The 72089-nt window shown below is 44.1% G+C and overlaps 1 protein-coding gene across 1 annotated transcript; it reads right to left on the bottom strand.

Moving 5' to 3' along the window:
- Positions 1 to 17767: 17767 nt before the first annotated feature.
- On the bottom strand, positions 17768 to 44563 carry LOC139538696 (insulin receptor substrate 2-like). Its single transcript, XM_071341057.1, has 2 exons — positions 40952 to 44563; positions 17768 to 20686 (listed from the first exon to the last, which is right to left on the bottom strand). Exons 1-2 carry the CDS (start codon positions 44286 to 44288, stop codon positions 20682 to 20684), a joined length of 3342 nt encoding a protein of 1113 aa, XP_071197158.1. The 5' UTR covers positions 44289 to 44563; the 3' UTR covers positions 17768 to 20681.
- Positions 44564 to 72089: the final 27526 nt, after the last annotated feature.

Below are 72089 nucleotides of genomic sequence, written 5' to 3'. Positions count from 1 at the left end.
ACCCATGCCTGTCCTGTCCTTGAGCCCACCCGCCTGACCGCTCTGCCTGCCCCTGACCCTGAGCCTGCCTGCAGTCATGTACCTTTGCCCCTGTTGCTTTAATAAACATTGTTAGTTCAACACGGTCTGCATCTGGGTTGTACCTTTATCCTGATAGTTGGAGCCTTCAACTCTGTGCGCATCTGCTCTTGCAATCATTGTCATGAAGCCACACTCACCCACTCCTGCTAGAAGTGCAGAAGGAGAAAGGTTAGGCTATATAGAAATAAAAATAAGGATTTTTATCATCCTAACGGAGGTGTAGATTACGTCTATCATCTTAACGGAGGTGTAGATCACATCTCACATTCCAGTGTTCCAACTTGTTAACAAGGCTGCATGGGATTTCTGTTAATGAATTTCTGTTAACTCCGTGCAGCCATTGGCAATGTCCGCTTTAGGTATAATGCCAGGAGCCACTTGTGGATTTGACAGCTATAATGCAGTGTCACCTCCAAAACAAACGTTATAGGATGACGGCTAAAGCGTATCTGATTGAATAGAGCGTCCCCACTCTCTCTCCTTTTTACTGTTGTTTTGGGAAGCAGTATGAGGGTGTCACGTTCCTGACCTTATTTTCCCTTATTTTGTATTTATTTAGTATGGTCAGGGCGTGAGTTGGGGTGGGTTGTCTATGTGTGTTTTCTATGTTGGGTTTTTTGTGTTCGGCCTGGTATGATTCTCAATCAGAGGCAGCTGTCAATCGTTGTCCCTGATTGAGAATCATACTTAGGCAGCCGGGGTTTCACGTGTGGTTTGTGGGTGTTTGTTCCTTGTTAGTGTTTCGCCACACGGGACTGTCACGGTAGTTTCATTTGTTATTTTGTATCGCATATTGTTTTCGTGTCTATTAAATTACCATGGAAACTAACCACTCTGCATATTGGTCCGATCCTTCTCGCCTCTCCTCTTCCGATGAGGAGGACGACATAGACTATCGTTACAGAGGGAGGATGTTTTTATGGGTGGCTGTGGGGGTCTAATTGATGCCCTTGTGAGAGAGGTCAGAGACTCTACACACACACACACACACACACACACAGACTCTCACAGTTCAGTGGTTCTGTGCAGAGCCTGGGAATGAAAGTCAGAACTGTGTCTGTCTGAAGGTAAACAAACAGAGAAGACAGAAGGGCGAGGGCATTCCACAGGCCTGTCTGAACACAGGAAAAAGGGAGAAGAAGGAAAATATGTGAGGAAAGAAACAGAGAGAGAAAGGGAGAGAGTGTAAAAACAAAATAAGTTATTGCGTAAGAAAGAAAATGATTCCTGCCAGATCTCCCTATGATGCTGTGTTTCTTGTAAGAGGGTTTGTGCACTTCTTAACAACCAATTTATGATTTTATAAAGTGTTTCCCAGACACCAAACCCTGGGATTCCTTAGAAATGAGTCAGGATGTCCCAGCTGTGTGTGTGTGTGTGTGTGTGTGTGTGTGCGTGCGTGCGTGCGTGCGTGGGTGCGTGGGTGCGTGCGTGCGTGCGTGCGTGCGTGCGTGGGTGCGTGGGTGCGTGCGTGCGTGCGTGCGTGGGTGGGTGGGTGGGTGCGTGCGTGCGTGCGTGCGTGCGTGCGTGCGTGCGTGGGTGCGTGGGTGCGTGCGTGCGTGCGTGCGTGCGTGCGTGGGTGGGTGGGTGGGTGGGTGTGCGTGCGTGCGTGCGTGCGTGCGTGCGTGCGTGCGCGAGTGTGCTTATGCGCGTGGGTGTGTGGGTGTTTTGGTCAGCCTGTTTTCCTTCTCCAGACACTCCCAGCTGTTTTCCAGGTAGTGTTCTCACGGTGACTGTGGCCCTGCCTACACTTGGCCACCAGGTAAATGTAGCCCACCTCAGCCACACCCCTTAATGCCTCTGATCACAGAGAGAAGAACAACAAAGACCAGAGAGACAGAGCGGGAGAGAGAGAGAGAGAGAGAGGCAAGATGGGACAAAACAGAGAGAGAGAGAGAGAGAGGGAGTGTGAGCGATGTAAGGAGCTCATGCTCTGTCTCCCGACCCAAGCCACCCAGAGTGACTCATACCTGGTAGGTGTGTGTGTGTACACACATCTGCTTGAGAGTGTGTCTGTGTATGTGCAAGTTCTGGGTGTGTGCATGTGTGTGTGTTTACAGCTGCTGTAGGTCAGGTATGGGTGTGTCTTTATTACAACACAAAGATAGCATGTTTCTTCAAGCCCAGTATTTCCACCAGAATTTCCAGAGAGGATCTCAATAACAACTAATACTGTCATGAAGAACAGGGGAAACCAAAAGTTATCTCTCCAATGAAAGAGAGATAAGCAAGTAAGGACAGGGGAAAAAGAGGAGACATGGTAAAGAGGGAGGACAGGGGAAATTGAAGAGAGAGATGGACAGTACACTCTTAGAAGTTAAGGTGCCTGGAAGAACCTTTAGGTTTGCCACACTGGCAGAACCTTTCCATTTGAAAAAGGTTCCTTGAAGAATCCCACTAAAAAGGGTCTTAGAGGAACCACTGTGTAAAGATTCCAACCCGTCATGTTTTTCATGAAATTGAATGATATTTGAAGGAAACCAGATCAAAGTACGATGACCAAAGTGTGAAAAATGACTGTTACTTCTACATTGATAAAGTTTGATCATAAAGTTACTGGTCCCCTCCCAGCCTGCTCACCAGAAACACATGTCAATTTCTGACTTTTGAGAAGGTCCTGAGGACATCGATATATACCTTCCTCGGCACTCACGAAAAAATGAAATGATGGGACAACACTGGCCTCAAACTCATAACCCTCAGAGCCAGAGAACACTGCTTAGACCACTGCACCACGGCAGTTCACAATTCTCCAGCAAGCAGGGAGTGTATCTTATGATACTAAATGGAAACAGAGCATTGTTTTTTTATTATTATGTTTTATGCTTTCCCCAAACCATAGCACTAACCTTAACCACTTGGAATTAATACCTAAACTTAACCCTTTGAGTTGTTTCTGTTTAAACCATGTAGCCACACGGAATGAGCCCTGTAACCATGTGGAATTAATGGATGTTAACATTATATTATCTTACCTAATTTAAATGTGTACCGCCTTGTAACCAACATCGAAGAAGGCGTGTTTGTAGAGGGGCATGGTCTATATAGCTAGATAGCTACTCTAGTGGTACTAAAATTTGACTGTAGGGTGCCAGCAAATATAATTAAAAGTTTACCCTATTCATCTATGGCCAAGATACTTACAGTGGGGCAAAAAAGTATTTAGTCAGCCACCAATTGTGCAAGTTCTCCCACTTAAAAAGATGAGAGAGGCCTGTAATTTTCATCATAGGTACACTTCAACTATGACAGAAAATCACATTGTAGGATTTTCAATGAATTTATTTGCAAATTATGGTGGAAAATAAGTATTTGGTCACCTACAAACAAGCAAGATTTCTGGCTCTCACAGACCTGTAACTTCTTCTTTAAGAGGCTCCTCTGTCCTCCACTCGTTACCTGTATTAATGGCACCTGTTTGAACTTGTTATCAGTATAAAAGACACCTGTCCACAACCTCAAACAGTCACACTCCAAACTCCACTATGGCCAAGACCAAAGAGCTGTCAAAGGACACCAGAAACAAAATTGTAGACCTGCACCAGGCTGGGAAGACTGAATCTGCAATAGGTAAGCAGCTTGGTTTGAAGAAATCAACTGTGGGAGCAATTATTAGGAAATGGAAGACATACAAGACCACTGATAATCTCCCTCGATCTGGGGTTCCACGCAAGATCTCACCCCGTGGGGTCAAAATGATCACAAAAATCCCAGAACCACACGGGGGGACCTAGTGAATGACCTGCGGGGACCTAGTGAATGACCTGCAGAGAGCTGTGACCAAAGTAACAAAGCCTACCATCAGTAACACACTACGCCGCCAGGGACTCAAATCCTGCAGTGCCAGACGTGTCCCCCTCCTTAAGCCAGTACATGTCCAGGCCCGTCTGAAGTTTGCTAGAGAGCATTTGAATGATCCAGAAGAAGATTGGGAGAATGTCATATGGTCAGATGAAACCAAAATAGAACTTTTTGGTAAAAACTCAACTCGTTGTGTTTGGAGGACAAAGAATGCTGAGTTGCATCCAAAGAACACCATACCTACTGTGAAGCATGGGGGTGGAAACATCATGCTTTGGGGCTGTTTTTCTGCAAAGGGACCAGGACGACTGATCCGTGTAAAGGAAAGAATGAATGGGACCATGTATCGTGAGATTTTGAGTGAAAACCTCCTTCCATCAGCAAGGGCATTGAAGATGAAACGTGGCTGGGTCTTTCAGCATGACAATGATCCCAAACACACCGCCCGGGCAACGAAGGAGTGGCTTCGTAAGAAGCATTTCAAGGTCCTGGAGTGGCCTCCAGATCTCAACCCCATAGAAAATCTTTGGAGGGAGTTGAAAGTCCGTGTTGCCCAGCAACAGCCCCAAAACATCACTGCTCTAGAGGAGATCTGCATGGAGAAATGGGCCAAAATACCAGCAACAGTGTGTGAAAACCTTGTGAAGACTTACAGAAAACGTTTGACCTCTGTCATTGCCTACAAAGGGTATATAACAAAGTATTGAGATAAACTTTTGTTATTGACCAAATACTTATTTTCCACCATAATTTGCAAATAAATTCATAAAAAATCCTACAATGTGATTTTCTGGAATTTTTTTTCTCATTTTGTCTGTCATAGTTGAACTGTACCTATGATGAAAATTACAGGCCTCTCTCATCTTTTTAAGTGGGAGAACTTGCACAATTGGTGGCTGACTAAATACTTTTTTGCCCCACTGTATATGTTTCCCCTTTCATCTGTGTCTGATGTTTGCTATTCTGAACAAAAATATAAACGCAACATGCAACAATTTCAAAGATTTTACTGAGTACAGTTCATAGTAAGAAATCAGTCAATTGAAATAAATTCATTAGGCCCTAATCTATGGATTTCACATGACTGGGAATACAGATATGGATTTGTTGATAACAGACACCTTTAAAAAAAAAAGTAGTGGATCAGAAAACAAGTCAGTATCTGGTGTGACCACCATTTGCCTCATGCAGCTACTGATTGTGGCCTGTAGAATGTTGTCTTACACCTCTTCAATGGCTGTGCGAAGTTGCTGGTTATTGGCGAGAACTAGAACATGCTGTCATACATGTCGATCCAGAGCATCCCAAACATGCTCAATGGGTGACATGTCTGGTGCATATGCAGGTCATGGAAGAACTGGGACATTTTTAGCTTCCATGAATTGTGTACAGATCCTTGTGACATGGGGCTGTGCATTATCATGCTGAAACATGAGGTGATGGCGGCGGATCGATGGTACAAAAATGGGCCTCGGGATCTCGTCACAGTATCTCTGTGCATTCAAATTACCATCGATAAAATGCAATTGTGTTCATTGTCCTTAGCTTATGCCTTCCCATACCATAACCCCACCGCACTCTCTTCACAACGCTGACATCAGCAAACCACTTGCCCTCACAACGCCATACACGTGGTCTGCGATTGTGAGGCCGGTTGGACATACTGCCAAATTCTCTAAAACAACTTTTGGAGGCTACTTATGGCAGACAAAAGGAACCGAAAATGTTCTGTCAACAGCTCTGGTGGACATTCCTGCAGTCAGCATGCCAATTGCAAGCTCCCTCAAAACTTAAGACATCTGTGGCATTGTGTTGTGTGACAAAACTGCACATTTTAGAGTGGCCTTTTATTGTCCCCAGCACAAGGTGCAACTGTGTAATGATCATGCTGTTTAATCAGCTTCTTGATATGCCACACCTGTCAGGTGGATGGATTATCTTGGCAAAGGAGAAATACTCACTAACAGGGATGTAATCAAATTTCTGCACACATTTTGAGAGAAATTTCTGGGATCTTTTATTTCAGCTCATGAAACATGGGACCAACACTGTACATGTTGCATTTATATTTTTGTTCAGCATAGATACTGGCTAGCAAGATCTTCAGCCAGCATGAAAAATGGGTGGAAGGGTAGTTCAAAACACAGACACAGTTGTCAAGTTAACGCATCCATCAGTGCTGGTGTGTATAAAACATTTTTTGAGGTGGGAGACGAGATAGCAGCCGAGCACCCTGTTTGGTGTGTGTCGAGGAAAATGCCATCCCTTGAGAGGGCAAGAACAAGATGTATTTCAGGAGAAGTGCAGTATTATCATAAGGAGACATATACTTGGAATATGGAGGAGGAATGGAGGGGAAAAGAGAGGCAAAGGAGTTTGAAGAGAGAGAGGAAGAGGGTGAGCTTGAATCTGTATTTCTTTTTAAAAATGGTGGAAAAAAAGGAGATCGTTTCTGAAAGAAGAATGGTAGAAAGTGTAAGCAGAGTGAGCTGTATGCCGGATCCAAGACAGGAAGACAAATGGAAGTGAGTAAGGAATAGGTGTGGTGAAGTTCTCGGAGCCCAAGGCTTGCACCAAGGGTCAGCATAAAGATGAGTCTGTGAAGGTAGGCGTGACATTTTTTGAAAAAGTTAACCCTTGCCTTTGCTCTGATCCGTTTGTGGCTTCAGAGTTGGGTGCTGTGGAATCGGTGAGGGTAACCAGAAGTGGTCTTGTGATAATTGTTTGGGTTTCTGCTGGTCAGAGGGAGCAGGCGCTCCGCGTTAAACAAATTGGGACAAGAAAATTGCCCCATTGAAAGGAGTGATTACTGGAGTAGCGGTAAATATGAAAGTTGACTAACTGAAGGGGAAGATTCCCGGTGTTTATGATGCTCGTATTTGGTGCCACGCAGACAGGGGGGCGTGAGTGGTGAAACAGAAGAGTCGTCTGTTTTGAGTTTTGATGTTGAGTCTTTGCCAGACAAAGTGATGTTAGGATATATAAATGATCCTGTATGAGCTTTTGTGCCGAATACATTACGTTGTTACAGGTGTCAAGTCAAGCTTATGGGCATGTGGCAGCAGTGTGTAGGACTGAGGTTCCTAGGTGTGAGAAGTGTGCAGAAAAGCATGAGACAAAGAATGGTTAGCATTGGGGAAAGTAGTGGTATGTGTTAGTTGTAGTGGTGCCCATGGGGCTGGTGATCAGAAATGTCCGGTGCGAGAGAGGCAGGTTGAGGTTTCCAGGGTTAGAGTAGTGCAAAAGTTGTCGTATGCTGAGGCAGTGAAGAAAGTAGAGAAAGATGGGTCAAGGGGGAGGGATCCTGAGAGGAGTGATGTGAGTAGTAGATCTGTACCAGTACAGACGGATAGGCCAACAAGTGATACATGCTTCAGCAAGATTGGCTTTTTAGCGTTTATAGAAATGGTTATCAACTGTACTGCAGGGATGGAACTTAAGTCACAGAAAATTTAGGTTGTGGTGTTACCTGCAGAGAGGTATTTGGATGTACAAGACTTGACTTCAGAAGAGTTACAGGGTGTGTTGAGTGGTGGTGTCCCATCCTTTCAGGCTGTTGGCCTGATGTAGGAATAAATAGATTTAAATAGTGGAGTAGGGTGGTGGATTTTTAGTTAGTGTAGGGTTAGATGGTAAGGTATTTGTTGATTTATTTTCAAGCAAAGTATAAGGGAGTTATAGTCCAGTCTAGTATGTGGTGGTAACACAACATTTATTGGATGCCAACCGCCGTGATATCTCATCGAAGAAGAAGAAAACATTTGTTTTGATATCATTGATACAATTTTAATGTTGTTTGAGTTACTTTGTGTATCACCAAATTTGCTTGAGATTATTTTATTGCAACAGTGCTCACTGCATCCAAGTTGCTTGACATAGTTGTTTCAAAGAGCTGTTAGTCAAGGCAAGCTCATGACTATAAGCTCCCCGCCCAGTCAGCCTGTCTTTTCAAACTGGTAGTTAGCCATGAGAGAAAATGTACTTTTCAGAATGACTGTTCAGGACCTTCAATAATACATTATATTGTAGAGATGTCAGCCTATCAGATTGGTGTCATCCCTGTTCTTCATGTTAAATTTGCACAGTGCAAGTTTGAACACTCCTTGAATATTTATGCACATTACATTATAGCCGATTAGATACATTAATAAAGTGGTAATTAATCCAAATTTTAAAAAGGCATTGACTCTTGAAGAACTCATACTCTGTTGACCTCATTGAAACTACAAAACTGTATTCAACCTTAATATGTAATGTCAATACAACAGAACCCTAATGGGTGGGCCAAAAATATCTAGCTTATAGCCACTCCCCTACTAAACCACACCTCCACTCCAGGGTTCCTCCAGGAACCCGTTGCTACATTGAACTATTACAAGTTCGTCCAAGAACCTCTTAACTAACCGAAGGTGCAAATATAAATTATTGACTAGCAATGGTTCCTTGAGAAACTCCAGGGGTTCCTTGAGGATCTCCAGGGTTCCTTGAGGATCTCCAGGGTTCTTTGAGTTAACACTAATTCTAAGAGTGTAGAAAAAAACAAGAAAAAAAACAAGCTTCTCCTGACCCGGTTCTCATAGTAGCTACAGTATAACTGCCTGGAGATGACAGAATCCCCTCTCAGAGCTGGCTGGGCTGGGGAGAGTTTTAGAAATCTCGCTAGCCATCTCCCTCTCCCCTCTCCTTCTCCCTTTTACCAGCCCTGGGTGATATGGTGGAGACGGCATACGACTCCCAGACATCCCGCCCCTTACCCTCTCGCCTTCCCATCCCTCCTCCCCCTTTCCCTCAGCAACAGGGAAACACCACCTGGACCCTAGCCATAAGTACTCAACACAATGAGTGCTAAATGGCAATGAGGCGTGTGTGAGTGAGTGAGTGAGTGAGTGAGTGAGTGAGTGAGTGAGTGAGTGAGTGAGTGAGTGAGTGAGTGAGTGAGTGAGTGAGTGAGTGAGTGAGTGAGTGAGTGAGTGAGTGAGTGAGTGAGTGAGTGAGTGAGTGAGTGAGTGGCCGTGGGGGTGTATGTATATGCATGTGGGGTATTCATGGTGGTGAGTAGCAATGAGCTGTAGGTGTATACTGTATGTATGTGTGTGGTGGTGAGTGGCAATGAGGCGTGTGTGTGTGTGTGTGTGTGTGTGTGTGTGTGTGTGTGTGTGTGTGTGTGTGTGTGTGTGTGTGTGTGTGTGTGTGTGTGTGTGTGTGTGTGTGTGTGTGTGTGTGTGTGTGTGTGTGTGTGTGTGTGTGTGTGTGTGTGTGTGTGTGTGTGTGTGTGTGTGTTTGAGGTATATGGTGATGAGGCAGATCAAACTGCAGGCTGTGTCTGTACTCCCCCTTTCCTCCTCTCCTCTCCCGATCCCCTCTCTCTATCCCTTTTCTACCACCTCCTGCTCCTGTCGTAGTGGAAATAATGGGTCTGAGACGATTCCACTGAACCATGACTGACCACATGGACTATAGGGGTGGGAGAGAGGAGAGGAGAGGAAAGAGGAGGAGAGCAGGAAGGGAAGAGAAGAGATGGGTGTCATGCCCTGACCTTAGATATCTCTGTTTTTCTATATATTTTGGTTAGGTCAGGGTGTGACTAGTTTTGTATGTCTAGTGTTTTTTGTATGTCTATGTTGGCCTGATATGGTTCCCAATCAGAGACAGCTGCTCATCGTTGTCTCTGATTGGGGATCATATTTATTTAGCCATTTTCCTCATTTGTGTTGTGGGATCTTGTCTATGTAAAGTTGCCTTAGTGCACATCAGTAGCTTCACGTTTCGTTTGGTTGTTTGTTGTTTTGTTAGGTGAGTTTCAGTTGATTAAAATGATGTGGAACTCTACTCCCGCTGCGCCTTGGTCTCATCATTATGACGATCGTGACAGAAGATCCCACCAAAAATGGACCAAGCAGCGTGTACAGGAGGAGTGGACTTGGAAGGAGATCCTGGATGGAAAAGGACCCTGGACGCAGGCTGGGGAGTGTCGCCGTCCTAAGGAGGAGATAGAGGCAGCGAAAGCGGAACGGCGACGATACGAGGAGATAGCTCAACGGAGCACGCACGAGAGGCAAACCCAATAAAAAAAAATTGGGGGGGGCACATGGCGCAGTCGGCGGAGCCGAGGAGCGAACCAGAGCCAGTCAGGGAGTCTCCAGTGCGCCTCCACAGTCCAGTACGTCCTGTGCCTCCTCTCCGCACTCGCCCTGAAGTGCGTGTCATCAGCCCGGTGCCACCTGTACCGGTCGCACGCATCAGGTCTCCAGTGCACATCCACAGTCCTGTACGTCCTGTGCCTCTTCCCCGCACTTGCCCTGAGGTGCGTGTCATCAGCCCGGTGCCACCTGTACCGGTCCAACGCATCAGGCCTCCAGTGCGCCTCCACAGTCCAGAGCTTCCGGTGACAGTTCCCAGTCCAGAGCTTCCGGCGACTGTTCCCAGTCCAGAGCTTCCGGCAACTGTTCCCAGTCCAGAGCTTCCGGCGACAGTTCCCAGTCCAGAGCTTCCGGCGACAGTTCCCAGTCCAGAGCTTCCGGCGACGTTTCACAGTCCGGAACCTCCAACGACGGGCCACGGTCCGGAACCTCCAACGACGGGCCACGGTCCGGAACCTCCTGAGACGGTCCACGGTCCGGAACCTCCTGAGACGGTCCCCGGTCCGGAGCCTCCTGAGACGGTCCCCGGTCCGGAACCTCCTGAGACGGTCCCCGGTCCGGAGCCTGCAGCGACGGTACCCGGTCCGGAGCCTGCAGCGACGGTACCCGGTCCAGGGCCTCCAGCGACGGTCCCCGGGCCGGGGCCTCCAGCGACGAGCTGCAGTCCAGAGTCTTCAGCGATGAGCTGCAGTCCAGAGCCTCCAGCGGTGGTTCCCAGTTCTGAGCCTCCGGCAATGATCCACGGTCCGGTTCCACAGAAGCGGAGGGATCAGTGTAGGGAGTGGGGACTACGCCCCGAACCGGAGCAGCCACCGAGGGTAGATTCCCACCCGGACCCTCCCCTATAGGTTCAGGTTTGTGGCCGGGAGTCCGCACCTTTGGGGGGGGGGGGGGGGGGGGTACTGTCACGCCCTGACCTTAGATATCTCTGTTTTTCTATATATTTTGGTTAGGTCAGGGTGTGACTAGTTTTGTATGTCTAGGGTTTTTTGTATGTTTATGTTGGCCTGATATGGTTCCCAATCAGAGACAGCTGCTTATCGTTGTCTCTGATTGGGGATCATATTTAGGTAGCCATTTTCCTCATTTGTGTTGTGGGATCTTGTCTATGTAAAGTTGCCTTAGTGCACATCAGTAGCTGCACGTTTCGTTTGGTTGGTTGTTTGTTGTTTTGTTAGGTGAGTTTCAGTTGATTAAAATGATGTGGAACTCTACTCACGCTGCGACTTGGTCTCATCATTATGACGATCGTGACAATGGGAGAGGAGAGAGGCGATGGTTCACTCAAAAAATATTATGGGCTAAAAACAACCCAATTTGGGTTATTGATTACCCAGCACTGGTTAAATAGTGTACAGAAGCACCGTTGGGAAATTTTGACCCAGCCAGTTGGGTTGCGTGAATAATGCATTATAATAATAAAGTTGGGTTGTTGGGATTACCCAAACATGGGTTAATTTAACCATCTTTTAGGTATTTTTTACTCTCATGCTGGGTTGATCTAGAAGCTGGGTCTTTTTTAATATAATCCTTAAATTATTTTTATGGAGGTTTGGCGTATTAAGGGCGTGTCTTTCAGCTAGACCTTATTGGACACCCATGAGAGTATATGTCATCCATGTTCATCATATGATAATTTTTATAACACATTCTATATTATTAAGATTATTTATTATATATTATAACAAAGTATATCACCTTATTGTATCCCGACAATGCGGTTTGCATAGGTTTTAGGGAATGAAAACACTTCTGTAAGTGTCATTGAACGCATAAAACTATCAATTTTCAACAATGTGATAACTGATGTCCTGTTTGATACCAGAGCTCTGAGGAAGGTGTCGAAATCGCTAAGCAGCTAACTTCGAAGCAGTATGCCGATGCGTGTATCACTTTATCAGAAGTACGTCATCAATGACATCCGAAGCTTCACTTGATCACGTGCTTTTGCAAACAATTTGTTGCAAAATGCGAGATCCCAGTGATTGGTGTTGTTTCAGTGCTTTCTTCGATTCCAAGCTGCTTTCAAACACCAAGGGCGTGACTAGGGGGGTGTTCTAGTTTTCCTATTTCTATGTTGGTGTGCTTGGTATGGTTCCCAATTAGAGGCAGCTGATTATCGTTGTCTCTAATTGGGGATCATACTTAAGTTCTCCATTGTTCCCACTTGGGTTGTGGGAGTGTTTTTTTTGTGCACCACGACGTTCACGTTTCGTTGTTTGTTGAAGTTTCACATTTAATTTAGACGTGGAACTATGCACCCGCTGCGCCTTGGTCCGTCTTTAATCACAAGCGTGACACACTATTTATTGCTAACAAGAAATCAATACAATTTGGTGAACGCACCAAAGCCTGCAAAACGCCTTTGTTCCTTATCACTAATGATAACTGAGCAACAGACCAGATGAACAGGAATTACATTTACTCTCGTGGGTTGTTAATAAGAACTAGCTGAATGCCACACCCCTACTAAACTATGCCTCCAGTCTTCTGATCTGACGAGCTGTGTCATATCTCAATAACCCAGCATCAATAACCCAGCTGTTTTTAAAGAAAACTACCCAACTAAGTGATCCAATGCCTGCAACCCAGAATATCACATACTCAAGAAGAGTACAACCCTAAACACACACACACACAAGTATTGTGAAAGTATTGGCATGTATTTGAAGTTTATTTTCAAATTCAAATATTTATATACTCCACGCATTTGAACCCAGGTCTGTTTGGTATTTGAAATAATGCATTTGGAAATAATCATTTTAAAATGGTTAAAAAAATAGCACACACACACACAATGTATTCAATCAAACGCTGTGGTTCCAAACCGTGGGTCACGGCAGGAGTCCAGGTGGGTCGCAGGATGACATTTCTTTGTGCATTGTTTCAAACTATTTAATTATTATACAGTACATTTCTTAAAATTGGACACAAGAACCAGTGTTGAAAAAAGTACGCAATTGTCATGCTCGAGTAAAAGTAAAGATACACTACATGACCAAAGGTATGTGGACACCTGTTGGTTGAACATCTCATTCCAAAACCATGGGCATTAATATGGAGTTGGTAGCCCCTTTGCTGCTATAACAGCCTCCACTCTTCTGGGAAGGTATTCCACTAAATGTTGGAACATTGCTGCGGGAACTTGCTACCATTCAGCCACAAGATCATTAGTGAAGTAGAGCACTGATGTTGGGCGAATAGCCCTCCCCAAAGGTGTTCAATGGGGTTGGACTTCGCTTTGTGCATGGGGGCATTGTCATGCTGAAACAGGAAAGGTCCTTCTCCAAACTGTTGCCACAAAGTTGGAAGCACAGAATCGTCTAGAATGTCATTGTATGCTGTAGCGTTAGGATTTCCCTTCACTGGAACTAAGGGGCCTAGCTCGAACCATGAAAACAGCCCCAGACCATTATTCCTCCTCCACAAAACTTTACAGTTGGCACTATGCATTGGGGCAGGTAGCGTTCTCCTGGCATCTGCCAAACCTAGATTCGTCCGTTGGACTGCCAGATGGTGAAGCATGATTTATCACTCCAGAGAATGTGTTTCTACTGCTCCAAATTACATTGCGCATGGTGATTACAAATGACATTACATTAGAAATGACATTGCGCATGGTGATCTTAGGCTCATGTGCGGCTGCTCCGTCATGAAAACCCAGTTCTTGTGCTGACGTTCCTTCCAGAGGCATTTTGGAACTCGGTTGCAAGTGTTGCAGATTTTTACGCGTTTCAGTACTCGGTGGTCCCATTCTGTGAGCTTGTGTGGCCTACCACTTCGCGGCTGAGCCGTTGTTGCTCCTAGACGTTTCCACTTCACATTAAGTGGAAATGCAGGGCAAAAATTTAACGAACTACATTTTTACTATATGACTAAAAGTCTATAGGGATTTGTTTTTAAATATACTTAAGTATCAACGGTAAATGTAATTGCTAAAAGTGTTGAAAGGAAAAGTATAAATAATTGTACATTCTTTATACTAAGCAAACCAGATTTTCTTGGTTTTTTATTTACGGACAACCAGGGGCACACTCCAACACTAATTTACAAACAAAGGATTTGTGTTTAGTGGGGTGGCAGGTAGCCTAGTGGTTAGATTGTTGGGCCAGTAACCGAAAGGTTGCTAGATCAAATCCCTGCGCTCACAAGGTAAAAATCTGCTGTTCTGCCCCTGAACGAGGCAGTTAACCCACTGTCCTTAGGCCATCATTGTAAATAAGAATTTGTTCTTTGCCTAGTTAAATTTAAAAAAGTAAGTTCCCCACATTAGAGAGTAGGGATCTTAATTTTATAAGTGTGTGAATTGGACCATTCCTGTTCTGCTAAACATTTGAAATTAACGAGTACTTTTGGGTGTCAGGGAAAATGTATGGAGTAAAAAGTAAAATATTTTCTTTAGGAATGTAGTGGAGTAAAAGTAAAAGTTGTAAAAATATATAAATAGTACCTATAACCCTCAAAACTACTTAAGTAGTACTTTACAGTATTTTTACTTGGGTACTTTACACCACTGCCCATACTCAAATCTACATTCAGTTAAATGGTTTGGAGAAGAGGGTTTTTATTAATAATTTTACTTGCTCTTTGATCTGGGTAAGTTTTTTCATAGCTCAGTTTATGGTGGGTTTTGAGTCAACATGGGCTAAAATACCACAACACAGACACCATAGTGAACCCAATTGCATTAGTAACCCCGTGCTGATTGGTTCCGGTAAGGCTGAACATTCCATTTCCTCACCACAGTCTTGACTGTATCTGGCTCATGTGTCACTCTCTGTTATATCCTCCAGTAACCCCTCACTGTAAACACAGGGGACCTGACCTGACCTGAGCCTCACACATATTTCAGAATACAGGCATGGTGTTACCCTTTCACACAATATTTTGTAATTATGACAGTTATGATGGATTAAGTGTGTGTGTGTGTGGTGTCAGGAAAATAACCTCACACTCAATGTCAACAAAACAAAGGAGATGATCGTGGACTTCAGGAAACAGCAGAGGGAGCAGCCCCTTATCTACATTGACGGGACAGTAGTGGAGAGGGTGGAGAGTTTTAAGTTCCTCGTCGTACACATCACGGACAAGCTGAAATGGTCCACCCACACAGACAGCGTGGTGAAGAAGGCGCAGCAGCGCCTGTTCAACCTCAGGAGGCTGAAGAAATTCGGCTTGTCACCAAAAACACTCACAAACTTTTACAGATGCACAATCGAGAGCATCCTGTCGGGCTGTATCACCGCCTGGTACGGCAGCTGCTCCGTCCATAACCGGAAGGCTCTGAAGAGGCTAGTGAGGTCTGCACAACGCATCACCGGGTGCAAACTACCTGCCCTCCAGGACACCTACACCGCCCGATATCACAGGAAGGCCAAAAAGATCATCAAGGACAACAACCACCCGAGTCACTGCCTGTTCCACCCCGCTATCATCCAGAAGGCAAGGTCAGTACAGGTGCATCAAAGCGGGGACCGGGAAAACAGCTTCTATCTCAAGGCCATCAGACTGTTAAACAGCCATCATTAACATTGAGTGGCTGCTGCCAACATACTGACTCAACTCCAGACACTTTAATAATGGAAAAATTTATGTCATCAATTTATCACTAGCCACTTTATATTATATAATGTTTACTTACCCTACATTACTCATCTCATATGTATATACTGTACTCTATACCATCTACTGCATCTTGCCTATGCCGTTCGGCCATCACTCATTTATATATTTTTATGTACATATTCGTATTCATTCCTTTACACTTGTGTGCATAAGATAGTTGTTGTGAAATTGTTAGGATATATTACATGTTAGATATTACTGCATGGTTGGAACTAGAAGCACAAGCATTTCGCTACACTTGCATTAACACCTGCTAACCATGTGTATGTGACAAATACATTTGATTTGATTTGATTTGTGTGTGTGTGTGTGTGTGTGTGTGTGTGTGTGTGTGTGTGTGTGTGTGTGTGTGTGTGTGTGTGTGTGTGTGTGTGTGTGTGTGTGTGTGTGTGTGTGTGTGTGTGTGTGTGTCCATAGAGAACATTTTGGCTGTGTTTAGCCTGATACATTCCTCTTTATTTAATAGGACAAATTATTGTGCTTAATTAGGCCTAACGAGCAGAGAGCGAGGAGAGAAGTGATGGATGGGACCTCATTTAGAGAGAACAGGTGAGCCCTGTCCTGTCAGAATCCCTCAGTCCTTTCAGGATTGTAAGATTTTTGGCAAAATCAACAATTCCCCGCATATTATGCCAGGGCTTGCAACTTTGACCAATCACTATTACCGCATAAAACAGTAAAGTCATCACAATATTACCGCATATAACAGTCTGCTCACTGCACTACAAAATTGCAATTTTAACCAATCACCACACCGTCAACAAACCTTTTCCGTCATTAGCGCACTTTCTTGAAAAATTGCACCAAATCATTGTTAATTGCCATGCAACATTTCAGAATTGTGTCAGCAAAGTCAAGCATTTTGGCCCGCAAATGTCACACTACTGAATCCTGGAATCCTATATCCCTCTCTCCTACCCCATTCAATCCATAGCGATTAAGATCCACGCTGTAGATCCATTGAAATTTAATGGTAATTTCCATTTGAGCATATGCAGTGTTTACTGTGAATGCAGTCTCTGCGAAAGTGAAAACATTGCCTTTAAATTTCAATCGCTATGGATTGAATCTAACCCTAACCCTGTCTCTTACCCCTCACTACTAACTCGGGTACAACCAGACCTTCATTCCTGTGTTATATTCTACCCAGGCTACTGTGATTCCTCTCTGTAATCTATGCTTCTTTAGCCTCTGCCCCACACAGCTCTACCTGCTCCAGGACAAAACTTAAATAATAGACTGGGTTTGATTTGGTCTGTTGTCCCTCGAAACCATCTCTTCACACTCATAAACATGTCAACTCACAAATATGTCTCCTCCTCTCACCTACAAACACATGCTACATGCACACAATAACAATCTGATCCACCCCCTCACAAACATACACACCCCACCCTCCCCCCAACACACACATGCATTCAAAATACAATCACCTCCCTCCATGAACTCTGCCCCGCATACACATAACCCCCCCCCCCCCCAAACACACACTTATATCCCAACCAGACTGTTACAATGATACCTGGTTTCTCAGCCTTAATTACCATTTTAATTAGCACAGCTGTGAGAAGGACTAATCTGACAGCATGTGGCTGAGGGCACAGGATCATAATCCCATCACTGCTTTTTTTTATTCTCTCACAGTTCTGCATGTCGCTGATGACAAGCTAGTCTAATTACTATTGTAGGGGGTCGGGGAGGGGGGCAGGGGGAAGTGGAGGGGGAATTGGGAAGGAGGAAGTGGATGGGTGCAGGGGGAGTGGAGGGGGGCAAAACAATAACAGTTTTAATGCTAGAGGATGCTAAAATAACTCTTCTAATTTGTTCATATTGCTACTGGGGTGTTGTTCAATGAACAACACTTAGTGAAGGATACTAGCAGAGAGGGAACAGAGGAACATGAGTGGCTAAGACACAAAGGACATTCTGAGAGAGGGATTTTATTTGATATAATGAAGAAACCCTGTCATTGAACAAGCCCAAAAAGGAATTGAGTCATCTGGTGTCTGAGGAGACTGATGATGCTCCTTCATTCTGCCATTCAGATGAGAGAGGAAAAAAACACAGTCGTTTGTGAAGAAATACAGAGGAGAGGAAAGAGAGAAGACAGAGACGTTAGCTTTCTTAAATAGTGTTATTCTTTATTGCATGTGTCTATAAAGAATCAATACAGTCCAAAGCCATGGGAACTACACTAGGTTTAAATTATCATCTCTTAGTAGCATCACAATAAGCAATAAGATATTAAGTATTTACAATGGAAGACACAGCAAGTTAAGCTAGTTTGTCATGTTATCATATCGTTTAGATGGTAAATTAAAACCCAACGGGAACGTTATCCAAATGCAAAAAACACTGCTCAAATCACCAATAGGCTCCAATAGCAAAAACCAACAAAAACGTTCCAATAGAAATTGGCAGAAAAAATGTACAAAGAGGCAAAAAAAGAATATGTTTTGAGGTTTAACAAAGATTATTAACATAGTATTTATAAGTGTGGTACCTCTCTGTAAAGAAATGTAAATATTGCATATGCCATTCGTGAATTGTACCTAAGTAGCAAGAATTTACTCTTAATTAATAATTCTTTCTCTTAAAATCTATCTTGGCATTACAGCATTAGAAAATGTCCTTGTAGTGGCATTCATTTCACCATCATGTAATAATCGTTTCAAAAAATCAAGTCCAAACTTTGTTGCTTGGCGTATATAACAATAATTAGTGCCCTCATTTCCGAGAATTCACTCCAAACACATATATACAGTACAAACAACTTAAGTTATCATATTTAACTTAAAATATCTCCAAAGCAAAAGGTTCAGCTTGCACTCACTTGTAATTCTCTGTATTTGTACATTATTTACAGTATATAGGCAAACGTTGAGTACCAACAAACTCAAAGTAAGTGACACTGCTTTTTGTATCTGTTTTTTTTGTCTCATTCTGCATGAAGTTGTAGTAGTTGTTTTTTTAGTATTGGTGTGGTATTTCTCCTTGTTGTCACGGTGGTTACATTCCCCAAGAGGAGAACATGGAATAGACTACATTCAAAAGTGTCTTGTGTTTACAATCTAGGGAGTTTGTAAGTGCAAGACCGTGCAGCGTCAGCTCTGGTGTCTCCTCACTCAGTGTCAGATCCCAAAGCAGCAGCGATGGCTTCAATCATGTCAAAACCTCCCTGAACAGCCAGTCAACGGTGTGTATGTGTCTGCCCACCAGCCCAATGACAGCTCACCTATGTGCCAAATAGCCTATCACAGCTTACCAGAGGCTCAGTGCTGAGGCATCATGTGAGAAAAACATGTCACAGGTGGGTTGTTGTGAGTAAACAAGGTAATAGGTTAAAGTATATAAAGATACCTTCCGCTTTGTCTCTATTATGGTGTTTTAGTCACTAAAAACTACCAGAAGCCCAGGTCAAACTGGGACATGCGGATGTGTGTGTGACGATGGTGTGCATGTCCTACTCCAAAAACATCCTCCTAGGTCCCATTTTCCTTCTCTTCTCTGTATTTGCATCGTGTGTATGGAATAATGCCTAAGAGATTCTTCTCCTAACCTTTGTATGCAATGATACATATATTACTATGACATATTTATATATAGTACCTATATGTGAACGAACTGTAATAATCTCAGGAATCTATGATAGCAGAGGGAAAGAGGAAAGATTTCTTCCTCTCCGGCTGCTCAGACAAAAATTCCATTCCATCTCCATTGCGATCGGTTTAAGTCTTAGATCTGCGTGTTTATAGGTCCAAACTAAATGTCTGTCAGTAACAGTGGACAGTAGATAAGTAAGGCTTTGGATTGGTGTTCATAAAATCATTCACCTCTGAAAATAAATAAATATATCTCTGTATACACTGAGTGTAGAAAACATTAAGAACACCTTCCTAATATTGAGTTGCACCCCCTTTCGCCCTCAGAACAGCCTCAAATCGTCGGGGCATGGACTCTACAAGGTGTCGAAAGCATTCCACAGGGATGCTGGCCCATGTTGACTCCAATGCGTCCCACAGATATGTCAAGTTGGCTGGATGTCCTTTGGGTGGTGGACCATTCTTGATACAATACGGGAAACTGTTGAGCGTGAAAAACCCAGCAGCGTTGCAGTTCTTGACACACTCAAACCGGTGCGCCTGGCACCTACCACAATACCCCGTTCAAAGGCACTTAAATCTTTTGTCTAGCCCATTCACCCTCAATGGCACACATACACAATCCATGTCTCAATTGAAGTGGCTTTAACAAGTGACATCAATAAGGGATCATAACTTTCACCTGGATTGAAACTGGTCAGTCTATGTCATGGAAAGAGCAGGTGTTTCTAATGTTTTGTATACTTCTGGTGTGTAAACAAGTACTAACCTGGTTTGCTCTGAGGTAGGCTTTTAAGCAACTGTTAACTTAGTACATTGTTATATACTGAATATGTTCATAAAATGCCAACTCTTTTTAGTACAAATTTAGTGTACACATCCACACAAACACATATACACAACAAAGTGCACACATATAAATAAATAAATATGTGATGTGTACGTATATATAACGTGTGTGAGTGGGAATGCGTGGAATATCTCCAGGTTTGGTTCACAGGTTATTAAAGTGAGGGTAACTGGCCCTGTCAGCCAAATGAAAACCAGTGGAATAATAAGAATAATTAGAATAATTATTTTGCAGAAGTAACTTTGTATGTACATAGATAATCATCGATGAGTACAGTCCTTTAAGTGTTTGTAGTTGTTCAGAGAGCAGCAGCGACGGACCCTTAATATTTGGGTGCCAAATGTGGGGAGGATAGGAGGCTTGGAAGGGGGGGATGTCCACATTGCCGTGACGATGGTGGTCCCGTTGACCCCTGGGGAGAGGATGGTGGAGGTTAAAGGTTGTCTACTGCAGCACATGGTCCAGCTGTCTGCGTGGCGACTTCGTCACTAGGCTGCAGCTTTATCCCTCATTCACAGCCAGGCGAACAAGAGAGAGGGAGCGAGGAACAGGGGGTGTAAGAGGGGGCGGTGCCATCAGTGTTCAGTCTGATTGGAGAGAAAGAGAAACAGAGAGGGGAGGGATTTGGTTAAATAGGTTGCCATATGTATCAACGAGCAAATGACACATACAGGCATAGGAATGCATTCAATTTTCTGTCCCACTACGCTCTCGCTATCTTTTCCTTTGAAAATTATGTGGGTGTGCATGAGTGTGTTGTTGTTGTTTTGTGTGTGTGTGTGTGTCAGTTAGTGCTTGTATGGGTCTGTGTTTGTCGTCATTGGAGACTGTACTCCGTCAGCTGCATAGTGCTAAATGCCACTGTTTTCCCCCTGCTGCAAAAGCACCTGCTCCCAGCTGACAAACACACAAGCGCACGCACGCTCGCGCACACACACACAAACCATTCCCCCTTGCTGAAGAGCACTTATTCCATACTTGGTAACAGAGTGGGGATACACTGTTTGACCTTTCTCTCCTGTGGCTCCCATTCCAACCTCGTAAATCACACGCACATACACATTATGTTCTTCTATCTTCATGGGAACTAAAATAAATTTCTAACCCTAACTTCTAACCCCTCACCCAAACCCTAATTCGAACCACAACTCTAATTGTAACCGTAAACCTAACCCCTTAGTGTAAAATAACCTTTGTCCTCATGGGGACATGGGATATGTCCCCACGAGGGTGAATTTTCCTTGTTTTACTATCCTTGTGGGGACTTTTGGTTATTTTAGGTCCCCACAAGGATATAAGAACCAACCCACAGCTAAGAATAGAGCACTCACAGAAGCACATACAGATGTAGGATCTTAAATTTGAGCCAGTGATTACAGCAGGAAAATAATCCTGCAGCAATAGGAAATGTGATTAAAACAAACACCCACTGACAAACATGTACAGAGTGTTTTTCTGGCCTTGTGTAAGCTCTCTCTCTCACCCTTGCTCCTGTGTACTTGTTTGTGCGGTGTGATTTGCATGCAGTGCTCGCATGGCAGCGGAAGTCTCAGCTAACAGCACATAGCAATGCCTCACTCACTAACTCCTCCCTTTTCCAAGCAGAGAACAAGAGGTGTTTTCACAGAGCTCGATGTGATCGTCACTCTCTTAAACAAACCCCCAATTCAGAACCCCCAGTGTTACAACACACACACACACAAAAACGGCATAACACCAGAACTTGAAACCAAAAGGTCAGCCCAAAACACAAAAATACTGGTACTTTTCCAGACTACTGATCCCCTATACCCACCGACTAGGAGAAAGAGAGGAATGGGGTAAATACAAGTGCACTGCTTATATCCAAAACTCCACAGTCACAGAGGAGGAGCAGTACATCGCATACTATAGTATATAGAGGAGTGATTCACACACACACACACACACACACACACACAAGGCTGATTAGTGTCTCCATTAACCTGCTAAGCACATTAGAGGGGCTGACCCACTTCCACAGACACCCTGTCTCACCATGTGCTGTGCTCTGTCTGAGACCGTAAACCAGGAAGCAGGAACTAGCCTGGTACTGGGAACCAAACCTCATAGCTGTCCAACCTTACCAAAATACATATGTTTTATTATTATTTTCGGTAAAACGTTTTCAGTGTAAACTTAAACGACTAAAACCATATTTTTTATTTATCTGTTATTTTACCAGGTAAGTTGACTGAGAACACGTTCTCATTTACAGCAACGACCTGGGGAATAGTTACAGGGGAGAGGAGGGATATATATATATAGAGTTTGTAGACACAAACCTCTTTTTGCTTTGTCATTATGGAGTATTGTGTGGTGATTGATGGGGGGGGTCTAAATACTTTCCGAATGCACTGTATATCTTTCTTAATAAGATCATCGTTGAAAACTAACAATCACCAAAATAAAAAATAGACAGTCAGGGAGAATCTAATTCATTTTGTGATAATGTTTGAGACACTCAAAAGCATAAGAATATGGCATAAGCCATGGCAAAATGTGTAGAATTGCAGGAAATATGTGAACAGGCCGTGGCTCGGGTGGTTTATGTCCTTGATGATCTTTTTGGCCTTCCTGTGACATCGGGTGCTGTAGTGTGCCCCTGGTGTTGTGAGGGTCTTAGGGGCCAAGCCAAATGTCTTCAGCCTCCTGAGGATTAAGAGGCGCTATGCATCTTCTTTACCACACTTTATGTGTGGGTGGACCATTTCAGATTTCCTCAGTGTACACATCACTGACACTTGAAGCTTTTCAGCTTCTCCACTGCGGTCCCGTCAATGTGGATAGGGGTGTGCTCCCTCTGCTTTCTCCTGAAGTATATGATCAGCTACTTTGTTCTGTTGACGTTGGGGGAGAGGTTATTACTCCTGGCACCACTCCACCAGGGCCCTCACCTCCTCTTCCGCCGCCTACTGTTGTGTTGTTTGCAAAACTTTATGATTGAGTTGGAGGCATGTGTGGCCACGCAGTCATGGGTGAACAGGGAGTACATGAGGGGGTTAAGCACGCACCCTTGTGGGGCCCCTGTTTTGAGGATCAGCGTAGTGGAGGTGTTGTTTCATGCCTTCACCACCTGAGGGCGGCCCGCCAGGAAGTCCAGGACCCAGTTGCACAACGCGGGGTTTAGACCCAGGGTCCCATGCTTAATGAGGAGCTTGGTGGGTACTATGGTGTTGAAGGCTGAGCTATAGTCAAAGAACAGCATTCTTACTTAGGTATTCTTCTTGTCCAGATGGGTTAGGGCAGTGCAATGGTGATTGCATCGTCTGTGGATCTATTGGGGCGGTATGCAAATTGAAGTGGGTCTAGGGTGTCAGGTAAGGTGGAGGTTATATGATCCTTAACTAGCCTCTCAAAGCACTTCAAGATGATAGAAGTGAGTGCTACAGGGTGATAATCAGTTAGTTCAGTTACCTTTGCTTTCTTGGGTACAGGAACAATGGTGGACATCTTGAAACAAGTGGGGACAGCAGACTGGCATAGCGAGACATTGAATATGTCCGTAAACTCTCCAGCCAGCTGGTCTGCACATGTTCTGAGGACGCGGCTACAGATGCCATCCGGCAGACTTGCAAGGGTTAACATGCTTAAATGTCTTACTCACTTCGGCAAAACAATCTTGAAGCCTGTATTCCGATTGGTCAGAACAGCATTGAATAGACCTTAGCAGGGGTACTTCCTGTTTGAGTTTCTGCCTTAAGGGAGGCGCAGAATGGAGTCGTGATCTGATTTGCCGAAGGGAAGGCAGGGTAGGGCCTTGTAGCCATCCCGGAAGGGAAAGTAACAATGGTCAAGAGTTTTTGAAGCATGAGTACTACAGTCAATGTGTTGATTTCAAAACTTCTGCTGTTTTCTATAACATGTAGGGAACACAATATATGGTCTATACTTGGCATGTGGGTTTCGCAATTATTGGTGGCACAAATTGCGATATGGGGGAGGGTAATGGGCAGGATATATGCAAATTAAATACTGTATTTACTATAGTTAAAAAAGTTTAATGTTTTTGCGGACTGTAGTGTTTTTGCAGATATTACTGTAATATTTACTACAGCTTTTTTCTCGGATAATACAGTAGTATTTACTATAGTATTCTACAGTATACTACAACATTATATATTAACTACTACACATGATCGAAGGATACTACAGTGTGAAGTAGAGTATTCTACAATATACTACAGTTTACAATAGAACTCTACAATAAGTACTGTAGAATTCTATAGTAAACTGTAATCATTTTTCATTGGGGCGGCAGGGTAGCCTAGTGGTTAGAGCGTTGGACTAGTAACCGAAAGGTTGCAAGTTCAAATCCCCGAGCTGACAAGGTACAAATCTGTCGTTCTGCCCCTGAACAAGGCAGTTAACCCACTGTTCCTAGGCCGTCATTGAAAATAAGAATTTGTTCTTAACTGACTTGCCTAGTTAAATAAAGGTAAAAAAAAATAAAAATAAATAAAAAAAAAAATGTGGGTAACCATAACAACACAGCTGATAAAATGCCTTCTCACTTCTGTGTTCAAACTAGAAATTATAACAACTGCTGTGAATTTTGCCCTCACTCTCCCTGTCCCACACACACCACTCTGAGGGGTCAATTGTGTTGTATGTATGGGACGGGAAGAGGGAGGGCAAAGTTCACAGTAGTAGTTTGAATTTCACAGGACCAATTACACCAAGGCCCAGTCACTTTCCCTGAGGGGTCAGGGAGAGGATGAAAGGGTCGGAAAACCAGAGTAACACAGTCAACCTGACACACAGACATGGGAATGTGGTGAGGCCATGCGTGTGCGCCAGCAGGGCCGGTTCAGACCTGTTGGTTGCAGACACAGGGGTATGAGGGAGTGGGGATGAGGGAAAGTTGCCGGGAATCAGAGTTGAATCATCTCAGACACACAGGCCAGGTCTCTAAACACACATCCCTGGTTACCATTCACACACTCCTGCCCAGCCATCACAATCTCCTTTTATCAGTGGAGACTCAACCAGCCTTGCTGAGTGCAGTGTGTCAGCTGAGAAAGACAACCTCTCCTAACACAGCTAATCTTACACACACTGATCACAGAGGGAGAGAGATAGAGAGCGAGGGAGGTATAAATGAACCCGTTACTCTGTACCCCTCCCCCTTGCAGCCATGCCACACAGACCCCTCTACCCATCCCTGGAAGGTACCCCTACCCCGTCCCACACGTACACACTGCTCTCTACATGAGTTATGTATTTCTCACTGGCTATATTTAGACCTGCATCTCTCAGGCCAGGAACACTCTACCACACAGACACACATACACACACAAACTACTGTACTGCTAGTACAGTAGTTTAAAGTACAGTAAACATGTGTTTATGTAACTAGTTGATTTATATGCTTCTCCTAGCAGTAGTTGATTTATATGGTTCTCCTAGCAGTAGTTGATTTATTTGGTTCTCCTAGCAGTAGTTGATTTATATGGTTCTCCTAGCAGTAGTTGATTTATATGCTTCTCCTAGCAGCAGTTGATTTATATGGTTCTCCTAGCAGTAGTTGATTTATATGCTTCTCCTAGCAGTAGTTGATTTATATGCTTCTCCTAGCAGTAGTTGTTTCATATGCTTCTCCTAGCAGTAGTTGATTTATATGGTTCTCCTAGCAGTAGTTGATTGATATGCTTCTCCTAGCAGTAGTTGATTTATATGGTTCTCCTAGCAGCAGTTGATGTATATGCTTCTCCTAGCAGCAGTTGATGTATATGATTCTCCTAGCAGTAGTTGATGTATATGATTCTCCTAGCAGTAGTTGATTTATATGGTTCTCCTAGCAGTAGTTGATGTACAGTGGGGAGAACAAGTATTTGATACACTGCCGATTTTGCAGGTTTTCCTACTTACAAAGCATGTAGAGGTCTGTAATTATTATCATAGGTACACTTCAACTATGAGAGACGGAATCTAAAACAAAAATCCAGAAAATCACATTGTATGATTTTTAAGTAATTAATTTGCATTTTATTGCATGACATAAGTATTTGATACATCAGAAAAGCAGAACTTAATATTTGGTACAGAAACCTTTGTTTGCAATTACAGAGATCATACGTTTCCTGTAGTTCTTGACTAGGTTTGCACACACTGCAGCAGGGATTTTGGCCCACTCCTCCCTACAGATCTTCTCCAGATCCTTCAGGTTTCGGGGCTGTCGCTGGGCAATACGGACTTTCAGCTCCCTCCAAAGATTTTCTATTGGGTTCAGGTCTGGAGACTGGCTAGGCCACTCCAGGACCTTGAGATGCTTCTTACGGAGCCACTCCTTAGTTGCCATGGCTGTGTGCTTCGTGTCGTTGTCATGCTGGAAGACCCAGCCACGACCCATCTTCAATGCTCTTACTGAGGGAAGGAGGTTGTTGGCCAAGATCTCGCGATACATGGCCCCATCCATCCTCCCCTCAATACGGTGCAGTTGTCCTGTCCCCTTTGCAGAAAAGCATCCCCAAAGAATGATGTTTCCACCTCCATGCTTCACGGTTGGGATGGTGTTCTTGGGGTTGTACTCATACTTCTTCTTCCTCCAAACACGGCGAGTGGAGTTAGACCAAAAAGCTCTATTTTTGTCTCATCAGACCACATGACCTTCTCCCATTCCTCCTCTGGATCATCCAGATGGTCATTGGCAAACTTCAGACAGGCCTGGACATGCACTGGCTTAAGCAGGGGGACCTTGCGTGCGCTGCAGGATTTTAATCCATGACGGCGTAGTGTGTTACTAATAGTTTTCTTTGAGACTGTGGTCCCAGCTCTCTTCAGGTCATTGACCAGGTCCTGCCGTGTAGTTCTGGGCTGATCCCTCACCTTCCTCATGATCATTGATGCCCCACGAGGTGAAATCTTGCATGGAGCCCCAGACCGAGGGTGATTGACCGTCATCTTGAACTTCTTCCATTTTCTAATAATTGCGCCAACAGTTGTTTCCTTCTCACCAAGCTGCTTGCCTATTGTCCTGTAGCCCATCCCAGCCTTGTGCAGGTCTACAATTTTATCCCTGATGTCCTTACACAGCTCTCTGGTCTTGGCCATTGTGGAGAGGTTGGAATCTGTTTGATTGTGTGTGGACAGGTGTCTTTTATACAGGTAACGAGTTCAAACAGGTGCAGTTAATACAGGTAATGAGTGGAGAACAGGAGGGCTTCTTAAAGAAAAACTAACAGGTCTGTGAGAGCCGGAATTCTTACTGGTTGGTAGGTGATCAAATACTTATGTCATGCAATAAAATGCAAATTAATTATTTAAAAATCATACAATGTGATTTTCTGGATTTTTGTTTTAGATTCCGTCTCTCACAGTTGAAGTGTACCTATGATAAAAATTACAGACCTCTACATGCTTTGTAAGTAGGAAAACCTGCAAAATCGGCAGTGTATCGAATACTTGTTCTCCCCACTGTATATGCTTCTCCTAGCAGTAGTTGATTTATATGCTTCTCCTAGCAGCAGTTGATTTATATGGTTCTCCTAGCAGTAGTTGATTTATATGGTTCTCCTAGCAGTAGTTGATTTATATGGTTCTCCTAGCAGTAGTTGATTTATATGCTTCTCCTAGCAGTAGTTGATTTATATGCTTCTCCTAGCAGTAGTTGATTTATATGGTTCACCTAGCAGTAGTTGATTTATTTGGTTCTCCTAGCAGTAGTTGATTTATTTGGTTCTCCTAGCAGTAGTTGATTTATATGGTTCTCCTAGCAGTAGTTGATTTATATGCTTCTCCTAGCAGCAGTTGATTTATATGGTTCTCCTAGCAGTAGTTGATTTATATGCTTCTCCTAGCAGTAGTTGATTTATATGCTTCTCCTAGCAGTAGTTGTTTCATATGCTTCTCCTAGCAGTAGTTGATTTATATGCTTCTCCTAGCAGTAGTTGATTTATATGCTTCTCCTAGCAGTAGTTGTTTCATATGCTTCTCCTAGCAGTAGTTGATTTATATGGTTCTCCTAGCAGCAGTTGATGTATATGCTTCTCCTAGCAGCAGTTGATGTATATGATTCTCCTAGCAGTAGTTGATGTATATGATTCTCCTAGCAGTAGTTGATTTATATGGTTCTCCTAGCAGTAGTTGATGTATATGCTTCTCCTAGCAGTAGTTGATTTATATGCTTCTCCTAGCAGCAGTTGATTTATATGGTTCTCCTAGCAGTAGTTGATTTATATGGTTCTCCTAGCAGTAGTTGATTTATATGGTTCTCCTAGCAGTAGTTGTTTCATATGGTTCTCCTAGCAGTAGTTGATTTATATGCTTCTCCTAGCAGTAGTTGATTGATATGGTTCTCCTAGCAGTAGTTGATTGATATGGTTCTCCTAGCAGTAGTTGATTGATATGCTTCTCCTAGCAGTAGTTGATTTATATGGTTCTCCTAGCAGCAGTTGATGTATATGCTTCTCCTAGCAGTAGTTGATGTATATGGTTCACCTAGCACTAGTTGATTTATATGGTTCTCCTAGCAGTAGTTGATTTATATGGTTCTCCTAGCAGTAGTTGATTTATATGGTTCTCCTAGCAGTAGTTGATTTATATGGTTCTCCTAGCAGTAGTTGATTTATATGGTTCTCCTAGCAGTAGTTGATTTATATGGTTCTCCTAGCAGCAGTTGATTTATATGGTTCTCCTAGCAGCAGTTGATTTATATGGTTCTCCTAGCAGTAGTTGTTTCATATGGTTCTCCTAGCAGTAGTTGATTTATATGGTTCTCCTAGCAGTAGTTGATGTATATGCTTCTCCTAGCAGTAGTTGATTTATATGCTTCTCCTAGCAGTAGTTGATTTATATGGTTCTCCTAGCAGTAGTTGTTTCATATGGTTCTCCTAGCAGTAGTTGATTTATATGGTTCTCCTAGCAGTAGTTGTTTCATATGGTTCTCCTAGCAGTAGTTGTTTCATATGGTTCTCCTAGCAGTAGTTGATTTATATGGTTCTCCTAGCAGCAGTTGATTTATATGGTTCTCCTAGCAGCAGTTGATTTATATGGTTCTCCTAGCAGCAGTTGATGTATATGCTTCTCCTAGCAGTAGTTGATTTATATGGTTCTCCTAGCAGTAGTTGATTTATATGGTTCTCCTAGCAGTAGTTGTTTCATATGGTTCTCCTAGCAGTAGTTGATTTATATGGTTCTCCTAGCAGCAGTTTATTTATATGGTTCTCCTAGCAGTAGTTGATTTATATGGTTCTCCTAGCAGTAGTTGATTTATATGGTTCTCCTAGCAGTAGTTGTTTCATATGGTTCTCCTAGCAGTAGTTGATTTATATGCTTCTCCTAGCAGTAGTTGTTTCATATGGTTCTCCTAGCAGCAGTTGATTTATATGGTTCTCCTAGCAGCAGTTGATTTATATGGTTCTCCTAGCAGTAGTTGATTTATATGGTTCTCCTAGCAGTAGTTGGTTTATATGCTTCTCCTAGCAGTAGTTGATTTATATGGTTCTCCTAGCAGTAGTTGATTTATATGGTTCTCCTAGCAGGAGTTGATTTATATGCTTCTCCTAGCAGCAGTTGATTTATATGCTTCTCCTAGCAGTAGTTGGTTTATATGCTTCTCCTAGCAGTAGTTGTTTCATATGCTTCTCCTAGCAGTAGTTGGTTTATATGCTTCTCCTAGCAGTAGTTGGTTTATATGCTTCTACTAGCAGTAGTTGGTTTATATGCTTCTCCTAGCAGTAGTTGGTTTATATGCTTCTCCTAGCAGTAGTTGGTTTATATGCTTCTACTAGCAGTAGCATAGCTCAGACATAACAGGCATGTAGCTCTCCTAACAGGACTTACCCCAATGTAGCCTTTCTGCCAAGCCTGAAGAGGGAGGGGCATGGGGAGATGTAATATCATCAGCTATCGCTCTCCCTTCTCCGCCTTCTCCGCTCTCCCTACTCCGCTCTCCCTTCTCTCTTTTCTCAGCAAGTCAAGAGCCCACAGGACAAACAAACAACCAAACAAACAACAACAACATTCACGTTGTTTACATTGCTAACACGGCTAGCTCCTCCTCCTATCTAGGCCACACACACACAGACACACCCACAAGCTTTCAGGAAGGACACACACGTTTAACACATTCATAACAAACACATTATACATTCATAACACACACAAAGACAGCTAATCACACAACAAGTGGTGTATGTAGGGAGGAGAGGGGGTAGTGGTGTATGTATGGAGGGAAGGGGGGTAGTGGTGTATGTGTATGTAGGGAGGAGAGGGGGGTAGTGGTGTATGTGTTTGTAGGTGGGTAGTGGTGTATGTGTATGTAGGGGGGTAGTGGTGTATGTAGGGAGGGGAGGGGGTAGTGGTGTATGTATGAAGGGAAGGGGAGTAGTGGTGTATGTGTATGTAGGAGGGTAGTGGTGTATGAGGGGAGGGGGTAGTGGTGTATGTAGGGAGGGGGTAGTGGTATATGTTTATGTAGGGGGGGGTAGTGGTGTATGTAGGTAGGGGAGGGGGTAGTGGTGTATGTGTATGTAGGGGGTAGTGGTGTATGTAGGGAGGGAAGGGGGATAGTGGTGTATGTGTATGTAGGAGGGTAGTGGTGTATGAGGGGAGGGGGTAGTGGTGTAAGTAGGGAGGGGGTAGTGGTATATGTTTATGTAGTGGGGTAGTGGTGTATGTAGGGAGGGGAGGGGGTAGTGGTGTATGTGTATGTAGGGGGGGGTAGTGGTGTGTGTGTATGTGGGGGGGTAGTGGTGTATGTAGGGAGGGGTGAGGGTAGTGGTGTATGTGTATGTAGGGGGGTAGTGGTGTATGTAGGGAGGGGAGGGGGTAGTGGTGTATGTGTATGTAGGGGGGGTAGTGGTGTATGTAGGTAGGGGAAGTGGTAGTGGTGTATGTGCATGTAGGGGGGGAGGGGGTGTATGTAGGGAGGGGAGGGGGTAGTGGTATATGTGTATGTAGGGGGGGTAGTGGTGTATGTAGGTAGGGGAGGGGGTAGTGGTGTATGTGCATGTAGGGGGGGGGTAGTGGTGTATGTAGGGAGGGGAGGGGGTAGTGGTGTATGTGTATGTAGGGGGGTAATGGTGTATGTAGGGAGGGGAGGGGGTAGTGGTGTATGTAGGGGGGTAGTGGTGTATGTAAGGAGGGGAGGGGGTAGTGGTGTATGTGTATGTAGGGGGGGGGGGTAGTGGTGTATGTAGGTAGGGGAGGGGGTAGTGGTGTATGTAGGGGGAGTAGTGGTGTATGTAGGTAGGGGGTAGTGGTGTATGTAGGGGGAGTAGTGGTGTATGTAGGTAGGGGGTAGTGGTGTATGTGTATGTAGGGGGGTAGTGGTGTAAGTAGGGAGGGGAGGCGGTAGTGGTGTATGTAGGGGGGGTAGTGGTGTATGTAGGGAGGGAAGGGGGGTAGTGGTGTATGTGTATGTGTATGTAGGAGGGTAGTGGTGTATGAGGGGAGGGGGTAGTGGTGTATGTAGGGAGAGGGTAGTGGGTAGTGGTGTATGTGTATGTAGGGGGGTAGTGGTGTATGTGTATGTAGGGGGGTAGTGGTGTATGTAGGGAGGGGAGGGGGTAGTGGTGTATGTGTATGTAGGGAGGTAGTGGTGTATGTAGGTAGGGGAGGGGGTAGTGGTGTATGTGCATGTAGGGGGGGTAGTGGTGTATGTAGGGAGGGGAGGGGGTAGTGGTGTATGTGTATGTAGGGGGGTAGTGGTGTATGTAAGGAGGGGAGGGGGTAGTGGTGTATGTGTATGTAGGGGGGGGTAGTGGTGTATGTAGGTAGGGGAGGGGGTAGTGGTGTATGTAGGGTGGGTAGTGGTGTATGTGTATGTAGGGGGGGTGGTGGTGTATGTAGGGAGGGGAGGGGGTAGTGGTGTATGTGTGTGTAGGGGGGGTGGTGGTGTATGTAGGGAGGGGAGGGGGTAGTGGTGTATGTGTATGTAGGGAGGGGTGAGGGTAGTGGTGTATGTAGGGAGGGGTGAGGGTAGTGGTGTATGTAGGGAGGGGTGAGGGTAGTGGTGTATGTGTATGTAGGGGGGGTAGTGGTGTATGTCGGGAGGGGAGGGGGTAGTGGTGTATGTGTATGTAGGGGGGGTAGTGGTGTATGTAGGGAGGGGAGGCGGTAGTGGTGTATGTAGGGGGGAGTAGTGGTGTATGTAGGTAGGGGGTAGTGGTGTATGTAGGGGGGAGTAGTGGTGTATGTAGGTAGGGGGTAGTGGTGTATGTGTATGTAGGGGGGTAGTGGTGTAAGTAGGGAGGGGAGGCGGTAGTGGTGTATGTAGGGGGGTAGTGGTGTATGTAGGGAGGGAAGGGGGGTAGTGGTGTATGTGTATGTGTATGTAGGAGGGTAGTGGTGTATGAGGGGAGGGGGTAGTGGTGTAAGTAGGGAGGGGGTAGTGGTGTATGTAGGTAGGGGAGGGGGTAGTGGTGTATGTTTATGTAGGGGGGTAGTGGTGTATGTAGGGAGGGAAGGGGGGTAGTGGTGTATGTGTATGTGTATGTAGGAGGGTAGTGGTGTAAGTAGGGAGGGGGTAGTGGTGTATGTTTATGTAGGGGGGGTAGTGGTGTATGTAGGGAGGGGAGGAGTAGTGGTGTATGTGTATGTAGGGGGGTAGTGGTGTATGTGTATGTAGGGGGGTAGTGGTGTATGTAGGGAGGGGAGGGGGTAGTGGTGTATGTAGGTAGGGGGTAATGGTGTATGTGTATGTAGGGGGGTAGTGGTGTATGTAGGGAGGGAAGGGGGGTAGTGGTGTATGTGTATGTAGGAGGGTAGTGGTGTAAGTAGGGAGGGGGTAGTGGTGTATGTTTATGTAGGGGGGGTAGTGGTGTATGTAGGGAGGGGAGGAGTAGTGGTGTATGTGTATGTAGGGGGGTAGTGGTTTATGTGTATGTAGAGGGGGGTAGTGGTGTATGTAGGTAGGGGAGGGGGTTGTGGTATATGTGTATGTAGGGGGGTAGTGGTGTATGTAGGGAGGGGAGGGGGTAGTGGTGTATGTAGGGTGGGTAGTGGTGTATGTAGGGAGGGGAGGGGGTAGTGGTGTATGTGTATGTAGGGGGGTAGTGGTTTATGTAGGGAGGGGAGGGGGTAGTGGTGTATGTAGGGTGGGTAGTGGTGTATGTAGGGGGGTAGTGGTGTATGTAGGGGGGGGAGGGGGTTGTGGTATATGTGTTTGTAGGGGGGTAGTGGTTTATGTAGGGAGGGGAGGGGGTAGTGGTGTATGTAGTGTGGGTAGTGGTGTATGTAGGGAGGGGAGGGGGTAGTGGTGTATGTGTATGTAGGGGGGTAGTGGTTTATGTGTATGTAGAGGGGGGTAGTGGTGTATGTAGGTAGGGGAGGGGGTTGTGGTATATGTGTATGTAGGGGGGTAGTGGTTTATGTAGGGAGGGGAGGGGGTAGTGGTGTATGTAGGGTGGGTAGTGGTGTATGTAGGGAGGGGAGGGGGTAGTGGTGTATTTAGGGGGGTAGTGGTGTATGTAGGGAGGGGAGGGGGTAGTGGTGTATGTAGGGAGGGGTGAGGGTAGTGGTGTAGGTGTATGTAGGGGGGGGGGTGGTGTGTATGTAGGGAGGGTAGGGGGTAGTGGTGTATGTGTATGTAGGGGGGTAGTAGTTTATGTAGGGAGGGGAGGGGGTAGTGGTGTATGTAGGGTGGGTAGTGGTGTATGTGTGTGTAGGGGGGGTGGTGGTGTATGTAGGGAGGGGAGGGGGTAGTGGTGTATGTGTGTGTAGGGGGGGTGGTGGTGTATGTAGGGAGGGGAGGGGTAGTGATGTATGTAGGGAGGGGAGGGGGTAGTGGTGTATGTAGGGTGGGTAGTGGTGTATGTGTGTGTAGGGGGGTAGTGGTGTATGTAGGGAGGGGAGGGGGTAGTGGTGTATGTGTATGTAGGGGGGTAGTGGTTTATGTAGGGAGGGGAGGGGGTAGTGGTGTATGTAGGGTGGGTAGTGGTGTATGTGTGTGTAGGGGGGGTGGTGGTGTATGTAGGGAGGGGAGGGGGTAGTGGTGTATGTGTGTGTAGGGGGGGTGGTGGTGTATGTAGGGAGGGGAGGGGGTAGTGGTGTATGTGTATGTAGGGGGGTAGTGGTTTATGTAGGGAGGGGAGGGGGTAGTGGTGTATGTAGGGTGGGTAGTGGTGTATGTAGGGCGGGGAGGGGGTAGTGGTGTATGTGTGTGTAGGGGGGGTAGTGGTGTATGTAGGGAGGGGAGGGGGTAGTGGTGTATGTGCATGTAGGGGGGGGTAGTGGTGTATGTAGGGAGGGGAGGGGGTAGTGGTATATGTGTATGTAGGGGGGTAGTGGTGTTTGTAGTGAGGGGAGGTAGATTTTTTGTTTCGGCACAGGGTTGTGTTAAAAAAATCATGTGAAATGTGAACATTTCAATTTTTGAGAGAGGAAGAGGAAGGGAAAAAGAGTGAACCAAAGAAAGAAGGATAAGAAGGAATGGGTGAGGAGACCACGTAAAAACCGCTTGGCATCGTCCAAATAGGCCTAAAAAACTAAACGAGGTCAGACAATAACCATCACTACCATTACAGCCATTACAATTCCTCTGATTGTATAAAGTCATTATCGCAATCGCATATTACATTAGTCACACACACACGCACACATCTGTCCGACCGCCAAGTGCTTCTCTGTGCACGGGGAGAAATGTGTTCATTTAAAATCATGTCACATGCTGGGCAATTATATTCAGTCACGGCACAAGCCCTTAAAGAGAGCCCAGCACCCATTTCTATTCTATTATTACAAATCGCACGTGTTTATATTTCCTTTTCAATTGAAATTTTACCTTGTGCCAAGGAGAAGGCCCCCCTCCCGTTCACACACACATGCCCGTGCACACGCACACACACACACACATGCCCGTGCACACGCATGCGCGCACACACACACACACACACACACACACACACACACACACACACACACACACACACACACACACACACACACACACACACACACACACACACACACACACACACACACACACGTGTTCTGGGACACAGATTAAACTTCATCACAAATGGCCAAGGTAATCCAACAACACACTAATCTAGCCATTTGTACGATCATGTCTCAGAGCACTACTCGCACCCACACACATGCAGTTAACATCTGACTGACTGGCAAACATAAACATACACATTGTTCTGCGGAGAGGAGAGGACATGAGAGCTGTGTTATGATGTAACTGTAGTAGTTGTCTGAGGAACTGAAGCCTGCTTCTGAGAAGTCAGGACATGAGCACAATGAGGCTTAATTGATCCTAACTCCAACTCACCTCACTGTTTGGGAAAAACACCTCAGTGTGTGTGCTCTCCGTTCCCCTAACTCAAAACAAAACAAGCTGCTCAACAATGTCTAATCCTGAACAGAATGTAATCCTCCTTAACTCCCAGCTAAATGGAGGGAACATTGACAGAGTTTTTATCTACCCATGGAACATCCCGCCCTAGTTTACTCAAAGGTACTGTAACAGACAGGGAGGGAGGGAGGGTGAGGTGAAAGACAGGTGAAAGAGAGAGACAGGGGAGGGAGGGAGGGTGAGGTGAAAGACAGGTGAAAGAGAGAGACAGGGGAGGGAGGGAAGACAGGTGAGGACAAAATATATTTTTTAAATATGCCACTACATCTAGGTTTATTATAGGACTGCTCTATAATTAACCACACACAGCAGCTGACAATTCAATCAGACTTTTTCAGCACTGCTATGCTATCCTCTAAAATCCCACCACCTCAGTGAAGTTCATTTAGTTAACTAATTTAGTTCAAATTAATGAAAGCCATTATTCTATTCAAAGTCCATAAAACAGAAGACAATTCAAGGAATTCCTGTAATGGGGCTGATTAGCTATCTGATTAGCTACTTGTTTAATTAGTCATTAAACAAACCTCCATGGTCTGTTCCTAAAGCCAATCAGTGGCACTCAGCTGGAACTAGGCACTATAGACAGAAGGCTCTCTGGAAGGAGAGAGAGAGGAGGGCAGAGACCAACTGACTGGGAGGCTAGATCACATGATTTACCGAAAAGAGAAACTAATGCTAGAAAAAGTGAGGGAGATAAAGAAAGCGAGAGGGAGTGAGTGAAAGAGGGAGAGAGAGAGAGTAGGGTACGGGGATAGAGTGATATTTGGCTTTTTGCCCCCCCATCCCAACCCCCCCCTCTCTCCACCATCTCTCTCTCTGTCCGTCTCTCCTCCTTTCTCTCTGTCCGTCTCTCCTCCTCTCTCGCTCTCTGTTGTTGTGGCAGATGGTGCTGGTCATTAGCGTATTGTCACTCCCTCTGAAGGGCCAGATAACCAGTGCTTGGAGGCGCAGGTGCAAGACCCCGGCCACCACCATCTGCTAACACACACGGGCATACACACAAACATACACTGAGGTAGAGAGGGAAGGAAAATGGGTGAGAGGGTTTGGTCAAAGCTCCTAAATAAAAACATGAAGAGAGTGAGTCAGTCAACGCCCCCGTCTCCCTCTGTCTGTACCAAACACCTGACAGCCCCGGCCAGAGAAGAGAGAGAGAGCGAGCGAGCTCTGGTAAACAATGGGAAGACATGAGGAATGGAGAGAGGAAGGAGAGAGGGATGATAAAGAGCTTCAGAGAAAAACAGAGAACGTCAGGTGACAAAAGAGAGGTAGAAGATAGACAGAGAGATAAAGATTAGAGAGAAAGTCAGACACAGAGAGAATGAGACAGTAGGGGAGATAAATAGCTAAATACTGAATAGTGTGCATGTTTCTTCTGTTTGCCGATATCTGGTGTTTCTCAGGCAAAATGCTAATCCCAACAGCCCTTGCACACCCAAGGCCAGTTCAAAGGTCACACTTCTGATGGGGGGCATAGTGAGGGGTGGGCCGTACGGGGGCGTGCTGAAATTTAAACAGCCCCCAACCCACTCAGTGACCCCTCACCCCATCCCCTGTCAGTGAGTGTATGCATTTTCCCAAACCAAAACAACAACACTGGCAAAAACGCTATCGACCGACCATCAGCTCAATGAGCCAATAAACTAATACATCTCAAACCCTGATCCCTCATTCACAAAAACACAAGGCCAGAGTAATCTACACACAGATACACACAGCAGCTCTCACACTAACACACGCGCATACACACGTGTAGAACAGGATGTCAGGCCCATATCCTTGGTGTGTAGGTGAAGAGTTTTGAAGGCTTTATCTCTAATATAACGTGTTTGTCAAAAGAGCAGCAGGCACACACACACAATAAAAAAAGGTAATTTCAGCCTCAGATGATTTGCATTTCAAATCTAGCCACTCGAAAATTAATGTGAGCATGTGGAATGTAGACTGTCTCGCCTTGTGATGGTGAGGGGAGAATGTGGAAAAGCCGGTAATTTCTTAGTAAACACACACATACACAGTGAGGCCCTGTGGCTTCAGTCTAAGCCTCTCTGTGGGGTGGGTGTTTATGATTAGAGTGTTAGTGAGTAGCTGGCTGTCCTGACAGCATTCCTGATCGGGGCAGAGTATTGGGCCGTTCCGGAAACACAGCTAACTGTTCTTTCTCCGGCTGATCTTTTGTTTTTCCGGAATCCCGTAAATAACCAGGCAAGCCAGCCACGGCCAACTTTTACCGGATCAACACTGCTCCCTTTCTTTCTAGCTTTCTCCCCCTCCTTCGTTCTTTAGCCTCTCCCTCCCTCTACCTACTGGCTCTCTGTGGTCTGTTTTGTCATGATTTTGAAAAACAAACTAACGTCACTCCATTCCTCCTCCCATCTCCTCTCCTTCCATAGCCTAGGGCCATGTCTTTCTTCCTGCTCAACTTATTTAGTAGAAAAAAACACAGTGCGGAAATGCCTGCCCTACCTAGAAAACAACTCAGCAAACATACTCATGCTCAAACGCACATTCAGAGACAACCCAACAGAAATACCTTATTGCACATATATTTTTTTTTAAATACACTGGCAAAATACATACTACAATTACACACACACCCTTGATTGAGTATGTTTGGCCAATAAGTATGAAGACTTTTAGTCCTCTCGAGAGCAAGTTCAGTGTGTGTGTGTGTGTGTGTGTGTGTGTGTGTGTGTGTGTGTGTGTGTGTGTGTGTGTGTGTGTGTGTGTGTGTGTACTATGGTCTGTTTTGTATAGTTCCTCACAGTAAAAAACACAAAAGCATCTCCAGTAGGTTAGAAAAACAAGTGAGCATTCACCTCTCCCAGCAACCTTTGCACAATGCCTGCATTCCTGCCCTGAAGCCCAGTACCTGATAACTGATAAACAACTGACTCACTTGTTTTTCTGGGGGACCCAGTGCACAGACTGCACCCAGCCCTACGGTATACAGCCAGAGAGGGAGACAGAGGAGAGAGAAAAGGAGGAAGAGTGAAAGAGGAGGAGGAGAGAGAGAGAGAGAGCTCCCTTCACCAGTGCATTGCAGATCACTATGTCAGTGGGGAGCTTCAACAACAACAACATTGTGTAACCACTACCTATAGGCCTACAAGTCATTCATATTTCACCATCAATGTGCAAACCTATTATACAATGGGTACAGATCTATGGTAACTTATGACATAGCGCTTAATCATATAGAAATTGTTATTTAATGTTGTACAACAAGATACTGATGCTGCAGTAGACGTAAGCGCACGTAGATTTGCCAGAACGAGGTGAAAGGTCATGTTTTGGTGTTCCCAACTCTCTATCTCATAGGGGGACGCATCAATATTTACACATTACATTACCGGGGTTGAAGTGTGATTTGTTAGGTGAACGAACTGCCCCCCCCAAAAAAAATTCTCCCATTATCATTTTGAACAGAAATTAGTTTACTTCCCACTATATTTGCTGTATCCTAAGGTAAACTCTCAGAGCACATATAGCCTAACTGTTCTAGAAATAAGAAAAATCCTGGTCCATACCCACTGGGCACAGAGGACAATTCAGTGACGTGAAACAACGTTGATTCAACCAGTGTGTGACCAGTGGGTTGGCTATTCCTTATGGATTGTTCTAGCATGCGGAGGAAAAAATCTTCTGCATCATTGAACCCCTTGGGATGTTTTCTCGTACATTTGTACTAGCGTAGTCTGGTGCAAAGATAATAACTACGTCACAGGGAATGCTGCTGGGTGGGACTCGAGGGCACACATTGATCCAGAATACAAACCACTTCAATAACTTACTTCACAACACCATGCATATTTCCCACAGTCTTGGGCTAACTGATGTACTGTATGGGTGTGACGGGCTACTCCTAATCCAATCCAAATACCACAGTTTACAAGCACTTATTATACTGCTTGGCAGGGCTGGAACATTTACTGTACATTTATCATGGTGCTTCAACCTGCCCTGTCATGTTTCATCGCATCCACTTACGTTTGATAAATCACATTTAGAGAAGGAAATAATATCTCAAGTCTATGGTCTAGTTCAGAGTTGTCAAGCATACGTCGGGGTCCAGCCCGCGAGGGGGTCCAGTCTGGCCTGCGGGTGGTTTGAGTAAACATCTACATCGAACAAAAAGTTATAATAATGAAAACAACATTTGGGGGGGAAACAAACTCAATATACTTTAAGTTGACTAAAACCAAATCGAACCTGTGTAGAAATTATACCGTTTCTTGACTGTCCAGCTCGCTAATAATCACTGTGCAGTCAACGGACCTGCATTCATCCAGTTTCTTGACTGTCCAGCTCGCTAATAATCAATAGACAGTCAGGGAGCATCGGAAATTCCAAAAACGATGGATAGAAGACAATTTTTTGCTATTTTTGAGGGCAATGAAATATAACACATTTTTAGTGCGTCCCTCCAGACCTCGATGAAGACCGAATGTGGCCCCGGGGCAAAATTTGTTTGATACCCCTGGTCTAATTAGTAGTCACACTATGAGCACCAATGCACTTGTTTAAACGGACTTGCAATAACAAACAGATGAACACTAAACAGCTTGAAAAACATGGTTGTTTTTCCATATTCATATTTTTCTTGAATATACAGTACATAAAACTGTCACATAAAAAGTAGGCTAATATGGGCGAGCTTCATCATTATAAGACTGCATTGCTTCCGCAAACATATATATTTTTTATCTCTCTCTCATGACTAGGTTGCTCAAAACCATCATGCCGTCTCGCCACCTAATTACAAAGGGCGTGCAAAAAACAAACTGACATTAAATATAGGATGCGTCAACAGTATATCAAATACCAAGTCTACAGCCTAGATAAACAGCGCCTTTGTAACCACTGCGCAAGTGTGTTTGTTTTTTCCACTTGGGTAAAGTGACAGGGATCTGCTAGCCCTAGAGCCGGGCAGCAGAGCCCCATTTCACTGCCTGTCCATACATTAGTGTGTACAGTAAGCCACAGTGTAGTGAGTTGGCTGGCTACAGTGGGTTGGTTGGGTTCAGACTATGAGGGATAGAAACCCTCATAATCGCATAATGATAATCACGCACGCACATAGGCAGCTGCTGTCCGTGCCACATAGGCAGTCTAAATTCTCTGGCATTATTTGAATGTTGGCTTCAGTAGGACACAGTGAACACACGTCTCCTTAGGACACGACAAACTTGGAGTGCACTGCTGCTTAGCAACGGGTAGATATGCCAAATAAATGGGTTGCTATCACTAAAGCGATATCTTTACTCAAGCACTGACACACACTGACTGTTTGAATGAACACCTGGATGAATGAATGGGCTCATGATAAGCATGCAAACACACACACACACACACACACACACACACACACACACACACACACACACACACACACACACACACACACACACACACACACACACACACACACACACACACACACACACACACACACACACACACACACACACACACACACACACACACACACACACACACACACACACACGAGTCGGCGCTGGCTCACCTTTCACTGCTGTTGCAGTTTCCTTGAAGCCCATGGTGGCATAGGGGCTGGTGTTAAAACCGTTCATGCCCCCCTTGCATCCGCACGCTGCCTTGAACCTCAGCAGTCCCTCACTGCCCCCCAGAGTGCTGCAGCCCCCCAGGCTCCCTTCCATCAGGTTTAAGGCAATGTAGTTGAGTCCATTCTGGTAGCCTGCCGACGTCTCCCGGCACATGGGGCTGTTGCTGTTCCCGTACTCTTCATCTGAACCCTCCGAGCTCCGGACCGACCGCGACACGTTCTCCACTGATGCCGAGCTGTGCCGCTTGTTGGCATCGGGGGCGAATGACGGGCACACTGGCGTTACCATGGTGGTGGAGGAGAAAGTCTCTGAGCTGTGGCGCCTGCGCCCCTGGGGGTCGGCCCGGATCACCTTTGCCCCCCTGTCTGGGTTGACAGGGGAGATGGAGAGGGACGGACACCCAAGGAAGAAGGTCTCGACAGGAACCGGGGGGACCCCCACTGTACCCTCTCCCCTCAGGGTGAGTCTCTGGACACAGGCAGAGGGGCTGGTGGGCAGGGGGGTGGTGGTATTGGAGGGGCACAGGGTGGCAGGGAGAGAGGCAGAGGGAGTGGGGTTGGTAGGACTGAAGGTCATCTCAGTGTAGTCGTCTTTTACATCACCAACCAGGTATACAGGGCTTGCAAGCTTTTGGAGAGGATATTCCACAACGATTATCTTATCCTGTTCCTCACTCTCCCTCTGCTCTTCTCTGTGAGGCTGGCTGGGACACAAGGGAAGCGCAGGACTCGGCTCCAGGCGCCCTATTGAAGAAGGGGAATCGCCATGCTTGGGAGAGTGCGATCTGACGTCAATGTTAACGTAATCGGAGAGTGGCGGTGAGCTCCTCATCAGCCCGTCCACCGAGCCCAGTGATGAACCAGAGCTCTCAGTCGTGGCGGAGATGGGCGGGTAGCGTGTAGTGTTGCCAAAGTCGATGTTGATGTACTCCCCGGGGCTCCTGGGCTCAGAGGGGAGAGGGTGTTCGATCATACAGGGCAGCGTCCTCAGAGAGTCCAGGGCCAGCCGGGTAGGCCGACTCACCCTCCCCTTGTGGACCAGACCCCCCTCCTGAGTGACCGTGCCGGCTCTGAGGGGTGAGGGGGCTGAGGAGAGAGTGGAGGTGGGGGGTGTAGCGGAGCAGACAGGTGAGATGGGACAGTAGTTGGACTCTTCCTCTATCCTCTTCTTCTGTAGACTCATCACCACATACTGGTCTGTGTCTGTAGTCCCCTTCCTCTGGGGCTGGGCTTTGAGAGAGCGGGGCAGGGAACTGATGGAGTAAGGCTGTCTGTGGTGAGGGTAAAGCTGGTGGGTAGTGTCTGTGAGGATGTAGTCTGGGGGGGTGAGGGAGACCACGGGGTCCACAGGGGACATGTTGAGGTACTCCCCGTTGGTGAGTTTACCGTCGGAGCTGTCCACAGACATCTTGGCCCCGCAGAACATTCTCATGTAGCCGCTGTCCTCCAGAGACACGCTTCCAGGGGAGTCGGTATGGGAGCAGAGCCCAGCTGGAGAGGGGTGAGAGCGGGGGTTGATGATCTGCTTGGGGGCCGACACACACATGGGGCTCATGGGCATGTAAGCATCACCTTTGACCCACCCTGTCTGAGGGGCAATGCCTGGAGTCATGGGCATGTAGCCACAGTCACCTAGGTGACCGTTGGAGCCTATCTGGACATCGCCATAGTCCTCAGGATAGGTAACTTTCGGGGAGGCGGTGTGAGAGCTGCGACCCGATTGGCCGCTACTGGTATAGGTGGCCCTCATAAGCGTGTATTCATCCAATGAGGTGGAGGAGACCTGGGGCGGCGCCCTGTGCTGGGGCGGGGTGGTAAGGGAGTATGTGCGTTTCCGGTATGCCTTGTCCAGCTCTGGTAACCGGCGGAAACAGTTCTGGTTCTGCCTCTCCATCACTATGTAGCCATGCAAGTCGCTGCTATCCCGGGAGGGGGGGGTGTCTGCCCTTAGGGACTCTGGAGTGTTACTGCGGCGAGTGAGGTACAGGGCTGCAGGACTGGAGCCATACTCATCACAGGAGATGAAGCCGCCATCACTGGGGGAGCCAGAGACAGAGGCATTGCAGCTGGAGGGGCGAGGAGCACTGCTTTCAGAGCAAGAGGACAGGCTGACAGGGCTGGGGGTGGCTGTGGGTGGGGAGTGGGACAGAGGCATGGACATGGACTTACTGTGCTGGAGGGAAGAGGATTCAAATGTCCGGCAGTGCTGGGCTGTGATGGTGTTTGAGCTCCCTAATAGGGTCCGGTGAATACCAGGGCTGAGGGGACTCCCGTTCACAGGCAAGGTGCGCGACATGGTGCCATCTCCCTCACTGGCAGTGCGTATCCGACAGGAGGTGAATTTACTCATGGGGGACTTTTTGGCCATGCTGTCAGTGCGCGACCGTCGCTGGAGCCCGGTCTGGCTTGGGGGAAGGTTGTTGTGGTGCCGCCGGGTGGGCACGGAAATGGGGTTAGTGCCCGATGACTGGCTCTTGCTGCGCGGCCGGAACTCTGACAGCTCCTTCATGGCTTTCATCGCCTCCAGAATAGTCTCGTGGATGTTTTGCGCCACCACTGAGTCGTCAGCCTGCATCCACAGCTCGCCTGGTCCCGTGGCTGCTGACCGGCCGACTTCGATGAAGAAAAAGCTCTCAGAGTGCCCGCATCTCCTAATGTTCATCAGCTGTAAACTGACGGACGCAACATCCGAGTTGAGCTTTACAAAGCTGATAGTCCGGCTGGATAAGCACAGCCTGTACACCCCGGTAAGATTCCGGCTCTGTCCCAGCCCTTTGGATTTTAGGTTAACTTGCCATACCTCCTTATACACAGCCGTTACCGGCGTAATCATCCCGTAGTTCCCCTCATCAAACCCCACCAGCGAGGACGCAGAATTGGATGCGGAGCCGTCTGAGTACACTTTCCCCTCGCTCATTAAATCAGTTAAGACTCTGTACCAATTCTCCTGCTCCTGTTCATTCTCTGCTGACACAGCAAAATATTCGTCCTTGGTATAGAGGGCGATAAGGTGTTTGTGTTTGGAGTCCGCTCTCTTGTTGATATTGAGGCAGCAGTCCAGCGGAATAACTCTCTTTGCCGCCGACTTGTTTTTCCATTTCTTCTCGCTCTCGTAGTACTCCAGCCGGGCAGGGAAGCCCTCGCTCGGCTCCTTCAGAACGAAAAATCGCTTGTGTCCGTGCTTCTGCTTCTTGAGGTATCCACATTTCTTAATTTTGTTGTTGTTAATATTCGCGTTGGATAACAAGTGTCGTCCAGTATTTGGGGGATTTGCCATTCTTTTGTTTTTTTGTTTTTTTAACAACTCACTTTCCTTAACCTGTTGTTATATCCTCACTTATCGAAGGCTGGAGAGATCAACTCTGTAGCTTATAGTCCGTATCTCTCGAAGGCTCTGTTTCACTCCAGGCGCCGGTTGTGCGTCCGGCGTATGTAACAGTTTAACAGTAAATAACCCATATCGCTAAGTTACCGAAGTGAAGAGAGAAACAACGTGTGACGTTCTACACATCAAGCTTTGCTTACAAAAAAAAGAGAAGGGCAGGGAAAAAATACACACACTGACACTGGGGCGGTGCAAGCCGATGGGGCGTACCTGCAAATCCGCCTATTTGATGAGATCATGGGCTCATTGGTGGACAGGGCTGAATGATAGTGAAAGACTCAGTCAGATGGGAGAGAAAGCCCTCCCACACACTCTCTCTCTCACACACACACACACTCCTGCCCTCTTCCGACTCACCCTGGTTACGGTTGGAACTGTCAACCCGCTCATCTGTCTATGATGCATTTATGCATAACCGCTTACGTGTATACTCTTCTCCCAGGGCAATTTATCAACTTATTCATTAAGAGGCCTATCACAGATCGTGTTGGCTATTTGGGTTAAGTATTGATGTAATAGGTTTGTGCGCAATAAGAATGATTGAGGACATGGTCAATTATCAGTTTATTGATATGAAATAAGAACAGTAGCTGTCAGAAGTTTCAGAGTGTATAAACTGATCGAAGTTCGTGGGAATGTAGGCATGTAACGTTAAGCAGAAGTATTTCGCTACACCACAAGCATTTCGCTACACTCGCAATAACATCTGCTACATATGTGTTTGTGACCAATAACATTCGATTTTATTTGATGTTATAAATGTTAATTTATGCAATTATGTGGTGTCAAGAAAGAATTATGCCTATATTAGCCTATATATCCTAATACAAGGCTTGTGCAACAATTTCACCCGTGGCACTTAAATAACAACCCAATGATGATATAAAGCACTATGTCTATTGGCATTTGATTACGCATGAGTTATTACACAATTCAAAAAACACTATGTGTGATCTAGTAGATTCTACAATATATTATTCAACTGCGACTACAACGTGACTGAGGCGCACGTAGCGAGGGGAGGGTGAGAGGCCCCAGCCGCTGCCCTCCAACTTCAGAAGAAAATAAGCATCAAGATTAGAATGCGGCTCTGTCACACAGCTAGGCTGGGAGGGAGAACGGGAGAGATCGAGGGAGCGCCTCTGACGCAGGGAACACTCGATAATTCCCCTGCGTCCCCGATCATCATACCCTAGATTCATGTCTGCGCCATGATGGCAAGGGAGTTATGCAGTTCTTCTCCCTCTCTTACTCTCTTACAACATTAGGCAAGAAGAGAATCATTACACTGTGAGAGCAAAGCGCGCAGTGTAGTTTGTTACGTAACGCGCGTGCCCACTGATCTATGTTTAATGCGCCCTGGCTCCCAACTGTTCAGCACGAGTAGCTCTAGCGTTTCCGAATACTGTGTCCTTATTTGCATGCGTGGGTATATTTGCCTTTGCAGACTGTGTGTGAGCAAAGGGGTGGTGGTGACCATTGAACATATGGATGCTGTGTGTATTCGATGTCCTGGAGATGATGCCTGTATTATTGCGTTTGGGCTAAAGCACAGATACAAACTGGCAGGGGAGGGCGAGAGCCCCTCTCAACATGAAAACAACAAAAATGGCTATCGCACAACCCCAAATTCTCCCCATGCTGCCATCCCAGATTATTTTCCAGTAGAGAGGAGAGGCGGTCTTTTATGAAAAACAACCTATTTGTCTGCCAGGCGAGGTGATGTAAGGTCGTGTTGTTCTGTTCGGTGGCACTACATTGTACCGGTGATGCAGCTTTTCCAGGAATGGATGATCGAGAGAGGGTTGATGGGATGCTTTAGACACCTACTAACACAATGAACTCCCCTTAATTAGTGCCACTAATACTGTTGATTAAAATGACTTTAAAGTCATTCTTATGTCATGTTTTATATGGAAATGCTCTCATATAGTGGTTTGCGAAGAAGATGCACTGCGAATTTAAGATCAGAATTTGAACACTGAGCAGTGTTAAACTTCAAGGTCATGAACAGTCAAAATCCTGTTTTTCATGAAATTGGATGATATTTGGATGAAACTAGATCAAAGTATGATGACCAAAGTATGAAAAATGTCTGTTCTACATTGATAAAGTTTGATCATAAAGTTACTGGTCCCCTCCCCCATGTCAAACACTTGGATTCAGGAGGGTCATTCAAAACTCTGATGCAGTTGTCATATCAACACATCCATCATTGCTGCTGTGAACTACATCACAAGAAACTGTCACGCCCTGACCATAGAGAGCCATTGTTTCTCTATGGTGAAGTAGGTCAGGGCGTGACTGGGGGTGATCTAGTTTATTTATTTCTATGTGGTGTTCTAAGTTTTTTTCTATGTTGGTGATTTGTATGATTCCCAATTAGAGGCAGCTGGTAATCGTTGTCTCTAATTGGGGATCATATTTAAGTAGCTGTTTTTCCCACCTGTGTTTATGGGATATTGTTTTGAGTTAGTGCACGTAGCATCTCTGTAGTCACGGTTCGTTGTTAGTTTATTGTTTATTTGTTTTTGTCTTTGCTTAGTTTCACTTTCTAATAAATAATGTGGAACTCAACATCCGCTGCGCCTTGGTCCGACATTTATTCCAGTGAACATGACAGAAACATGTTAAATGGGAGCTGTTGACAACAATAGCCACGTTTGTATCCACAGTTTTATGCAAGTAAAGTCATACAGTATCAAAAAAGAATTCACAACAGCTGTGGTGGAAACAGAAAGTTTTGAAGCATTTTTATAAATGCTGACAGATATTTTGTTCATTCAACATGGTGGGATCTTTTTGTGTTGGTAAAATTAATTATGTGAGAAATGGTTGTGGAAATGTCTTTATGCGCAAATACTGTATTGATGTAATAACCATAATATTGAAAGTAAACTTCAATATGAGTCACACGATGACATGGTGTGTAGTCATCCCACTATGACTAGGGAGACCATGCAGTTTATTAGGCTACAAATAACTTAGAATGAACTTCACAGGGTGGTGAAAGTGCATGTGATCTTGATGCTCCTTTCCCCCAAAAAACAATGGTCTGATTCTGGTGACATGATGATCAATGCTTGACAATGGTTTTGACAAATAAAAGCATTCTTGCTGTTATCCATAATCTAGACTAGCCTACCTGCAGAGCCTACCCGCACTGTATCTGCAAACTGTTGGCTAGACATTTGCTATTTAACGCAACAGTTTTTGTGACAACTATAGAGTTGAAAATACAATTAACTTTATATTTTATTTGGTACATGAAAACTTAGGCGAGAACGTACATTTTCTGTGCACTATGTCATCAAGCACTGATTTTTATCCGCAACAAGTCCGTTTGGTGGAAACACCACCGGGTGGGAAAATGAGCATATTTTCTTTGTGAGGATTTGTATATATTCGCATGAAAATCTGTCACCAATTGGATGGAAAACTAGCTATTGATGCAATTTCAATGTTGTTTGAGTTGCTTTGTGTATCACCAAATCTGCTTGATATGATTTTACTGCAACACTGCTCACTGCGTCCAAGCTTCTTGACATTTAAAAGAACATTTTAGAGAACTGTCAGTCAAGGAGACCTCACAAATATAAACTCCCCGCCCACTCAGCCTGTCTTTTCAAACTTCCTGTTACTTAGCCATAAGACAAACAAATATTTTCTAAAAATGTTTGCATTTCAATCCTGAAAAATATATATTATGGGTGATATTTTAGTCACTCAAAATGTTGTTTTACATTGGAATCAGAATGACTGTTCAGGACCGATAACACGTTCTTATCAATTATGTGACCCACTGAAATACCTACACCATGGATGGTGCAAATCCCGACTTAAATGAACACTTTATTAGAGGTATGACGCTACAAGCTTGGTATACCTGTATTTGGGGAGTTTCTCCCATTCTTTTCTGCATATCCTCTCTCTGTCAGGTTGGATGGGCAGCGTTTTCAGGTCTCTCCAGAGATGCTCGATCGGGTTCAAGTCCGGGCTCTGGGTGGACCACTAAAGGACATTGAGAGACTTGTCCCGAAGCCACTCCTGCGCTGTCTTGGCTGTGTGTTTAGGGTTGTTGTCCTGTTGGAAGGTGAGCCTTCGCACCAGTCTGAGGTCCTGAGCGCTCTGGAGCAGGTTTTCATATTTTCCTCGATCCTGTTTAGTCTCCTAGTCCCTACTGCCGAAAAACATCCCCACAGCATGATGCTGCCACTACCATGCTTCACCATAAAGATGGTGCCAGGTTTCCTCCAGACGTGACACTTGGCATTCAGACCAAAGAGTTCAATCTTGGTTTCCTCAGACCAGAGAATCTTGTTTTTCATGGTCTGAGAGTCTTTAAGTGCCTTTTGGCAAACTCCAAGTGGGCTGTCATGTGCCTTTTACTGAGGAGTGGCTACCGTCTGGCCACTCTACCATACATTTCTAATTTGTTGAGTGCTGCAGAGATGGTTGTCCTTCTGGAAGTTTGGCCCATCTCCACAGAGGAACTCTAGAGCTCTATCTGAATGACCATCGGATTCCTGGTCATCTCCCTGACCAAGGCCCTTCTCCCACAATTTCTCAGTTTGGCCGTGCGGCCAGCTCTAGAAAGAATCTTGGTGTTTCCAAAGTTCTTCCATTTAAGAATGATGGAGGCCACTGTGTTCTTCAGGACCTTCAATGCGGCAGAATTTTTTTGGTGCCTTTCCACAGATCTGTGCCTCAACACAATCCTGTCTCGGAGCTCTACGGACAATTCCTTTGACCTCATGGTTTGGTTTTTGCTCTGACATACGCTGTCAACTGCGGGACCTTATACAGACCGGTGTGTGCCTTTCCAAATCATGTTCAATCAATTGAATTTACCACAGCTGGACTCCAATCAAGTTGTAGAAACATCTCAAGGATGATCAATGGAAACAGGATGCACCTAAGCTCAATTTCAAGTCTTAAAGCAAAGGGTCTGAATTCTTATGTAAATAAGGTATTTCAGGGGGTTTTTCATACATTTGTAAACATTTGTAAAAACCTTTTTTTGCTTTGTCATTTTGGGGTATTGTGTGTAGATTGCTGAGGATAACAAAAATAATAAGGCTGTAACGTAACAAAATGTGGAAAATTTCAAGGGGTCTGATTACTTTCTCGAAGGCACAGTATATTAAAACAAAATATTCTAAAAATAATGGGAAGAATGATATCCCACATCCTTTCACGAGAGACTTAACGGAAATTTACTCAACACGGTCGAGTAACAACAACACAAAGCAACGCAGTGTTGATTCCACATTCAGATAATACTTCAATCCCACTGGTGTTACCCCACTCAAATCAATAATCAGCTATAAAACTCACTACACTTTTTACCTTAACACCGAGATTTTAACACTTGTAAATTTGCTGCAATGACACAGATATGACAGAGATATCCAACTAATGTATTTTCAACTAGAGATCCTTCTAGTTCTAACAGTCAGTCTGTCTACCACATAAGTGGTCTATGTAAGTGGCATAAAGATGAAAATGTTGAAAGTCAACATATTCCTCCCTCACTGCTCTTTATTCCTGTTAATAACCTTCGTGCTGGCTCAGCAGCCAGTCAACTCTGTCCTCAGCACCAAGGTCAATTACACAGTGCCCTGCACGGGTCAATTATGCCACCAATAGCACTGATTTGACTGTTGCCGCACTGGAAATGGAATCAAATCACGCAGTGACATCAGCCTGACCCGCTCTCTCCCCTCAGCTCCCCTATAGCCAGCGAATTACTCAAGTGAATCAATGGACGGGAGTCAGGTCCTGATAGGGTATGGGCCTGTATTTAATTTGGGTGCAGACCCTGCTGCACCTCTCTCTGCCCTAATCACCACCTCCCACAACCTCTAAGGCTCTTTACGATCACATTATTAATTTATGAAGCACGGGAGCGCTGATATGTCAAATGCAATTTTAATAGGTTGAGGGTTTTATATCCGTCTTTGGACCATGTTGATGTGAAGGACACTATTGAAATGTGTAATGAACGGTAATGAAGGTGTCGGGATAAGACAGACAGGCTGGCAGCTTTTCTCAGCCAGTCGAAATCATGAATCAGCAACATTTTTATGGATAAATATGAAGAAATGTCAATAGGAAAACACGAAATGCAGCTAGTTTGCTGTCATTCCAGCGTCTATTTGAAGTGACTGTGTTAGTTGTGTGCAGGGTTGGGTAGGTTACTTTCTAAATGTAAACCGTTACAGTTACTTGTCCAAAATTATAATCAGTAACGTAACTTTTGGATTACCAAAACTCAGTAACGTAATCTGATTACATTCAATTACTTTTAGATTACTTTCCCCTTAAGAGGCATTAGAAGAATACAAAAATGCATGTTACCAATTTAATGATGTCTATTGCAGGATAAATCAATCTCAAAGTTTACACAGCTGACCATATATGGATGTTCAATTTTACTTTATGGGTTGGTTATGTAAGCTTCTTCTAACCGATCGCTTTCTACTACATATAACAATATGATTAAATTATATCTTTACATTAAAAACCAAAGTCTATCAGAATTCCAGTCATTCCAATAAATGTTATACCCCTTGATCTTCAAGAATAGGACTTGGAAATGTGGAAGTATAGATTAGCCAAATTGTTTTACCTGAGCATAACCCCAAAACTAAAAATTTACCAGCCAGCCCTACTCTGTTGTTTATGATTTTGTTGTCATGAAGGACTGATTTTGCTCATTGATTTGAGTTGAAAAATAAATGCTGCGCTCATGGAATGGCGTGCTTTGAAACCTACTGAAAAGTGCTATTTACATGTGAAAAAGGAATGCCATATGCTGCATTTGCTATAGGCCTATTGTTTACCTTTTTGTTGGTGACACTGATATCTTGATAATATGCAGCTGTTTAAAGGGCAAATCCGCCCCACCTCTGTTTTGTAAAAAGCTGAAGGCTGGGCCTGGACAAATGTAACCACTCTCAGATTAATAGACAGAGCTATGGATGCAAGGACTGACCATCCATGATATCAAAATTATTGTTTTAACCATGTTATGAGACTATACATTGTTTGTTTACATTTACAATGTTTACAAACATTTGGGGGAAAACAAGCTTATATTTTGGGTTCTCATGGAGTGTGACAGTTGAACTAAGCTCACGAGGCATTTATAAGTTATATTCTTCAAGAATCAATGGATATATATGAGAGCAGCAGTGTGATTCACATCAGTGCTCTATATAGATATCAATAATAAGTGATATCCGTATCGCCGTAGACTACACCACTGCTGTCATCCTTACCTCCAAGCGTTTATTCAAGTTGGATAATCTTGGATGCCGACAGCAGCCGCACCATTGGAAGACATAGCTTGGACTGTAGCCGACAAAAGCCTATTTCTGCTCTTTTCCCTCGATCCATCAAACATATTTGATGTGCCATTATGTGGTCTCTGACTTGCGGTCAGACTGGCTCAGCTGGAACAAACTTAAACGTGCGCTTCTTTCCAATGCTGATTTGAATGTCATTGAGAAAACAGAGAAATGTCAACAACAAAAAAATTCACAAACATCCTTTCTGAATTTAAAAGTAATCCTCGAAGTAATCATCTAGTTTTTCAAAAGTATCTGTAATCTTATTGCAATATTTTTGCTGGTAACATAACAGATTACAGTTACCAACTTTTTATAATCTCTTACATGTAACGGATTACATGTAATCCGTTACTCCCCAACCCTGGCTGTGTGGTTGGCTATCTCTTCCAAACAATGGCTTGGCGAGAGAGAAAATGATCTATGCCTTAAGTCATTATGGATGTATCTCAAAAAACTCTAGAAAACAGTTTAAACAAACACAAATGCAGCTACTTTTCTGTTATTCTGGCTGCACTGTTTGGCGTGACTGTGTTAGCCAAAGTTGGCTAGCTAGCAAGCAAGGGATAAGAACATTGCCAGCCATCATGGCAACAGAACATTTAGAACGAACGACTGGGTCACGTCCATAGATTTAGAACAAAAATACAAGGATATTTAGAACAAAAACGACCGGATCGCGTCTCTGATAGGCCTATAAAATGCCTTGCCTGGATTCCGTCAGTCCTTAGCTGTGTACACATCCGGCACATCTGCTCATCTCCAATGTCTTCTCCGTCCTCTTAGGTAACTACATACATATTTATCGCCCATGCGAATTATACACCGTGGTGAATTAATTTACGAGTTCATTAAACGGCCATCACACCCTGATTTACAAGGCTTTAAACACGGCCCATCCGCACCAGTCTGTATGAGCCCATTAGGCTTTATGGGTTCATTTATTTAGCCCAGGATGGGGGTGTCATGTCAATGAGGGATGGTACGCCAAATGTGATATACAGCACAACATCACTTCCTTATTTACAACTCCAGATGTTATAGAATGCTGAGGGATATGGATGGCAATGTAGGGTTAAGATAGACATCCAGCTTCACAGGCTGTTGTTATGTCTGTCAGGGGCTTGTGTATTTATTTTATTTTTTTCACCTTTATTTAACTAGGCAAGTCAGTTAAGAACAAATTCTTATTTACACTGATGGCCTTTACAATGATGACCTGTATGCAGAAATGTAAAGGGAAAGTCATAGAATTTGCTTTAGATGTCTTAACAATGTCTGTCTTGTCCTTCACTTCCATGTTGATGTAACGGCAGTCGTAATCCTCCTCCTCGGCCGAGGAGAGGCGAGACGGATCGGACCAATACGCAGAATGGCTAGTTTCCATAGTGATTTAATAATTAACAAAAACAATATGCGATACAAAATAACTACCGTGACAGTCCTGTGTGGCGGAACACTGACACAAGAACAAACACCCACAAAACACACGTGAAACCCCGGCTGCCTTAGTATGATTCTCAATCAGGGACAACGATTGACAGCTGCCTCTGATTGAGAATCATACCAGGCCGAACACAAAACCCCAACATAGAAAATCATACATAGACAGCCCACCCCAACTCACGCCCTGACCAACTAAATAAATACAAGAAAAAGGAAAAACAGGTCAGGAACGTGACAGTTGAGTCCTTCACTTCCATGTCAGAGCAGTGTAGGATTATTTTATGGGAGATATTATTGTTTTCGGAGTCACTGTTGTGTAGTCCTAAAATATTGTGAACCAGTTGTTTGGAATTATAATGGTAATCTGTTATCTACCTAGCAACTACTTTGCGCCATTCTGATTGGTCAGATGTTGGTTAATTGTTGGGAGAGAACAATAAGTGTTTTTTCCGCTAGCACTACACAGTTGATTCAAATAACCAACTCATCATCAGGCTTTGATTATTTGAATCAGCTGTGTAGTGCTAGGGCCATGCTAGGGCTGAGCTCCAGGACAGAGTTTGGGAAACCCTTTTCTAGAGCAGGGTTTTCCATACTTGGTCCCTACCTGTGTGCACGTTTAGTTTTTTGCCCTAGCAGTACACAGCTTATTAATATAATGAAAGCTTGATGATGGGTTGATTATTTGAATCAGCTGTGTAGTGCTAGGGCAAAAAACTAAACGTGCACACAGGTAGGGACCAAGTATGGAAAACCCTGCGGGGGGGGGGGGAAATTGGGAAATCCTATTGTAGAGAATGGCATGTAGGCATCCACATGGCAATACTGGAGTATGACATAGGGAGGTAGGGGACAGAGTAGGGGACGGGGTGCTCCAAGAAATAGAAGACAATGAGACAGAAAGAGAGGGGACAAGTTGACAGTAAGGGAGGGGACAAGGAGACAGAAAGGGAGGTTAAGAAACCAGAGAAGTAGTGTACAAGGAAACAGAGACAGCAGGGATAACATATTTCCAGGATTTGGTCTGTCTGCTGGCAGCTCTAGGGGACAGATGAAGGATGTATATTTACAATCTTCCCACCACTCCCCATCCATATGCCAGGGGTCATAAATCAGACGCACTAACAGTAACAAAAACGTCGTAAAAACAGGACACCTCATTGTTGCGTGAGATTTTGCACTCAGCTCCATAGATTGGAAACTATCTGCCTCTAACTGTGCACCTTGATGCCTATGGTTTTGCAAGTCAAGCAGTAAAATAATTTTACAAAAAATTATTCTAAGTATATGAATGTAGCCACAGCCAAAACTGAAATCGACTGCATCCATCAAATCTCTGTTGCCTGGTTTCTTTTGTTTTTGACACAGAATGGTATTTTATGCAACACATAGCAGGACTTTTCGGCAACACTGCAAGACAGAATGGCTTCTCTTGTTGGCCTTGTTGGTTAAAAACAACAACAGCAGAGGGTTAAAGGCCATTGGGTCTGGGATCATGGGGTCATGGCCTCTTAAAGTTCAAAGTTCATTAGGTTAGCAGCACAAAGATGGAGGTTTGGATGGTGGGGGTCACAGGGCTAGAGACTGACTCTTGTTCATGTGTCCCTGCCTTTTCATAGAACCACAACTGTGACGGCCCTGAATTTTTCTGAACCGTCTCAGTGCGTCTCCTTCCAATAGGGCGCTTCCCCTTTAATTCCCAATTAAATAGCCAGCATCAGCTGCGCAAAAGTGGGGTTGTGATGGAGACGTGAATGAGGATGTGTTCAACCCTCAGTTCCGAAGCTTCTCTCTTCCGTTTGTTTTGTTGCCTTTAAACGTGTGTTTTGTAGCCTAATAGCGAGTTTACCCAGGATCGGATCCACTCTTTGCGTCTGTAGACTACACCTCTCTGTTGTTATTCGTGGTCTTTCTCCGCTGGAGATGTGTTGGCGGATTGGATTTTCTGACTGACCGACTGATTACAACCTTTTTGTATACGGAATTTCATTTGTTTTGGTGTGATGTATACCGTGATGATTTATGTAGTTAGTTGTAGTTGAGGAATTATTAAGAGTTGATACGCTTGATAGTTGTGTGGTAAAATAATTGTTATTTTTGATTGTATGATTAATACTGGGTTTACGCTACACTTGAATGAATGGACAAACATTGCGTGACTAAGGTCACTTGAGTTCCCTGAACTCCTTTACCGGGCTGGACTCTTTTAGGCCCGAGGTACAGGACATTTCTGGAGGAACCAGAGGTCATTATTTGTTATATTGTTATGTGTGTGTGATCATTTATGTTGGCAATATAACCCACGCAAAAGAAAAGTTGTTTTTGAAGTTCTTTCCAATGTTTTAAGGGTTTATGAAAAGTGTATTTCCATCCTGACTTTTACATAAGTCCTTTGTATTCGTGTAGACTTGAGGGACCAGATGGGACTCATTCCCTCCCAAACCAAAAGGAGAAACCAATGTTTTCTCTGGTAGGCACAACCTACCTGGCACCCCTATAAATAATAACCTCAAGTCAAAACCGTTACACAACGGACCGATGGAGGGACGGATGGAAGGATGGTCGGATGGATGTACCATTTGGAATTGGTAAGTGGAAAGCATAGAGTTAAAGGAGAGAGACATGCTGAGGGTTATAGGGGAGAAATAGAGATGGAGAGACATGTGAAATCATGTGATGATATTTCATATGAAGTTTCACATGATCACATAATGTTTTCACATGTGAAATGTCACGTGACGTGTTCCAAAGAAAAGTTTTCAGATTTCACAGGTGAACTTTCACATTTCACCTGTGAAATCATGTGATTTTTCCACATGTGAAATCATGTACAGTAGTTCAACATGTGATAACATGAAACTACACTGTTACTCATTGCTGTCAATTTTGTTGTAAATTTTACAGTCATTATACTGTACATGTCTACAGTAATAGGAAACTGTATATGTGTTTTTTTCTATATATGTAACAGCTCTCGTTGGTGGTAGAATGAAGAGTGGACCAAGGCGCAGCGTGGTAGGCGTACATCATCTTTTTATTGATGACACCAAAATAACACAGACAAAAAACGAAAGCGAACAGTTCTGTCAGGCACAGACACTAAACAGAAAACAAGATCCCACAAAACCCAAAAGGCAAATGACAACTTATATATGATCCCCAATCAGAGACAACGATAGACAGCTGCCTCTGATTGGGAACCACACTCGGCCAAAAACAAAGAAATAGAAAACATAGACTTTCCCACCTGAGTCACACCCTGACCTAATCAAACATAGAGAATAATAAGGATCTCTAAGGTCAGGGCGTGACAATATATTTACTGTCAATCACAATGCACTTGGGTATTTTTTGGCCCGTCCTGCAAATTAACTTGGCATGTCTCATTTACAATTGCATTTAAACTTATAGATTACTTTCGATGTGCTTATGGCACAAACTGTAAAATGAATGTTCCTGTCATTTTATAGTAAGTTACCGGCTACTGAGTTACGGATAGAATAATGTAAACAATATTAAATATATTTTTACATCTGTACTGTATTTTCTCAGTACATACAACAACGAACTGTATTCAGAAAGTACACAGAAATTCTAATTAAGTTATTTTCAATAATGGAACATTTGGAATTTGGTTTATTTTCTGTATTGACTGTAACTTAAAAGGAATTGCTCAACTTTTGTTAGCACACTTGGAATGCAACCACATGTGCTATTTGAACTCACAACCTCATAGATGACAGCAACCTGAATTTCATGTTTTGCCACAGGTCTGTGGCCATGACAGAGATCGAACACCGATTTAATGGCAATAATACATTTCTGCACTTTGCTGAAAGTTCCCCAGAATCAAGTCAATCATTATGCGATTAACTGACAACACCGGAGGTGTACAGTACATTTGGAAATATTCAGACCCCTTTGCTTTCTCCATTTTTTTTGTCATGTTTTTTCTTAATTTTTCCCCCGTTAATCTAATCTATACCTTTTTATAATGAAAAAGTAAAATAGGTTTTTAGAATTTTTTTGCTCATTTCTAAATAAGAAAAACAGAACTATCACATTTACATAAGTATTGAGACCCTTTACTCAGTACTTTGTTGAAGCACCTTTGGCAGCGATTAAAGCCTTAAGATTTCTTGGGTATGACGCTACAAGCTTGACACACCTGTATTTGGGGAGTTCTGCCATTCTTCTCTGCAGATCCTCTCAAGCACTGCCAGGCTGGATGGGTAGCGTCGCTGCACAGCTATTTTCTCCAGAAATGTTAGCTTGGGTTCAAGTCCAGGCTCTGGCTGGGCCACTCAAAGACATTAAGAGACTTGTCCCAAAGCCACTCCTGCATTGTCTTGGCTATGTGCTTAGGGTCATTGTCCTGTTGGAAGGTGAACCTGAGCGCTCTGGAGAAGGTTTTCATCAAATATCTCTCTGTACTTTGCTCCGTTCATCTTTCCCTCAGTCCTGACTAATCTCCCAGTCCCTGCCGCATAAAAACATCCCCACAGCATGACATAGAGATGGTGCCAGGTTTCCTCCAGACGTTACGCTTGGCATTCAGGCCAAAGAGTTCAATCTTGGTTTCATCAGACCAGAGAATCTTGTTTCTAATGGTCTGAGAGTTAGGTGCCTTTTGGCAAACTCCAAGCGGGCTGTCATGTGCCTTTTTATTGAGGAGTGGCTACGGTCTGGCCACTCTACCATAAAGGCCTGATTGGTGGAGTGCTGCAGACTCTGGATCTTGGTCAGATTGACCATCGGGATCTTGGTCACCTCCCTGACCAAGGCCCTTCTCCCCCGATTGCTCAGTTTGGGCGGGCAACCAGCTCTAGGAAGACTCTTGGGGGTTCCAAACTTCTTCCATTTCAGAATGATGGAGGCCACTGTGTTCTTCAGGACCTTCAATGATGCAGAAATGTTTTGGTACTCTTCCCCAGATCTGTGCCTCAGCACAATCCTGTCTCTACGGACAATTCCTTCGACCTTATGGCTTGTTTTTTGCTCTGACATGCACTATCAACTGTGGGACCTTTATATAGACAGGTGCGTGCCTTTCAAAATCATGTCCAATCAATTAAATTTGCCGCAGGTGGACTCCAATCAAGTTGTAGAAACATCTCAAGGATGATCAATGGAAACAGGATGCACCTAAGCTCAATTGTTTTCCTGTTTTCGCTTTGTCGTTATGGGGTATTATGTGTACATTGATGAGATATATACACTACCATTCAGAAGTTAGGGGTCACTTAGAAATGTCCTTGTTTTTGAAAGAAAAGCAAACTTTTTGTCCATTAAAATAACATCAAATTGATCAGAAATACAGTGTAGACATTGTTAATGTTATAAATGACTATTGTAGCTGGAAACGGCAGATTTATTTATAGAATATCTACATAGGCGTACAGAGGCTCATTATCAGCAAACATCACTCCTGTGTTCCAATGGCACGTTGTGGTAGCTAATCCAAGTGTATCATTTTTAAAAGGCTAATTGATCATTAGAAAACCCTTTTGCAACAATGTTAGCACAGCTGAAAACAGTTGTTCTGATTAAAGATGCAATAAAACTGTCCTTCTTTCGACTAGTTGAGTATCTGGAGCATCAGCATTTGTGGGTTTGATTACAAGCTCAAAATGGCCAGAAACAAAGAACTTTCTTCTGAAACTCGTCAGTCTATTCTTGTTCTGAGAAATAAAGGCTATTCCATGTGAGAAATTGCCAAGAAACTGAAGATCTGGTACAATGCTGTGTACTTCTCCCTTCACAGAGCAGCGCAAACTGGCTCTAACCAGAATAGAAAGAGGAGTGGGAGGCCCCGGTGCACAACTGAGCAAGAGGACAAGTACATTGGTGTGTCTAGTTTGAGAAACAGACTTGTGTGTGTTTCTTTCAGAAACAAGGACATTTCTAAGTGACCCCATACTTTTGAGCGGTAGTGTATATTTATAATCCATTTTAGAATAAGGCTGTAACATAACAAAATGTGTAAAAGGTGAAGTGGTCTGAATACTCTCGTTTTTTGTCTTCTACCCAATACCAAACCAATCAGGTGATTGTTCAACAAAATGAAGCTTTGGACGTCATTGATCACATGCTTCTGATTAAGGGATACAGGCATCAGCACACTGTTTCAAAGTAAACTGCTTAGCAATTTCGACGCGTGCATTGTAGCTTCGGTATCAAAGATAACATTGCTACTGCCAAGGATTGCTAGTGGCATCAAGTACCCTGTAGGTTACTTGCAAAGTTTTGACAGTAACTGACTGACAAGTAGTTTCCAGTTATGAAATGACAGGTTGCCATTAAATAATTGGAAAATGCACAGCAATGTCTTTACAGTACAACTCACTACTGAACCATTCTTTGACAAAGTTTATAAAACAGACAGCATCAATAGAGGAGCTCATTTTGCATTGGCATGTCCATCAAACACTTAAACTGCTATAACACTTCCATGGACGGTTGGCACAAATATGCACATTTGACCACATACCCAAATATACTAATGAACCCCACCAGTACATTACCCACCTATCAAAGAGTAGTGATGATTGTACCTTATATTAAAAATATTAGGTAAAAAAATATCCCATTATACCTACAAGGTACTGAACTGTACCATGTGAGTTCATATATGTACTTGTGAAGTGTACCTTTGAACTTTTTGTAAACCAGGGAACAACACAGTAGTATACCCTAACTAGGGTTGCAAAGGAAACTTTTAAAAGTGTACCAGTAAACTACGAGAATGTCGGTATCTTTTAAGGATTTCATGTAATCTATCACAAGACATCTAGTGGTCCTTTTGGTTACTTCATTTATCACAGGTGTCTGTAGTTCTCTGGGCCTCTGTGTGGTCTTATCACATGTTAAATATATATTAAATGATTAAATAGGATGATTTTCAGAGCCCCACCAGTTTTTAGCCCCCCATTTTTAGCAAAAAAAATGTTGCATGCACTTTGAGATATCAGCTGATGTAAGAAGGGCTATATAAATAAATTTGATTTGATTAGAATTTTGGCATTAATACGTGTCACATATCAGTTTGCAAACAATGTAAAAAGTTAATAAAGCCGCATACAAACATGGTCTCTTTTGCTTTCTTGAGTAAGGCAGCTCCAAAATGCAGGCGTTTCAGCCTAGCTCAGTGCTTTCTGTGGTGGTGGTGGGGCAGCCAGCGGAAAATATGGATTAGCATACACTACCTGTCAAAAGTTTTAGAACACCTACTCATTCAAGGGTTTTTCTTTATTTTTCTGTTTTCGACATTGTAGAATAATAGTGCAGACATCAAAACTATGAAATAACACAAATGGAATCATGTAATAACCAAAAAGTGTTAAACAAATCAAAATGTATTTTATATTTGAGATTCTTCAAATAGCCACCCTTTGCCTTGATGACAGCTTTGCACACTTGGCCTTCTCTCAACCTACTTCACCTAGAATGATTTTCCAACAGTCTTGAAGGAATTCCCACATATGCTGAAAACTTGTTGACTGCTTTTCCTTCACTCTGCGGTCCGACTTATCCCAAACCATCTCAATTTTTTATTTATTTAATTTTTTATTTCACCTTTATTTACACAGAAAATTTGGTCAGGGTCGGGGGATTGTGGAGGCCAGGTCATCTGATGCAGCACTTCATCACGCTCCGTCTTGGTAAAATAGCCCTTACACAGCCTGGAGATGTGTTGGGTCATTGTCCTGTTGAAAAACAAATAATAGTACATTTAAGCCCAAACCAGATTGGATGGCGTATCTGTGCAGAATGCTGTGTTACCCATGCTGGTTAAGTGTGCCTTGAATTCTAAATAAATCACTGACAGCGTCACCAGCAAAGCACCCCCACACCATAACACCTCCTCCTCCGTGCTTTACGGTGGGAAACACACAGGAGGAGATCATCTGTTCAACCACACTGCGTCTCACAAAGACATGGCGGTTGTAACCAAAAATCTCCAATTTGGACTCCAGACCAGAGGACAAATTTCCACCGGTCTAATGCCCATTGCTCGTGTACCTTGGCCCAAGCAAGTCTCTTCTTATTATTGGTGTCCATTAGTAGTTGTTTCTTTGGAGCAATTCGGCCATGAAGGCCTGATTCACGCAGTCTCCTCTGACAGTTGATGTTGAGATGTGTCTGTTACTTGAACTCTGTCAAGCCTTTATTTGGGCTGAAATTTCTGAGGCTGGTAACTCTAATGAACTTATCCTCTGCAGCAGAGGTAACTCTGGGTCTTCCTTTCCTGTGGCGGTCCTCATGGGAGCCAGTTTCATCATACCACTTGATGGTTTATGCGACTGCTCTTGAAGAAACTTTTAAAGTTCTTGACATTTTCCAGATTGACTGACCTTCATGTCTTAAAGTAATGATGGACTGTTGTTTCTCTTTGCTTATTTGAGATGTTCATGCCATAATATGGACTTGGTCTTTTACCAAATAGGGCTATATTCTGTATATCACCCCTACCTTGTCACAACGCAACTGATTGGCTCAAATGCATTAAGAAGGAAAGAAATTCCACAAATGTACTTTTAAGAAGGCACACCTGTTAATTGAAATGCTTTCCAGGTAACCATGAAGCTGGGTGAGAGAATGCCAAGAGTGTGCAAAGCTGTCATCAAGGCAAAGGGTGGCTATTTGAAGAATTTCAAATAGAAAATAATCTCAAATAGAAAATAGAAAATATATTTTGATTTGTTTAACACTTTTTTTGGTGACTACATTATTCCATATGTGTTATTTCATAGTGTTGATGTATTCACTATTATTCTACAATGTAAAAATAAAGAAAAACCCTTGAATGAGTAGGTGTGTTCAAACTTTTGACTGGTACTGTACATATAGCGAATCTCCACTATGTCACGCCCTGACCTTAGAGATCCTTTTTATGTCTCTATTTGGTTTGGTCAGGGTGTGCTTTGGGGTGGGTATTCTATGTTTTTTTTGTTCTGTTATTTGTATTTCTATGTTTTGGCCGGGTAGGGTTCTCAATCAGGGACAGCTGTCTATCTGATTGAGAACCATACTTAGGTAGTGTCACGCCCTGACCGTCGAGAGCTTTTTATGTCTCTATTTTGGTTTGGTCAGGGTGTGATTTGGGTGGGCATTCTATGTTAATTTTCTATGTTTTGTATTTCTTTGTTTGGCCTGGTGTGGTTCTCAGAGGCAGCTGTCTATCGTTGTCTCTGATTGAGAATCATACTTAGGCAGCTTTTTCCCACCTGTGTTTTGTTGGGTAGTTGTTTTCTGTTTAGTGTTTTGCACCTGACAGGACTGTTATGGTTTCGGTTATTCACTTTGTTATTTTTGTTTAGTGTTCAGTTTAAATAAAAAGTAATGAACACTTACCACGCTGCGCTTTGGTCCGATTCCTCTTCATCCGACGACGACACCTGTTACAGGTAGCCCTTTTTCCCACCTGTCTTTGTGGGAAGTTGACTTAGTTTGTGGCACTTAGCCTTAAGCTTCCCGGTTGGTTTTGGATTGTTTATTATTTTTGTCGGCGTCATAATAATAAAGTAATATGTACGCTCACCACGCTGCACCTTGGTCTACTTCATTCAACAGCCGTGACACACTATGACCACAGACTTGGTGTCACAGCAGGAATTTCAGGTGGCTAGCAAGAAAGAGGTTGTCAGTTCAAATCCAAAGCGAAGTTGAGTCCTGAGTAATCAGAATACAGCTGCATACTATCCATCAACACCTTAATTTAGCTGTAAAAAGACAGAACTTGTAGATTTACCGCATTTCCACCTCAACTAGACAAAAACCTCCAGGTGACCATGACACAATGTTCAGAGAACGTCCTAAAAACGTGATTGGAGACATCCCTGGAACAAAACCGGCAGAGGGACATGACTGTTTAATTTGAATGAATGTCAATTATGCCTTTTAAGGTAAAATATTCTAAATAACATTTGACACCTGAGCTTTTACATGTGCTCAAATGTTGTCATATGTAATTTCATGGCATCAAATGGAAAAATATGTATCCCCATGTTGTCACATTGTTTTCACAAGATCATGTTTTCATGTGCTCAAATGTTGTTGTGTAGTTTTATGTTATCACATGTTGAAATTTTGCATCCCAATGTTGTCACATTTATTTCAAATGAATTTCACGAGATCATGTTCTCACATGTGGTCACGTGAAGTTTTATGTTTTCACATGTTGCTTCACATTGTCACGTGATCACATGTTCACGTGAAATCCATGTGTTTTTTCCTTAAGGTGTGTATTGTAAACATGCTTATGTTTATTTATTTATTTTAATTTAACCTTTATTTAACTAGGCAAGTCAGTTAAGAACAAATTCTTATTTACAATGACGGCCTACCCCGGCCAAACCCTAACCTGGACGATGCCGCCCTTTGGGACTCCCAGTCACGGCCGGTTTTGATACAGCCTGGAATCGAACCAGGGGTGTGAGTGCCTCTCCTCTCACTCAGAGGTGGTGGAACAGGGGAGGAGACAGGTTAAAGAAGGATTTTCAAGCCTTGAGACAATTGAGATATGGATTGTGTATCTGTGCCATTCAGAGGGTGAAACAACAAGACAAAAGATTTAAGTGCCTTTGAAAGGGGTATGGTAGTAGGTGCCAGGCACACAGGTTTGAGTGTGTCAAGAACTGCAATGCTGCTGGGTTTTTCACGCACAACAGTTTCCTGTGTATATCAAGAATGGTCCACCACCCAGAGGACATCCAGCCAACTTGACACAACTGTGGGACGCATTGGCGTCAACATGGGCCAGCATCCCTGTGGAATGCTTTCGTGTAGGTGAAAACAGCTGATGGTTAGTCTGATCTTCTGATGTTAGATGTTTGAAAACCATCCTGGGTTACAGGCCTTTCCCTCGTTGGCAGATTCACCTGACTGCTATGCACAAGACAGACATTAAACAACAGAATAACAACAACATTCTCTCTCATGTTTCTTCACATGCCTCCCCATGTTCCACTCTCTCCAGCCTGCTACACTCCTAATAAATATCATCACTGTCTCATCGTGGGCATGAACAACATGGGCTGCTGTTTTCTATTGCAGTAGAAAACATGAGACATTAAAGGGATACTTTGGGATTTTGGCAATGAGGTCCTTAATCTACTTCCCCAGAGTCAGATGAACTTGTGGATACTATTTTTATGTCTCTATAGCTAGGTTTCCATCCAACTGGCGACAGATTTTCATGCAAATAATCTCAACTGGCAATAAAGAAAATATGCACATTTTCCCACCAGTGGTGTTTCTACCAAACTGACTTGTTTCAGAAAAAATCAGTGCATGATGTAGTGCACACAAAATTTACTTTTTCATATTTGTTTTTATGTACCAAATAAAAATCTATAGTTCAATGTGTTTCCATTGCATTTTCAACTCTACCAATAGTTTTGCCAAAAACTGTCGCGTTAAATAGCAAATGTGCTACTCTGGTCTTGACACATGCGCTCTAGCCAACAGCTCACAGATACAGTGTGTGTAGGCTGTGCGAGTAGGCTAGTTTACATGATGATAATAATAATAATCTATGGGAATTATATAGTTTTTCAAGGACCTAAAGTCGCTTTCCAATTGTAGAAAAAAACAGGAGTCAAAACAATACATCAGGCTGAACAGACACATGAATAAGGAGAGCGGTGGAAGAGAAAGAGTATGATGCATCAGTGTATGGGATTACCCGTGTGGGTTGGTAGAGGAGAAAAAGGTCTGAGAGGTAGAAATATAGAGACAGGTTTCAAGGGTGATGGTTGGGAGCTTGGTCAGTCAATAATTAGTTTCTTTTGGTGATCTCATCCTTGAAAAACTGAAGGAAGGAGTTGCAGAGTTCAGTGGAGGAAGTAGAGAAGGTGTCGTCAAGAGGCTGAAGTAGTTTGCTGACAGTGGAGAACAGAGTCCGGGAGTTCTTATTGGAGCTGTTGATGATGTTGGAGAAGTATGTGGAACTTCCAGCACTGAGCTCAGGAGTAAACCAGTGGAAGGAGAAGGAGACAGGTTTAGTTTGGAGAGGGGCCAGAGAGTTGAGAGAGACAGATAGAGCAGTTAGTTGGGCAGCTAGTTCATCAGATGAGTTGGGGCGTGACACTGGTCAGACAATGGGAACAGGGTTGGGAAAATATGAGTTAGGTTGAGGCCAACAGAGCATACAAGGTCAAGTATGTGTCCCTCGATGTGAGTTGGAAAATTGGCATGTTGGTTAATATCGAAACAGTCCCAAACAGCAATGAAATCAGAGGCAAGTTTTGAGTTTGATGAGTCAACATGAATATTCATATCGCCAAGCAACAGTAAGCGGGGGGAGAGTGGGACAGCAATGGCGACTAGTTCAGATAGTTCAGACAGGAATGATTAATTCGCTTTAGGAGGACGGTACACAAAGATAGTGGCCATGGAGCAAGATGATTTGTAGGCAATGTATTCAAATGAGGAGACAGTAGGGAGAGACAGTTCAGTTATTTCGATTTTGGAGTTATACAGTACAGTGAGGCTGCCACCACGGCCGGTGGAGCGGGGATGACACAGGTAGCCATAATCAGCGGGAGTAGCTTGGTTAAGAGAATATAAATCACCAGGTTGTTGCCAAGTTTCAGTTAGACTTCCTCCTCCTATCTTGTTTTTCAGATATTAGTTCATTGAACATGGGGGCTTTGTTGTTCATTGATCGAATGTTGAGGAGGGGGGAGTTTATGGATAGTGGTTTATTGAAGGGGGCGTAGGCAGGTTTACAGTAAGAGATTATGGATTGGGAGCAGGGCCAGAGTGAGACCAGAGAGAGTTAATGTTGCTGCCAGTAGTATAGTTGACAGATAAGTTGCGATGTGAGCCACGATGCAGGTAGCAGCGTCTACGTAGGATGCATGATGAGTGGGCAGGGATAAGTACATCAGAGGAGAGACAATTATTATTATTCAGGCGGCAACGATCACGGGGGAGTAGTATTTTGTCTGGAAATAACAGGGAGAGGGAAACCATATTATTCCAGGGCAGAGCGTAAACAGGAGGAACAGAGAGGAGCCATTGGACAGCTGCATGAGAGCAATTTAGATCCAATAAAACAGATAAATCCACACAGAAACCAACACGGTCGGCAAAGCAGCAAGCCAGAGCCCAACTAGCCAACTCTAAACCAGCTAGCACTAGAACCCACAGTCAAAAACACATGTGAAACACAACCTTCGCCAGCAGAGCAAAAGCAAAGAGAGAGTGGAGACTTGCTCAATGAGATCGACCGCTGGGGCCCATACGATGGCATTGCGCTAACGCTAGTTAGTAACTTCCTTCAAACTGCACGCAGAGACATAAAAATGGTATCCATGAGTTCATCTGGCTCTGAGGAAGTAGATAAAGAGACAATTACCAAAATCCAAAAGTATCCCTTTAATCCGACAAAATGTTTTTAGAATCTCTGTCTTCACAGCCTCCATTCACACAAGGCACCGTCCCAATGCTTTGGCATGAGATAACATAATGCCAGGGGCATTGTGGTATTGAATAATGCATATATTTCTAAATTACATAATACCAGGACCATTGTGGTATTGAATAATGTATATATAAAAAATGTAAAAACATGATATGAAAGAAGATGACAAATATGGAATTGTATCATAAATGTATGAACACACTGTCCATGGAAATGGACTACAAAAACATCATATTGTATGGTATTACTTGTAAATGGTGTAGGGGATGAACTCCCCAATGCAGATGTCTACCCTTAGAGAGCCACTGATTCTAATGGAATAGATGGCTACTGTCTGAGAGAGGGAATCAGCCCCTCTCTCTCCTCATGTGGTTTAATTGCAGAGATCCATCAGATAAGCCAATAACACACTAATGAGTCCACTGTTACATAAGCAAATGCATAGCATAATTGCATTGCACACCCAGAAACTCAGCAAAGTCCATTAAAGAGATCAAAAGTGGTCCCTGAAAATTGCGTACTAAGTCATATACAGTGCCTTCGGAACGTATTCAGACCCTTTGACTTTTTTCAAATTTGTTAGGTTACAGCCTTATTCTAAAATGTATTAAATTGTTTTTTCCCCCTCATCAATCTACACAAATGACAAAGCAAAAATAGGTTTTTAGACATTTTTGATAATTTATTAAAAATTAAAACAGAAATATCACATTTACATAAGTATTCAGATCCTTAACTCAGTACTTGTTGAAGCACCTTTGACAGCGATTACAGCCTCGAGTCTTCTTGGGTATGACGCTACAATCTTGGCAAACCAGTATTTGGGGAGTTTCTCCCATTCTTCTCTGCAGATCCTCTCAAGGTCTGTCAGGTTGGATGGGGAGCGTTTCTGCACAGCTATTTTCAGGTCTCTCCAAAGATGTTCGATCAGGTTCAAGTCTGGGTTCTGGCTGAGCCACTCAAGGACATTCAGGCTTGCCCCGAAGCCATTCCTGTTTTGTCTCAGGTTTTTGTCTTGAAAACACTCCAAAGTTTCCAAAACTGTCCAAATATTGTCTGTGAGTATAACAAAACTGATTCTGCAGGCAAAAACCTGAGAAGATCTAACCCGGAAGTGATTTTTCTTTTTACAAAATCTGTGTTTCCTGGCTGGTCTTTCTTCCATTTAAAGGGGTATCAACCAGATTCATTTCCCAATGGCTTCCTCAGGCTGTGACCAGGCTTTAGACATAGTTTCAGGCTTTTATTTTGAAAAATGAGCGAGATTTTTCAAAAGTAGTCAGGTGTCCTTTGATTAGTTCCTGCGCGCGAGAGGGTAGCTCCCCATTTTCTTTTTCTCTCTTATTGAATAGGTTACGGTCCGGTTGAAATATTATCGATTATGTTTGTTAAAAACAACCTGAGGATTGATTATAAAAAACATTTGACATGTTTCTACGACCATTAAGGACTTTTTTGGAATTTTCGTCGAACGGAACGATGCTTTGGTTTTCTGAACATAACGTGCAACCCAAATGGCGTTTTTTTGTTATAAAAGTAATATTTATCGAACAAAAAGATCATTTGTTGTGTAACTGGGAGTCTCGTGAGTGCAAACATCCGAAGATTATCAAAGGTGAGCGATTCATTTTATTGCTTTTCTGACTTTCGTGACCAAGCTAACCAAGCTAATATAAGGCTAACTGTTCTAGCATTGATTGATACACTCACAAAAGCTTAGATTGCTTTCGTTGCAAAGCATATTTTCAAAATCTGACACGATAGGTGGATTAACAACAAGCTAAGCTGTGTTTTGGTATATTTCACTTGTGATTGCATGATTATAAATATTTTTAGTAATATTTTTGAATCTGATACGTTTGGGAATTTTCTTCTGGCTTTCAGGACCGGAACGAGGCTGTAGTTTTCTGAACATAACGCGCAACCCAAATGGTGTTTTTTTGTTATAAAAGTAATATTTATCGAACAAAAATAACATTTATTGTGTAACTGGGAGTCTCGTGAGTGCAAACATCCAAAGATTATCAAAGGTAAGCGATTAATTTTATTGCTTTTCTGACTTTTCGTGACCATGCTAATTTGGGGCTAGCTGTTCTAGCATTGATTGATACACTCACAAAAGCTTGGATTTCTTTCTCTGTAAAGCATATTTTCAAAGTCTGACACGATAGGTGGATTAACAACAAGCTAAGCTGTGTTTTGGTATATTTCACTTGTGATTGCATGATTATAAATATTTTTAGTAATATTTTGCGCCCTGCAATTCGGCGGTTGTTTAGGAAGATGATCACTTAAAAGGGATCCGTAGCGCAGAGAAGTTAACACAGTGTCCAAAGAAGGGCCAGATGTATACAGAATGGTGTCGTCTGCGTAGAGGTGGATCAGGGAATCACCCGCAGCAAGAGCGACATCGTTGATATATACAGAGAAAAGAGTCGGCCCGAGAATTGAACCCTGTGGTACCCCCATAGAGACTGCCAGAGGTCCGGAAAACAGGCCCTCCGATTTGACACACTGAACTCTGTCTGAGAAGTAATTGGTGAACGAGGCGATGCAGTCATTCGAGAAACCAAGGCTGTTGAGTCTGCCGATAAGAATACAGTGATTGACAGAGTCGAAAGCATTGGGCAGGTCGATGAAGACGGCTGCACAGTACAATCTTATCGATGACGGTTATGATATCGTTTAGTACCTTAAGCGTGGCTGAGGTGCACCTGTGACCAGCTCAGAAACCGGATTGCACAGTGGAGAAGGTACGGTGGGATTCTAAATGGTCAGTGATCTGTTTATTAACTTGGCTTTCGAAGACTTTAGAAAGCCACAGCAGGATGGATATAGGTCTATAACAGTTTGGGTCTAGAGTGTCACTCTAGACCGATGACCGCAGCAGCTTTCCAATCTTTAGGGATCTCGGACGATACAAAAGAGAGATTGAACAGACTGGTAATAGGGGTTGCAACAATGGCGGCGGATAATTTTAGAAAGAGAGGGTCCAGATTGTCTAGCCCAGCTGATTTGTACGGGTCCAGGTTTTGCAGCTCTTTCAGAACATCAGCTGTCTGGATTTTGGTGAAGGAGAAGCTGGGGAGGCTTGGGCAAGTAGCTGCGGGGGGTGCGGAGCTGTTGGCCGGGGTTGGGGTAGCCAGGAGGAAAGCATGGCCAGCCGTAGAGAAATGCTTATTGAAATTCTCGATTATTGTGGATTTATCGGTGGTGACAGTGTTACCTAGCCTCAGTGCAGTGGGCAGCTGGGAGGAGGTGCTCTTGTTCTCCATGGACTTTACAGTGTCCCAAAACTTTTGAGAGTTAGAGCTACAGGATGCAAATTTCTGTTTGAAAAAGCTAGCCTTTGCTTTCCTGACTGACTGCGTGTATTGGTTCCTGACTTCCCTGAACAGTTGCATATCGCGGGGACTATTCGATGCTATTGCAGTCCGCCACAGGATGTTTTTGTGCTGGTCGAGGGCAGTCAGGTCTGGAGTGAACCAAGGGCTATATCTGTTCTTAGATCTGCATTTTTTGAAAGGGGCATGCTTATCTAAAATGGTGAGGAAATTGCTTTTAAAGAACGACCAGTCATCCTCGACTGACGGGATGAGGTCAATATCCTTCCAGGATACCCGGGCCAGGTTGATTAGAAAGGCCTGCTCGCAGAAGTATTTTAGGGAGCGTTTGACGGTGATGAGCGGATGCAGGCAATTAGTCAGTGATCGCTGAGATCCTGATTGAAAACAGCAGAGGTGTATTTGGAGGGCAAGTTGGTCAGGATAATATCTATGAGGGTGCCCATGTTTATGGATTTTGGGTTGTACCTGGTGGGTTCATTGATAATTTGTGTGAGATTGAGGGCATCTAGATTAGATTGTAGGACTGCCTGGGTGTTAAGCATGTCCCAGTTTAGGTCACCGGTGTCCAGGGCACAGCTGGGAGCTGAGGGGGGTCTATGACAAGCAGTAACAGTGAGAGACTTATTTCTGGAGAGATAAAAAAAAATGTATTAGAAGCTCAAACTGTTTGGGCATAGACCTGGAAAGTATGACAGAACTTTGCAAGCTATCTCTGCACTAGGTTGCAACTCCTCCCCCTTTGGCAGTTCTATCATGATGGAAAATGTTGTAGTTGGGGATGGAAATCACAGAATGTTTGGTGGCCTTCCTAAGCCAGGATTCGGACACGGCAAGGATACCAGGGTTGGCGGAGTTTGCTTCAGCAGTGAGTAAAAGAAACTTAGGGAGGAGGCTTCTGATGTTAACATGCATGAAACCAAGGCTTTTTCGGTTACAGAATTCAACAAATGAGAGTGCCTGGGGACACACAGGGCCTGGGTTAACCGCCACATTACCCAAGGAAGAGAGGAGGAGTAAGATGAGGGTACGGCTAAAGGCTATCAAAACTGGTCGTCTAGTGCGTTGGGGACAGAGAATAAAAGGAGCAGATTTCTGGGCGTGGTAGAATAGATTCAGGGCATAATGTACAGACGGGTATGGTGGGGTGTGGGTACAGTGGAGGTAAACCCAGGCATTTTGTGACAATAAGAGAGGTTGCATCTCTGGACATACTAGTTATGCTGGGTGAGGTCACCGCATGTGTGGGAGGTGGGACAAAGAAGGTATCTGAGGCATGTTGAGTGGGACTAGGGGCTCCGCAGTAAACTAAAACAATGATAACTTTCCTAAACAACAATATACAAGGCATATTGACATTTGAGAGAGACATAAAGCGAGGCATAAAGCAATCACAGGTGTTGATTGGGAGAGCTAGCTAAGACAACGGGTAAGACAACAACAGCTAATCAGCTAAGACAACAACAACAGGTAAAATGGCAATGAATGTGCAGAAAGCGACTGTTTTTCTGGAAGCTGTGCTGTGCCATTTTCCCTACATTTCCCCCCATGTGGTCCAGCCCCCGAGCAATTCGAGTTCTAACCAATGATCTTCAGCCTCTCGCCATTTGAGTGATAGCAAGACGCACACACAGTTAACTACACACAGGGCCTGAGTTCAAGGCTGGGGCTGACAGATAAACAAAAAAATAAACAAAATGGAGTACCGTGATTAATGAACAGTCCAGCAGATGATGCTCCGTTCATCTTTACCTCGATCCTGACTAGTCTCCTAGTCTCCCAGTCCCTGCCGCTGAAAACCATCCCCACAGCATGATGCTTCCACCACCATGCTTCACCGTAGGGATGGTGCCAGGTTTCCTCCAGACGTGACGCTTGGCATTCAGGCCAAAGAGTTCAATCTTGGTTTCATCAGACCAGAGAATCTTGTTTCTCATGGTCTGAGAGTCCTTTAGGTGCCTTTTGGCAAACTCCAAGCGGGCTGTCATGTGCCTTTTACTGAGGAGTGGCTTCCGTCGGGTCACTCTATCATAAACGCCTGATTGGTGGAGTGCTGCAGAGATGGTTGTCCTTCTGGAAGGTTCTCCCATCTCCAAAGAGGAACTCTAGAGCTCTGCCAGAG

The sequence above is a fragment of the Salvelinus alpinus genome, chromosome 14 (assembly GCF_045679555.1).
Source record: "Salvelinus alpinus chromosome 14, SLU_Salpinus.1, whole genome shotgun sequence".
In the NCBI taxonomy this organism is placed as follows: Eukaryota; Metazoa; Chordata; class Actinopteri; order Salmoniformes; family Salmonidae; genus Salvelinus; species Salvelinus alpinus.
This window is presented reverse-complemented; position numbering and strand designations above follow the sequence as displayed.

Coding starts and splice junctions, on each gene's coding strand:
- LOC139538696 (XM_071341057.1), bottom strand. CDS start 44,288: ATGGCAAATCCCCCAAATACTGGACGACACTTGTTATCCAACGCGAAT.